Source organism: Ailuropoda melanoleuca, chromosome 5, assembly GCF_002007445.2.
Source record: "Ailuropoda melanoleuca isolate Jingjing chromosome 5, ASM200744v2, whole genome shotgun sequence".
NCBI classification, from domain to species: Eukaryota; Metazoa; Chordata; class Mammalia; order Carnivora; family Ursidae; genus Ailuropoda; species Ailuropoda melanoleuca.
Genome location: NC_048222.1, coordinates 27847062 through 27913109, shown reverse-complemented (window position 1 = coordinate 27913109; position 66048 = coordinate 27847062). Strand labels below are relative to the sequence as shown.

The 66048-nt window shown below is 39.9% G+C and overlaps 1 protein-coding gene across 1 annotated transcript; it reads left to right on the top strand.

The window, feature by feature from the left end:
• Positions 1 to 20271: 20271 nt before the first annotated feature.
• Positions 20272 to 32260, top strand: LOC100464780 (DLA class II histocompatibility antigen, DR-1 beta chain). The gene is made up of 6 exons (XM_034660514.1): positions 20272 to 20459; positions 26695 to 26964; positions 29656 to 29937; positions 30943 to 31053; positions 31591 to 31614; positions 31909 to 32260. The coding sequence occupies exons 1-6, from the start codon at positions 20360 to 20362 to the stop codon at positions 31920 to 31922; spliced, it is 801 nt and encodes a 266-aa protein (XP_034516405.1). The 5' UTR covers positions 20272 to 20359; the 3' UTR covers positions 31923 to 32260.
• The last annotated feature ends 33788 nt before the right edge of the window (positions 32261 to 66048 follow it).

The following is a 66048-nucleotide window of genomic DNA, read 5'->3' as shown; positions in this document are numbered from 1 at the left end:
CTTTTTTTTTTTTTTTTTTTTTTTTTTTTGGCTTGCATCATTTCTGTTGATATCTCCTCAAGTTCAATACTTATTTTTTCTTAATGTTGATGTCCTCTAATGATTTCTTTATTTCAGTTATTGTACTTTTCAACTCCAGAAAATTTTTCATGTGTTGTTTTAAAACATAACTTTCATCTCTATTAATATTCTCTCTTTGACACAACATTGTCAATATACCTTCTTTTACTTTTATAATCATACTTGCAGTTATGTCTATGAACCTAGTTATAATGGCTACTTCAAAATCTTTTTCTATTAAATCCATCATGTAGTTATTCTCATAGGCAGAATCGGTTACCTTCCTTTTTTTTTTTTAAGATTTTATTTTTAAGTAATCTCTACACTCAATATGGGGCTTGAACTTATGACCCCAAGATCAAGAGTCCCATGCTCCATTGACTGAGCCAACCAAGTGCCCCTGCCTTCTTTTTTTCTGATGCATTGGTCATACTTTCTTATTTCTTTGCATGTCTCATAATTTTTGTTGGATACTGTATATATTAGGAAATATATTATAGCATCTTTGGATACTACCCCTGCACACTTGGGGCTTGCTATTTGCTTCTCTCTCTCTCTTTTTTTTTAAAGNAAGATTTTATTTATTTATTCGACAGAGATAGAGACAGCCAGCGAGAGAGGGAACACAAGCAGGGGGAGTGGGAGAGGAAGAAGCAGGCTCATAGAGGAGGAGCCTGATGTGGGGCTCGATCCCATAACGCCGGGATCACGCCCTGAGCCGAAGGCAGACGCTTAACCGCTGTGCCACCCAGGCGCCCCTATTTGCTTCTTTTTTTGCAAAATGATTGGTTGGATTGTTTCTGCGAAGTCTATTTTCTTTCTCTCACCCAATAGAGCTCAGCTTCTGATGTTTCTCCTCAGGGAGATGCAGCTCTAGAGTAGGACCAGTTACCCTGGAATGACAGTGGTAGTGGTAGGACTCTTCCGCTCTTTTCCTCACTACATCCTACTGTTAAACTCCACTAATTGCCATTGCTTTCAGTAGTGCCCTGGTGCATACATTTCTCTACAAATGAATCCAATAAGGTTGTGATCCTTTCTGTGGAACAGTTTCTGAGGTCAGTGGTTGAATTTTGTTCTGACCCTAGGAGGACTCCTCTCAACTGATTCATTCCCCAGTTCTTACCTGCAAACTAGCCACCTATAGTCTAAGCCGTATCTTCATTTGATCCATGAATCCCCTCCCAATTGCTTTTCACCACAACCTCTACTGTTCTTGGGAGTGCCTTTGGTTTACACTTCTCTGTGCTCTGTTGCAAGTGAAGTCACTTTCGTAAAGGCTGTTATAGGAGGTATCTCTTTTAAGGCCTGTCTCTCACCCCAGGCAAAATATATGAGCTAGGACCATGTAGCTAGTTGTGGCGACAACAGCAAGCTTCTCTCTGAGTGACATGTCCTCTCTAAGGGCAGAGCACATGGTGCAGGGAGTGGCCAACAGCTTGAAGCTCTCTTGGCTTGACTCTCCTGGCATGGGATGACCACATTATTAGTCAAGGAAAGGGCTAGGGGGCCAGTATTCTCAGCATGTCACACTCAAGATAGATCCTCTGTTCCACGAGTGGTGGTTGGGTTGAAGATGAGACTTCCCATCTCTAGACTCATTGAGGACTTTGCCTCAGCAACAGACAGCTGAAGACAGGTGAGTTATGCTGAAGTCCTGCTTCTCCCGGCAAGAAAGCCCCCTGGCTTGGATCTTGGGAGAGACAGAGCCCTTTGTTCTTGGCTGCCACAATCTGGAGTGGTCTCTGTCTTGCTAAACTGGAAGTGCAGAGGGATAGAGTCTGTTTTGAAATACCGCAGACTGTCATCTTTCTTACTGAACTCTTACAAATTTTCTTGAATAGATATTTCATCATTTGCTGTTTGCCCCTAACATTTGAGCTGGAGACTTTAGTTTTTTTAAAAAGCAATTTTCATTAATTACTCTGGGGAGCATGTCAGTAGATTTAACTTCATTTCATACTGCTGTAAGTTGATCCCCTTGTATAAGAAATTAGAAATGGAAAAAAATTTATAGAAGTGAAGAACAAGTTTGTATTTTTCAGGGGTTAAGGTGAGGGTTGGGGTTGAGTGTGGGGGATGGAAGGGAAGTAGGTGTGGCTATAACAGGTCAATATGTGGGATCTTTGTGATTATTGAAATGTTCTCTATCTGGACTGTATCAATGTTAATCTTCTGGTTGTTGTGGTATTATACTGCAATTTTTTAAGTAGTTACCATTTGACTAGATTGGGTAAATGGTACACAATATCTCTCCGTATTTACTTTTTTTCCCCTTTTCTTTTTATAACTTCATGTGGGTCTACAATTATTCAAAATAAGAAATTTAATTAATAAAACATGCTCCCTGTTATAGTAATAAATTATGGCAGATAGAACTATGGCACAGGTCTTCCTGAATAATTATTTAGGCTTTACAATTAACATTTATAGAAATATAATGAACGGGGAGATAGGGAAATATTTAAAGTATAGTGTTAAGTAATCTATGCAAGATAAGAAATTCTATGTTATAAACTCACTTTTAAAAAAATAGAGATGCAGGGGCGCCTGGGTGGCTCGGTTGGTTAAGCATCTGCTTTGGGCTGAGGTCATGATCCCAGGGTTCTGGGACTGAGCCCAGCATTGGCTTCACTGCTCAGTGGGGAGCCTGCTTCTCCCTCTTCCTTTGCCTGCCTCTTTGCCTACTTGTGCTCCTTCTCTCTCTGTCTAATAAATAAATAAAATCTTTAAAAAAATAAAAAAAATAGAGATGCATATATTTTGGAAAAAAGCCTGAAGTATACATTAAAGTGGTTATAGTGGTTAACTCATGATGGAACAGAGACAGATTAATTTGTTTCTATTGATTATATAGGCTTTCAAACTTCTTTATCAAGCAAGCATTGTTATGTAATAAGAAAAGTGGTGTATTAATTTTTATTTTTTAAAACAAATGAGAATGTGACCCACTACAGTTTTTATGGACTTGGATTTTGGCAGTCTTGGAATTCCTCCAAAATCCAGAAACCCCACTGAGAGGTAGCTGGGAATTGACAACAGTAAAGTCAGTGTTGTACTTTGTCTGACATGATAGATCATCAAAGACAGTGACCGGTTCCCTGGATACACTGCATGAGTATGGAGGTTTCATTCTGGGCCAACTTTTAAGTCACAAAGTAAAATTGTATTACCACTACTGTTGTTTTCTTTTCAATGCTGAAAATGGTAGAATACTTGGTTACTTTTCTCCTTTCTTGACATAATTTATGGATACCTATAGGAAACTTCAACAAATCCTATTTAAGGATATTCCTATCTCCATGAAGTATGATCACGTGGCTCATTTACAAAAAAGGATTTCCACTTTTTCAGCATTGCCTAGGAACTGTCAAGCCTAGAATAGTATGAAGGTGTCCACCTGCTGTAGAAACACAAGCATTCATGCCAGGCTTTCAGAGAAGTATTTACATGGTGTTGCCAGGGAGGTAGCTATATTACCAATAAATCAGGGAATGGATTGGAAAGTTAGTGAATACATAGTGATGAAAATTAGGTTACAAAGACTTTTGTCTAATTTAGGAAATATGTATTTTCCATCCAAAGGGTGAAGATCCTGTTCCACAAGTCTATGTTAGGAGGCAAAGAGGACTAGCAGTGTACTGGCTAACTCCTGAATTACCATGAACACAGTTACCCCAAGAATAGTTCCAGCAAGTAATGTCCTATTCTCTCCATTAGGAAAAACTTGAAAAAGAATCCAAAAAGGACAAACATTTTTACTAGTTAATATTTTTGGCCATTTTGGGAAATTATTTTCTTCTGGGATAATTAAAAATTTTATCTTTATGTGGGTAAATACCCACTAGTGGAATTCCTGGATCATACGGTAATTCTATTTTTAATTTTTTTAAGGAGCTTCCATACTGTTTTCCACAATGGCTGCACCAGTTTGCATTCCCATCAACAGTGCACAAGGATTCCTTTTTCTCTCCACAGCCTTGCCAACACTTGTTTCTTGTGTTTGACAGTTCTGACAGGTGTGAGGTGATAACTCATTGTGGTTTTGATTTGCATTTCCCTGATGATTAGTGATGTTGGGCACATTTTCATGTGCCTGTTGGCCATCTATAAGTCATCTTTGAAAAAATGTCTGTTCATGTCCTCTGCCCTTCTTTAATTTTTATTTTTTATAGTAATTTTTTAATTTTTTTCCATTGTAGTTAGCATATAGTGTTATATTAGTTTCTAGTGTACAATATAGTGGATTCAACAATTCTGTACATTGCCCAGTGCTCATCATGATAAGTGTATTCTTAATTCCCTTCACATATTTCACCCATACTCCCACCCACCTCCCCTCTGGTAACCATTAGTGTTTTCCCTTGGTTTTCCTCTCTCTCTTTTTTCTTTTGTTAATTTGTTTTGTTTTTAATGTTTATATATATATATATATACACACACACATATATATATACACACACACACATATATATACACCACTTTTTCTTTATCCATTCATCTATCAATGGACACTTGGGCTGCTTCCATAATTTGGCTATTGTTAATAATGCTGCATTAAACATCGGGGTGCCTATCTCCTTTCAAGTTAGTGCTTTCATATTCTTTGGTAAATATCCAGTAGTGCTATTGCACTATCATAAGGTATTTTTATTTTTAATTTTTGAGGAACTTCCATACTGTCTTCCACTGACTGCACCGGTTGCATTTCCACCAACAGTACATGAGGGTTCCTTTTTTCCCACATCCTTGCCAACAACTGTTGTTTCTTGTGTCGTCGATTTTGATTCTGACAGGTGTGAGGTGATATCTCGTTGTAGTTTTGATCTGCACTTCTCGGATGATGAGCTGATGTTGAGGATCATTTCATGTGTCTGCTGGTCATCTGTATACCTTTTTTGAGAAGTGTCTGTTCATGTCTTCTGTCCAGTTTTTAACTGGATTATTTCTTTTTTTTTGGTGTTGACTTGTGTACATTCTTTATATATTTTGGATACTAACCCTTTATTTGCAAATATCTCCTCCCATTTGGTGGGTTGTCTTTTTGTTTTGTTGATGGTTTCCTTTGCTGTGCAAAAGCCTTTTATTTTGGTGTAGTCCCAATAGTTTAATTTTGCTCTTGTTTCCCTTGCCATACTTAAGAGCCATATCTAGAAAAATGTTCATATGACTGATGTCAAAGAGATTACACCTGTAATTCTTCTAGGAATTTTATGGTTTCATGTCTCGCGTCTAGATATTTAGTCATTTTTAAGTAAGTCAGTCAGAGAAAGACAGGTATCACATGATTTCACTCATATGTGGAATATAAGAAAAAAAAAACAAGTGAACAAAGAAACAAAAAGACAAATATAAAAAACAGACTCTAAAATATAGAGAACAAACTGGTGGTTGCCAGAGGGGAGGTTGGTGGGAGGATGGGTAAAATAGGTAAGTGTATTAAGGGTACACTTATTGTGATGAGCACTGAGTAATGTACAGAAGTGTTGAATCACTATATCGTATACCTGAAACTACTATATTGTCTGTCGTCTGTTAATTATACTAGAATTAAAAAGTAAATAAATAAAAAAATTAAAAAGTAGAATATAAATTTGCTCTTAAAAATTAATCCTTATTTTCTGTCGAAGTCAGTTTTTAGGCCATTTCCTTCCCCTTTCTATGATTAATTTTTTACTGAAATGAAGAATGTAAGTGAAATTAAAATTAAATATTTATTAATAGTTATTATATTCCAGGAACCAGTTAAGTGTTAACATGGGGAATTGATGTAATTCAACCTTTTAATTTTAGTGATGAAGAAATAGAAGCTTAAAAGGATAAATCATGGATGAAGGTATAGATCAATTGCCAGAATTCTAATCTCATGACAATGAACACAAAGCTTTTTCCACCCTGCAATATATATTTACTAACTGAATTCCTGAGTAAGTCTGATTAAGTGAGATATTGCTTTGTATTAGAGGGATATTGGAAAAAGAAATATTAAATTGCGGTGTGTAAAATTCACAGAATGAAGATGCAAGTTTTATTCCAGATACTCTTCTGATCTCAGATATCTAATATTTTTAATTCCTGGGTTTTGAATTTAGGCAGAACTGGGATTGGATCCTGATAATTATAACCCTATATCTCTTAAATTCACTAATTCTTAGAATCCTACGCGTTTATTAATTAATTGACCCACCATATATTGAATATTAGTGACTATTCTGGATGCTGGAGACTCAGCAGTTAATAAAAATACAAGTCTGTGATGATAATTAATTGAGAGATAATGTATCTGGAAGTGCTGCCTTCTAGAGCAAAATAATCAGTATGTGATACTGTGACATTACCTCAAATTGTCATATGACAATCAGGAGGTGATCGTGGATTTTTTTCACAATTTCCATCTCGTCCACCACAGGTACTCATGCATCACTAGCAGGGAATGCTCAATGTCATAGCCATTTCCTTCTCTTTTAAAACTGAGCAGGGACTTTCCACAGATGCATGAAAAATATCAGGTGCCCTCCCCTCCCCCACCCAACACTAAATAGATCCTCACTCTCTGCTCAGCTTCACAATTATAAAATAGGGTTTCTTGGTTCTTCAACATGACATAACTTTCTTTCCATGAAACTAGGTGGTCAGCCATTCCTCTCACCACATATCAGTCATCCTGCTTCCTTTTCATCTTCTCTCCAGAACCTGGGATCAGATCAGACCTGTGTAGCAGATAGGTCTGCTGGAGACAAGTGATGCTGTTTCACTTTCTATCCCTATTGGTTGAAGAGAAATGTCAATAAAGGGATGGGGATTTCCAGGATGACTTTCCTTTTTTTAAAATGCCTCAGTGCAAGAGCTGAAATACCTTCCCAAGAAGGTGTTAACCTGAACCTGAACTTATAAGTCGGATTCTAGGTTGAGGGCTAAGCCTGTACGTGCTGCTTTGAAAAGAGAGAAGATGAATTCCTTCTAGAAGGACTCATTTTTCCCTTTTCATCAAACGTTATTTCCTAGCATGACTATGAGAACTTTAGTGCTCAGCAAATCCAAAATCTCCATTCCAACTGTCACTTCTTAGCCTTGTAACTACACTGGAATTACCAAAATGACTTTTGGTTTGTTTCCTTTTCTATCTGCAGCTGTACAATTCCTTTGCTTTGTTGGGGTGGTTCCACTCTGTATATCTGCTCTCATTCCTCGAGGAAGACTTTTCTCTAATACCAGGCAGGACTCTTCTCCCTGCCTGGATCTTTTATCCTTCATTATTCTGCGTATTATCTCATTGTATTTTCTTTGCCCCTTCTGCTCCCTTAATCAATCTGAGCTACACCCCCTTTCCCTTCTTTATGAGCCTTACTATGTCACATTACACAGAGAGCTCGAGTCTTTAATTTTTAAGGTTCTTATAGGTTTGTAAAACATTTAAACAATTTTGCCCACGTCTGAAAACTCATGGCTCCACCAGTTTACTCACTGTATGTCATAAACAAATTTATTGCAGTTCTTGTTGCAGCATATAATAGTAAGATTATGTAGGTTCTGAACTCCTGGGGAAAGAAGACCTACAGATCCCATTCATCCTTGTAATGTCAGCACCTTGAAGAATGCTTTGCACAATTCCAGTACTAATACAGTTGTACTAAATTTATATTTCCCCAAAAGAATACTTTTTTCTTTTTGGAATCAAGCTATAATTCCCACATTCCTACTAACATTTCCACAAATGATATAAATTTTTATTTGCAGAGTTTTTATAAAGATTAAATGGGATAATTTTAAAATGTCTAAGCAGGGCCCCAAACTATTGATTGCATTTTCCATCATCACCCCTGCACTTTCTCATGATAACCAGCAAGTGAAGTGATAGTCCTTAATCTCTCTCTCTCTGTCCCCCCATCCTCACTCCCTCCCCCCCTCTCCTTTCAATCTTTTCACTACAGAGATTAATTTTTTTTTTTACCAGCAATGAGACACTAGTATCATAGCAATTTCCTTTCCATTTAACCCTGGCCAGGGGCTTTCCAACAATGCCTGAAAAGGAACAAGTATCCTGATTATAGCACTCTACACCCATCTAAATCATGCTTGAAAAGCAAATGTGGAGAGTCTTTGACCATCCACACAGCCATATCCTGTCTCTTACCATGAACTCCAGGTGTTAAACCTTCCTCTCACGGTGTAACTCACCTGCCCCTACTCCACTTTCTCACAAGATTTGACACCAGACTCACGTTAGAACTGTTGAAGTAGCATTATCGGTGAAGATAAGTCATGTTACTGCATTCACTGGTTGTAGGAAAGAAATTGTTAAGTAGTAGGAACTTTTAGTAGTGACTTTGTCCAGAAACCTGACCCGCTTCATCCTAAAAGAAAGAACCTAGGATCCAGGGTAGAGAAACAGCCTGACGTTCAAGGACTGAGAGACAGTTCTAAAAAGCTTTACATTTCTTTCCCTACTCATCCAATAGGAGTACCCTGTACAAATTCGTGAAGACACAAGACATTCAGTAATGCCAGCCCCCTAGTCTCACTGTCGCCTCCCTAGTCTAGATGCTCTTCTATGTCTACAAGACACCTGGGTTACCAACAGTTGATTGTGCTGCTTTGCTTTTGTACCTGCAGTATATTTCAGTATGTGTCAGTTCATCACCTTCCTAAAGAAGAAACTGCTCTGCTCAGCCTCCAAGGCCTCTCCTTCCTGCATATCTGCTCTTATCCCACACTGCTCTTTAATCTGAATGTTCACCCCAGTCAATCAGAGTTGCTCCTTACATTAGTTCATCTCCCCCGGTACTGCTTTTGCTCCTGTGGTTCATAGTTGTTCCTTTTCCCCCTGTGGTTCTTCTGAATCACATCCTCCTCCTTTTCTGCCTCAAGTCTCACTTCTGCAAATGAGCTACATTTTCAACTTTCCTCTCAATATTCAAACTATATGAATATATCCATTTCTCTACTCTTAAAAAATTTTGTTACTTTTAAATTATAGACATTTGTATTTTTATTGTAACTTATAAATGCCTATATTTATCCTTAATATATTATTTATTAATTTGGCAACTATTTATGATTACCTACTTTGAACCAGGACTTTCTGTAGGAACTGAGGAGAGAATGATACGCAAAGAATACAAAGTCTCTGACTCATGGGATTTATGTTCAATGTGTGTTTCTTTTTATTCTGGTAGATGTTGATCTTCCTGAGATCTTCATCTTGGTATTCCTGGCCCCCAGCACACTCCTTTGAACATAGGAGGTGGTCAATAAGTAATTTGCTCTTTATTTCACCGGTTATATTCCATGCTTCTTTAGTTCTCATAGTAATTAGCATAATGCTTGACATTTGTAGGTAATCAGGTAAAATTTATAGTTTAATTGATATCATTGCATCAAGGAGAAATGAAGGTGGATATTAAGGAAGAGTTTCCTTCTCTGACTTTGGAATTGATGATTGGGGAAGTCATCACTGACATGCCACTTTCTCCTCCCCTCTTTGCTTGCACATTTCAGATCATCACCTTCCTAAAGGTCATCCTGCTTCACAGACTTAACTGCCCCTTTCCCTTTAGTGATTTCCAAAGTATCTGAGGGTGTGCTCCTCTGCTGTCTTATTTCTCTTTTTCCTAACCAAAAATATGAAACCCAGCAGTGTCATATGCTCATTGAAGATCTGCATCAGGAGATTTCCTAGTGTATCCCATGACACTCTTTTGTTGTGTGCAATAATTTCTTACTGACCTCATTTAAATGTTATACCTGTGACTGCTGGCTAACCTTTTTCTGTATGACTAGTGAGCTTTAGATCCCATGTTAGATATTATTTTTTACTTCAAGTCATAAAGATAGTCTCTAATATTCTGAAGGTTTTATTGCATTGCTTTTTACATATAGAAATACATTTCAACTGGAATTAATGTTGTGTATGGTGTGAGATAGGTGTCAAATTTCATTTATTTTTTTCCTTAAAGATTTCCAGCTGATCGCTAAATGCTGCTAAGCATTTATTGACAAGACTATGCATTCCTGGCTGCTCAGTTGAAAACATTAAGGCACAAAAGTGAATTGCTGTATGAGTTCATTTGTGTACTGCTACTAAGCATGTTTAGACACAAATAACACGTTGCGAAGGCAAACCAAAAAGCCAGGAAGTGATTGCTATACAAGTCTGGATAGTGAGTTATCTTGGTGGGCATGTGAAGAGGCACACGATGGGCTTGTAGCGTATTGGCCCAATGTCCTGTTTCTTGATCTGGGGGGTTCCATGGATGTGCGCATGATAATAATCGAGTAAGTTGTACATTTTTGCTCTATGTGTTTTTTTATATGTGTGGTCTATTTCACTATAAAGTGTTAAAAATGTAAAATATTTAATTTCCTGACCAGACCCTAGTAATCACTATTTATGAGTGGTCAGCATTTTTCAATGTGCTGGGGTTGTAGCAGTTAACTGACAGTATGAGATGATACAATATACCTATTGAGATGCTATGAAGATAATTGAATGAAATAAGGCACGGGGAGTACATAACTCAGTGCCTGCTAGAAAATAAGTAATTCATTATTTGCTTCCCCCTTCATATATCTGTGCAACTGCAGTTGGGGTTATGGATCTCTTTCATAGTCCCCATCTCTTTTACAAACACACTGAATTGTACATTTTATTATTTTTTAATCTTTATTTTATTTATTTATTTTAGAGAGAGAGAGATAGCATGAGTGGGGGGAGGGGCAGAGGGAGAGAGAGAGGGAAAATCCTCTAGCAGACTCCTCTGCTGAGCAGAGAGCCCCACATGCTCAATCCCAGGACCCTGAGATCATGACCTGAGCCGAAATCAAGAGTCAGATGATCAACTGACTGAGCCACCCAGGCGCCCTCTCATCTGTTTTATAACAGAAAGAGCAGGGAGATACCAACATCAGAGCTTTCTATTTGTGCTTTTTAATCATAGCCGGGGTCTTCCTACATAGGCATGAAAAACCAGGCATCATGTCTCTGTCATTTTAAATGCCTAGTTCCTCCAATCCTCCTAATTATGTCCTAAATAATTCCGTTAAAGGAAATGTTCAGCCTTTCTTAACCATATCTAAGTTAGTCATCCTGTCCTCCCCTAACTTCTACCTCAGACTTTAAATAAGACCTTCTGGTCAGGTGGATCTGCCAGAAATAAGTGACGCTGCCTCACTCTTTATCCCCATTGGACACAGAGAAAAACAATGATCTGAGAAAGGATGGAGATTTTCAGCATACTCCCCCCTTCTCCAAAGTATCTCCAAAACTACCAACTACAACCAATATGAAGTCTGATCCTTTGGGTGTTATTTCCAAAAGGAAAGAAAATACATTCTTTAAAAAAAAAAAAACAAAACAAAACCTCAGGTTCTTTCCTTTTCATCAAATACCAGTTTCCAATGCATGTCTGGGAATCCAAAAAATGCATGGTGTTCCTGTTGTCCATTCCTCTATGTCCATTCCTATTATTATCATGCTAATGTCTCTGCTCAATGCCTCATGACTAACCTTAGATTGCTATAAGTGTTCTTAGATAATACTTTTTTTTCTGCTTCCATTCCCATCTTTCTAGAAGACATTACTTCTTCACCAATTTTTCAATGCCTTTCCTAGCATAGTTCAATCCTGCACATCCACTCTGATCTCCCAGCATTACTTAAAGAGGAATCTAAATTCCCATCGATCAGGACTCCCTGCTCTCTACCACCTCCTGACCACCCTTCCCCCGACACAGGTTTTTCACTGTTGTTCCCCTGCTGGCCTCCAACCAACCAGAAACATAACCCCTATCTCCATGTTGTGTCTCACTTCCTCTAGAATTCACATCTATACTAATGGTCTGTTTTACCGTAAATTATATGTTTTTACCTAATTTTAACCATTTTATATCATCTTGTTTTATTTTTATGCATATAAATACTTGTATATATGTTTAGTGCTTTATACATACTAGGGAAAAATGTCAGGTTGGTGCCATTCTTGAACCCCAATTCTCTACCTGGTAACAGTCTGCATTTGGGTGGGAGCAGTGAAAGGAGTGTTGATGGGCACAGGTGTAAACAGACACATGTTCCATACATGTCTCCCCTGGGCTATACCTCTAGAAGTTATTTGAGAATGTGTCTTCATCCCCCATACATCTGAGAGTTTCTTCCCCTCTTGGTTTCTAATAACTTTTGGAATTTTCATTGATGATGAGCCCTACCCAGTCTCTTCCCAACCACACCACAGATAACATTCTTTATTTATATGACATTATTAAATCACCTTTTAAGTGGATCCTTGCTACTAAAATTAAATCTTAAGATAAAGAAAGAGTCCAGGACACCATCATGAACAAGGATATTTTTAAAAATTTCAGATGTATATATTGACAGAGTGATTCCCAGAAAGAATACTGGAGAGTTCCTTTTTTGATTTCCTTATTTGCAGTTAAGCACATTTTTGTTTAATAAAGTAGTAGAATTTCTTCATAATATTTGGAATACTTCTTATTAGAGTATTACTTGGATATAGTTTATTAATATTAAATTAATTGAATTTGTATTGTACTTTTCAAAAGGTTATTCTAAGTATAAAGGAAAGTTTATGAGTTTGGGATTTGCTTACTCTTTCGTCCCAAATATTTCTCATTTGCCAGAATTACTAATGCAATACTTAACATTATTGGTACTTGTTTCATGGTTTGAATGGGATTGATCCCAGGAATTCACATATTATATTATATTAGTTACTTATTAGAAAGAGAAGGAGAGAGACTAAGCTTAAGCATTGTTAAGTGTGATTTGGTGTTAGTACTTTTCAGGTCTGAAGTAATAAATGAAATCAACCTCTTCTGTGCTCTGGAAGATGTGATAACTGATATCGATGACAATTATTTCTATTTTGAAAAAAAAAAAAAACAACACAAGGATCTTGGAGTGATTTAACACCTTATACTCTCTCTCAATTTATATATTATTATTTTGGGTATTAAATTATATATTATTTTAAAATTCCACAGGATAATTAGTATTATTTTATAAACTAAGATTTATTATCAATTAGCATGGCCCATATATTTACCACTGTCTTTGTTCTTCATTCCTCATTTCATCCCAGACTTTCCAAGGGGGTTACTTTCCTTCTGCATGAAGTACATAGGTTATAATTTTCTTTTCTTTTTTTTTTAAAGAATTTATTTATTTGAGAGAGTGGATAGCGAGAGCATGAGAAAGAGAGCAAGAGTGGTGGGGGAGGGGAAGGGACAGAGGGAGAGGGAGAAGCAGACGCCCTGCTAAGCAGGGAGCCTGTCTGGGGCTTGATCTCAGGACCCTGAGATCATGACCTGAGCCTAAGGCAGATGCTTAACTGACTGAGCCACCCAGGTGCCCCCATACTTTATAATTTTCTTCATTAAAATATGTTGGAGGCAAATGATCTTGATTTTTGTTCATCTGAAAATGTTTTCCTCATTCTTGAAAAATAGAGTCACTGGGTATAAAATTCCAGGTGGCCAGTTATTTTTTATTCAACACCATGAAAACATCACTGTATTATTTTTGGTTTTCATTATTGCTGATGAAAAGTCAGCAATTAGTCTATTTTTTTCTCTTTGAAGATAATCTGCATTCCTGCAGCCCTGCTGCTTTAAGATTTGTCTCAAGTATTCCATGATATTACTAGGGTATGTCTAGTATGTTTTCTTTAACATTTATGTTGCTTGGTATATTTTGAGTTTCTTAAACATGTAAATTGGTGTTTCTTTGGTTCTGGAAGCTATTTTCAGAAGAGGTAAGCATCATCATCAGTGCTCCTGAAGCATTCTTCAACATCCTCAGCACCTGGTGCTAGAGTCTGGCTGGCTGGCTATGGCACAGGTTCAGTTTTTATTAGAGGGACTATTGACTTATTACCAGCCAATAGTTACCATGGTTACGACAATGGAATTTGCACCCTCTGTGGAATGGTGATTGCAAACGGCTATAGGATATCTATATAGTAGTCTTTGTAAGCCACTAGGCCTGCTGATGGCACCTGTTTGGGGGTGGTGCTGTAATGATTAATGGTAACAAAATTGCCTTTCAAGTTAATAGGTGTTTGTTTTCATGCTTGCCACATGTGCTATTTTGAAGATCAGAACACTGTGACCCTGTTTCTTTTGAGCATTTTCGTAATATAAACATTATCAAAATAGATGATCTGCAAAGCTCGATGTTTGAGATGGGGAAATGAATTGAAGATGATATGAAAAGAACCCTCTCAACTTTAGACTTCCCATAGCAGCTGGGATCCAGAGATACTTCTTTTGAGGAACTTATACAAAAGATTTCCTTTTGTGTAAGGCTTCCTAAGATAGAGAACCTTTCATTACTACCCAACTATCAATCTTAGAGATCATTTTTGTGGGTCTGGGGTTAATATTCAGACACAGTTAAGGGTATTGGCATACCTACCAAGGATATTTTTCTATATTAGATTGCATTCAATCAATATTAGATTGCATTCTGGAAGGGTTCTGATTTTTTCCCTGGGTGAAACTTTTTTTAACTTCAAATCTTGAGGTCCAATACAGAGAAGACTATCAATTTGTGCCCTTATGAGATCAGGCTAAATTTTGCCAATTTTCCTGATTTTATAGTTGGTTGAATGAAATTGAAATTGTAGCCAAAACTCTCAACACTTCTTGGTTAGGAAAGCTATGGAGAGTTTGATTTTATCTCTTCACTTTCCGAAGTTTTACATTTCGACTTCATAGATGATATTATAACTGTGATCTGCCAGAGGTATGCTAAAGATTATAGCACGTCACAAATTTCTGCCAGCATTTCATGGCCTACCTGAATTTTCTTTTTTCTTTTTTTTTTTTTAAGATTTTATTTATTTATTTGACAGAGACAGCCAGTGAGAGAGAGAACACAAGCAGGGGGAGTGGTAGAGGAAGAAGCAGGCTCATAGCGGAGGAGCCTGATGTGGGACTCATCCCAAGACCCCTGGGATCACGCCCTGGGCCAAAGGCAGATGCTGAACCGCTGTGCCACCCAGGCGCCCCTACCTGAATTTTCTTAAACCCACCTAGAATTTTACAATTCACTTAGTTTAAATCTTTGTCATGGTAGTGATTCTGTTTTTAACTAATAGAGAGGGAAGCTAGAATCACTCTTAGAAACCTATCTATGTAAACACTCCAGTGAATCGTCCATATAGGAGTACAAGAAGGAGTTCGTTTCTGATGGTCTAAAGTCACACGGCTATAAAACTACAGATAAAAAGACCATGGTTAATTTTAATGATATTGCAATTAATACCAATAATAGCACTGAAGGAAATGCTGACAGTTAAAATAACTTAGTGTTTAACTTCTGTTCTAGATGGAAAATAAACCAACAGCTATGAATTTTGCTTACATGGCAGAATCAATTGCCTATAGGACTGATCCTTGTTAATGCTTTTGTGGTTTTCATAGCCTAGAAATTGTAAAAGCAGTAAGGACCTCTCACTTCTGGAGAAGCTTAAACTTTCCAAGCGTCCTTATGTTATCTTCTGCTGTGGTTATTAGAAAACATTTTTTTTCCTCTGGTTAATATAGTTTTGTTTTTTTGTTTTTTTGTTTTTTTTTTACTTAAATGACCCCTTGGATCTTATTTTAACAACTGACATGAATCATCTGAAAACTTTTTGTTTGAGGTCAGGTACTAAATTCTGAACTCTAAAAACTGAGAGGTTGTCATTGCACCCAAATCATCTTTAGCATCTCCAGGTGGAAGTATAATAGCGCTAAGTTATGCTCCTTTATATTGTTTGTGTAAACTATGGAATGAACATATGACCAAAATATGGATCCCAGCAATAACTAGTGAGGGTTGTATGTTCTAAGGTTCTCAAAATTGCTCTAATATTGAAAGAGTTGCTTTGTTTGACAGGTACACCACGTAGGAAGAAATTCAAAACAAAGTCTTTTTCTCCTCCTTGGGGAGAATAAGTACTACAAATTTACTTTTTCAGGGTGGAAACTTGCTCATATATAAGGGGATAGACTACTGAACTATTAGTAAAATAGCTTAAAGATTTTATCATTAGTTTTGAATAAAACAGACAACGTTCCAGGCATGCAACTAGAATCAATGCGCAGTTGACTAGTGAAGCAACAAAGCAGAATTTTCAATAATAAGCTGGCCAGTATTGGTACTAGATAAGAGGTAAATATTTTGCCAGAGCACAATTAAAACATGGTCTAGAACAAAGAGAAAGAAAATAAAACTCTTCCTACATACAGTATTAATGACAGGGTTATGAGAATTCTAGTTGCTCTCCCTATGAGTACTCAACAGCGAACATTCTGGTTTAAAGAGGGCACGTATTGCACGGAGCACTGGGTGTTATAGGCAAACAATGAATCATGGAACACTACATCAGAAACTAATGATGTAGGGTATGGTAACTAACATGACAAAATAAAATAAAATAAAATAAAATAAAATAAAATAAAATAAAATAATGCTGTGTTAAGTATTATAAAACACAGATAAGTTGAGTCAAAGAACGACATTCAGAAGTTGGAAAAGCCCTGCATACTGACTTAGATAACGCCACAGTGTAAAGACTGGCTTCATTCAAATTACTCAATGGAAGACATTGCTCATGAGATCTCACTGCTCCGAGAGGGTCCTATCACATCTGCTAAGCGCCAATATGACCTGTAAATGGCACAGTCTTCTGTCAAGGATACATGTCTTCCATGGTAGAAGAAATTGGCCCTGTTTATCCACTTCTGTTATTACTATTTTTTCTTAGATAAAGGGACTCCTGAACTGCTTCTCACTTTAAGTTCCATATTCATGGTCATAGCTTTTTGAGAACTACAGGGAATATTTTGAGACTACTTGGACAAGTAATGGACATTCTATGGATTGCTGATAACTAAAACCGATTTTCCCAGATGTATTGCAACTTTTCAGGCTTACCACAAGTGAGTCCTATTCTGTGACAATTGGTAGGATTCAAGGCATTCTGTAATGCTACAAATTTCAACCTGTCTGTGTTCAACCAAAGTTTGTGCTTCTGATCTCACTTGTTTGTTCTCAAGACTGTTTTGTTTTATGACTTCATGTATCAAGAGCAGAGACTGTGGAACTTCTGTGCTGATAACCACTCTTCTAGAAATCAATTTATTTTCCTCGGGAAATAAGGTCTTGACACTTCTCATACACAGCAGAAGTTGAGGAGAGCTGCTTCTCCTTTCACTTCAGGTGAAGAAGTTCAGCCTAGATACCTGTAGGATTGATGGCCTGGTAGTAGTTGCTATATTGTTTTACCTGAATTTTCCTTATACTGAATTAATATTGAAGAAAAATGTGAAATATTTAATATTTAAAGCAACACATTTTCTTACTGCTAAACGTATACAACTACAGAATTTGTCATAGTTGCTGGCTTATTATTTTCAAAAATAAATTTGTATGATTTGTAAATTGTCAAATTTATATGGACAAGTTTTGATAGTGTTGATATTTCAATATGTTCAATATTTCAATATGTTCTTGATATAGAATTACTTTTCCTTGCCATTCCTTTTATCCTATAATCTAAGGTGAACTTTACTTTGGCTCTCTGAGATTATCACTTTTTAGCTAGTTAATTCTGAGTAAATTATGATTTCCATTTCTAAAATGAAATATGGCCTTCTGCTGGTTGCACTTGTATAACTTCCAATAGTATTGAATTATCACTGGGATCTAGGGACATAGTTTCTTCTGACATTCAGGAACAATAATGACTTTTACCCAACTTTTACAAGATATTTTGAAGTTTCCACATTAACAGAAATACATTTTTCCAAAGTATGTGAGATAAAATTTCTATTCTATTCTGACTTATTTAAATTTGCAATAAATTATGCTGAGAAATCTGAAATGATGACTGAGAACAATAGATTGGATTTAGGAATTTGGAGCCACTGTTATTTTTTATAGGAAGGAAACTTGTTTGGGAGCTTTGGGAGCCATTACATAAGATAAATGCAAATTTTGTCATTTCCAAAGGAAAGTAATGATGGTGATGAGAGGGCTTTTTTGAAGGAACTAGAATTACTACACATTAATTGCCTCAATTTATACAAAGTTCTGTCATTTATTAAAGGGGGTAGTCATATAGATATACATAACCATGAATTAAAGTGTTAGCATAGTTTTAACATAGTGGACACTATTCTTTTCAGAAATTGGATGTGAGGTGGTATGATGTAATGGCTGGGCTTGTGGGATTTGGACTCACATATAATGGCTCAATCTGGAACATACCATTTACTTGTCTTGTGTCCCTGCCAAAGTTGTTTAACATCATCCATCATTTTATTCTTTCCATCTGTAGGAATGCAAGGGACACTCAAATTACTGAGATAATGTGAGAATTAAATATAAATATGAATATAAAAAGCTCTTGTCTAATTCTCGGTGCAAAGTAAAATGCTCAAAATCTGCTTTGTAAATATTAGTCACTTTTATTGCAACATGGTGAGTTGTCTGTCACTAGTCCATAAAGGACTGCTTATCAGACTGTGGTAGAGTGTGAATTAATGCAGAACTTCAGATAGATAATTGTCCTTTAAACTCCATCCTGGGGGCACCTGGGTGGCTCAGTCAGTTAAGCAACTGCATTCAGCTCAGGTCATGATCTCAGGGTTCTGGGATCAAGCTCTGGTTTGGGTTCCCTGCTCAGTGGGGAGTCTGCTTCTCCCTCTCCCTGTCCTTTCCCCCTCTGCTTGTGTTCTCTCTTTCTCTCTTAAATAAATAAATAAAATCTTTTTAAAAAGTCCATTCTGAATCTGAGATATTACATTTATATTAATATAATGTATAATAATTATCTAAAAGTAGAAATATATGTTTAAAACTAAATGGTTGCATCAAAGTGTAATTCATGATATTTCCATTGTGTTCTATTTCCTGAACATTCTATAATATATTCGTTAGCACCAGCTTCTTCTTTTTTTTTTTTTTTAAGATTTTATTTATTTATTTATTTGACAGAAAGAGAGACAGCCAGCAAGAGAGGGAACACAAGCAGGGGGAGTGGGAGAGGAAGAAGCAGGCTCCAAGCAGAGCAGGGAGCCCAATGCAGGGCTCGATTCCAGGACCCTGGGATCAGATCCTGAGCCAAAGGCAGACACTTAACAACTGAGCCACCCAGGTGCTCCTAGCACCAGCTTCTTATATCTCTCCTTAAGATAAAACAAGAGAAGGTGCATAATAAAAGGGGCATATCCCCAATAAAATGAGGAAGTCAGAGTGGGATCCAGGAGTTTGGATTGAACACATTTGCCACATAAAATATTAATTATTCTAAAGCAGAGCTTTTATGCTAGCAGCTGACTTTGAGTCCTTTATCAATCTCTCAGCTCCCTGCATACTTTGATTTGGACAGTTGGGCTTATAACTTTGTTAGGTTAAGTGCTATATAGAGGAAATTTCAAGACCTTCCATTCCACATAGATCATGTTCTAAGCCTCTTCTCCATGCATATTCTGGAGATACCCCCAAACTCAATGACAGCATCAGGAAATAAACTTGAAAAACCTTTTCACTCAGGTTAAGTTAATGACCACATTCCAATTTCCTTTAGTTTATTAGAGACCTCCCTACCCATAAGGAGGTACAGCCTGTATTCTCCAATCAACAGCTGTAATTCTGTCATATCATCAGTTACTATGGGATGCTGCATCTTGGGCTGTTCAGAGAATCATACCACAGTCCATATTGAAGTCCCAGAAAGATTGCAATGCCTTCATTTCAAGGTTAAGGTTAAAAATTTCCCCAAATCTGCAACACTAAGTGATGGTGCGTTAAAGTCCAAGTCAAAGGTTTCTTGACTTGGAATCATCTTCCCCCCACCCCCCAGTTCCTAAAAACACACACATTACATTTGTAAAAACAATTCCGTCTTCAAGGGAGAGACATGAATACTCCTAAAAGCAACTTTTGTGCACAACACTGCCCAGCACAGAGCTGGCTCACAATGGGGGTCCAATAAAGTGTTTCACATACAACTGGATCAAACCTTTAAAGTAGTAAATTAAAATAGTCCTTTCAACGAAGGAAATCCAAGTTTCAGAAGAGGCTCTTCATACTGAATCTCTGACCAGCGACTGATGATGCAGTACATCTTTAATGCTGATTGGTTCTCAACACCGAGGTTACCCAATCCAGGAACAAAGAAATTGATTCCTTCGTTGGTATTATTTGAGAAGTGGCCAAAAGAGGGTCCCAGTCTTCACTGAGTGAGACTTGCCTGCTCCCCTGTGCCCTGTCCTCTCTGCTCTCCAGCATGGTGTATCTGTGTTTCCTTGGAGGCTCCTGGATGCCAGCTCTGACATTGATCCTGATGGTGCTGAGCACTCCCTTGGCATGGGCTAGGGACACCCCACGTAAGTGCACACCTTGGGTGGTAAGCTATTGTGGGGGAGGGGGGTGAGGGGAGAAAGAAATTAGTTTTGCCACTGGTCCAGGCCATGTCCCTTAGAAAATTGTGATATTTTCTTCAATGACCAAGCTTGTCATATAGACCCCTAATTTTATCCAAAACAAAAGGAGCCTGCATGCTTACCCTCTACAAGCCCTGCATAAGGGACCTCGATACATATAGGCCATTTATGCCTAACTCTCCTCCGATAAAAGTTCTCCAGGCTTGCATCTCATTCCCTCAGGGTCTTGAGAAGACTCAGAAGTAATTATTTCAAACTAATTCCCATCAAGTGGTTCCCTTTATTATGTTGAGTTATGCTGGAAAATAGGAAAGTTTCTCTGAAAATTTTAAGGAGAATCAAAAGGAATTAGAAAGATCTCTCCTAGAAGACCCTGTGTTATGTCTTCACTGGACCAGGTATGATGGTGCCTCTCCCTAATATGTGAGGATGTATCAAGAGGTCTCTACCATTATCTCCTTTCCTTTCTCCTGAGCCCCAAAGTTTATAAGGCCTTTATCCCTATACTGGAGGTTCTCTGACAGAAGCTGGGATTAATTTTATCTCTATTTCTCACCCTGGAGCTACAGCAGTGATCCTTAGTACTTGAAATGACACTGTAGATAAGAAGCACATGTAGTGTGTTCTTTGGTGTCTTATAGAGCTTAATATATCTTCGAAGAACTTGGCACAGGTTACTTTCCATTATGAATCTATGTTGAACCTTTCTATAGTGTCAGTTTCTCCTGCATCTTCCGACCGTCTGGCCTGAATCCACAGGAAGGGGTTTAACTAGTATAGGATAAGTTATATGAAACTATGATTTTGTAAGTCAAAAATAGTCAAATATCAGGAATTTCTTATGTTTCAAACTATACACCCCAAGCAGGGTACAGAGAGTGTGAAGGTTATTTACATTTCATAGGACTGAAAGCCAATATGCAAAAGGGAACTTACTGACTTACTGAGGTCTTGGTCCTGAATTACATAGATTCATTCACCATGTTTTCTGTTTTCCTTAATTAGCCATGTTTGGTTGCCTCCACTTCCACTTCCTCACTATTCTTTCCCAGCTGTGTCATCATCATTACTGAGACTCCCCATTGTTTGCACAGACCCTCAGCACTATCAGACCTACAAGATGAGCTGAAATTGAATGAATTTTCCTTTTTTTCTCCTTTAATTTACCTTTTCTTTACCTGTGATATTTTTTAGAACAGTAGGAGAAAGGAAGTTTGTTTAAATTTCTCACAGGAGGTGGAAGAGATATAATGTATTATAAGAATAAAAGAGTGTTGAAGCATAAAGCCCCTTTTTATTTTCCTCACAGTGACTGATTCCCAGAGCCCTGGGTTTACCCATTTAAACCACACATATTTTTCTGAGCAGCTATTTTGTACTGGGCCCTGTTCTAGGCTCAGTGAATTCTATTTGAATAAGATAAAAAAAATCACTACTATCATGGGTGTTATGTACTGACAGAGCAGAAAGCCCAATAAACATTTAAAAAAGAAAAAATTTCAGAGAGCAATAAGTGCTCTGAAAAAAAAAATACATCAGGGTTGTGAAATAGAGAGAACTGAAGTCACCTGACCTCAGTTGGAGCAGCTCGGGAGCTTTCCCCGAGAAAGTGACATTTAGTTGGGACATGACTGATGACAAGCCAGCCATGAGCAGGATCCGAGGGACAAGTGTTCTAGGGAGAGAGAACAGGATAGAGGCCACAGTATGGGAAGATGTTTGCTGAGTTTAAGGGACAGAAGGAAGACTGGAGAGGATGGAGTGTGGGAGCAAGCTGAGGAGTCCTCTCAGGGTGGCCACTAGCATGTTTCCATCACTCTGGGAATGCCCAGCACCGCCTCATTGTCGGTGCTCAGTGATTGGTGGATGTCAGCATCCTTTCACTTAGATTTTTATCTGACGAACTTTTACTTGTGTTGAAGTTTGATATGATTTTCTTTCATTATTGACATGCTAGTTTTCAAAATCTTCATCTGCTAGTTCACGCAAACCTGAACATAGCCCAACGTCTGTGCAAACATTTGTTGAAGTTGTTTTATTAATTCTTAGCCTCATAATAGGCACCAGTAACTGAAGCTGTGGATTTGTAGACTTCTCTCTGTAAACTGCAACAAGAATGGAATTTAGAAGTGTTTATACCTGCTCTTGAAGAGACAAAAATTCCTTGGTCATATGATTTCAACACAGACATTATACTGGGGGAAATTTAAAGTCAAAAACTTTAGTTTTTACAAGAAGCTCAGAGGAGTAGTAATGGAACAATTTTCTGGGGACAATGACACTACAGGCTTCTCACAGTCCAGCTTGGCTGTCAGGCACGCATCACTGATGCAAAGTGGTGATTGAGCCATTAGAAAATATAGATCTGGTCATCTGTATTCGCTTGTTTGACAGTAATGCACAGGAAACATCGTTACAGCTTTCAGACACCCTGGATTTTGGTTTTTCCAGTCGCTGCTCATGTGTTTTGGGTGAGACTGAAGCATTAGCACAGCAAGAACAGTCATCTTTTGGTTAGAATTCTCAGTAGCTTTTGATACTCTCTCACTAGGCACTATGAATGTTTTTTTGAAATCTGGTCCCAGTACTGAGCTTTATCAGGCAAGATAAATTTCCTTGGGATAAGGTTTTTATCAGATAAATGATGTTGGCGAATTTTTCAATGTAATACTCAGCTGCTTCATAATTAACAGTGGCTTCTTCACCACATATATTTCAGATGGTTTAACCGTGGCTCTTACCCAGGACAGTTTTGCCACCCCCCCCACCCCCTCCCCGGGGAATTAAGTGTCTGGAGCCACTTACTGTTTTTCAAAACTGGGGTTTCATCTGACATCTGGTGGGTAGAGGCTAGTGATGCTGATAGACATCCTACAATGTACAGAACAGCCTTCCCACAACAATTATCTTGTCCACAGTGTCAACTGCTGTGGTTATCTACTGTATTGTTTTCTCTTCCATTGCTCATTTTGGGTTTTGAGTCTTCTCTCTCGTTTTCTCTTAGTTAATGTAGTTAAAGCACTGTCAGTTTTGTTTATTTTCTTGGAAAAACTGGTCATTACTTTTAATGTATGTGATTGTTTCTTCTGGTCTCTATTTTTTTTATTTCTGCTTTTTCTTTTGTTATTTCCTTCCTTTACTAAATTTCCCCCAAGTTTCTTCTTTTCTAGTTCCCTGTGGTGTAATGTTTGTTTGAACATTTTTTTCCCTTCTTCCTTTTTTTTCCCCCTTGACACTGGCTCAAAGAGAATTTTTTATTGCTTTTATGTACAGAAAATTCGATAGTGCACACTTGGTCCAGTTTGGTGGTCAGTTCTTTAGCCTCTGCCTTTTCCAACTTGGCAATGTGAACCACTGACCTTTGACCCAGGACATTGCCTCCCAAGGGACAGCAGATCTAACCATATCTGTCATTGTAATTTGACCTGATACCTTCCAAAAGCTCATTTGTCTTCCGAATTAACTTGTATGAAGGCGACAGTGGTGCAGATCTTCCCATGGACCAGATGCCCCAGCCCTGCCCTCCCCTGATCATGCAGGGGAGCCGCCATCTTAGGACACAGGACAGGCAGGAAGACATCCAGCTCAGTGGGATCCACAGCATATGAAATCACTACCAGCTGAGCCTTCTTGTTTTCCACCAAGGTGGTGGCTGTATTAAGGGCAACTCGAATGACAAGAAGCTGTTAGGGGGACATCCCCTTTACTGGCAGCTTTCTTCTCAGCCCAGGCCAACCATCTCTGCTTCTTCTCTTGCTTTGCCTCTGGTCTGTATCTGTGGGCTTGCTTAGGCAGCTGAATAGCTGCGTGGCCATCCAAGGCTTGGGTGAACCAGTTAATTGTGAGAGGCACTTTTAGACGTTTATAGAGAATAGCCCTTTGCTGCTGCAGCTGGACGTGGTGGGGGCATTTGACAAAGTGGGCGAGGTCCCTTTTGGGCTGGATGTCCTGTCTGTTTCCAAAATTCTTGGGCCTTTTCTCAAACAAGGGACTGACTACCTTCTTGGCTTCCTGCTTCTTCACCAAAGTCCAGGGCCACCCCTTAGCCTCCTTTCCTTTCAGCATCTTGGATGGCTGGTGGAGAGACTGAACTTTCTTTCTTAATACAAGCATTTAGAGCATAAATTTCACTTGTGTTTTCTTTTTTTTTTGTTTTGAGACATATTTTGATTTGCCATTTGATTTCTTATTTGGCCCGATGCTTGTGTAGTAGTGCAGTTAGATATTTGCATGTAAATATTTAATGCTTACATTGTAGATTTTCCAGCTTTGTTTTATTGTTGATCTTTAACTTTGTACCATTGTGGTTGAAATACATGAGGTATCATTTCAAAGAAACAAACAAAACCCCAAAATGTTAAGGGTGCTGAAGCTGAAAATACTGATTTATACTGAGTTGCTTCTCAAAAATCTAGACTCAAACTTTATACACACACTCACCTTCCATTTCAGGTCTTTGTGGTTTATTTTAGTTTGTTTAAATACAGAAATAACAAACTATAAAGTTGTATACATTCACCAATTTCTAGTAGAGCCCATTCAATCAATGCACACCAAGATCTTTATATTTTATTTTTTGCCTTATGCAATGTTTTTCAATATTTCATGATTTCTGGATCATCACCATCTCTGTTAACTTTCAACAACTTGCCTTTATAAGGCATACATTCTGACTGCCAGAAGTATTTTTCAGTAAAATGTATCAAACTTTTGTATTAATTCTACATTCTATTCTATTGATAACGCCAAATGCTCCCTTTTATTTGTCTCCCTTTTAAACACAGAGGTATTTTCCCCTATTTTAAAAATTTTTGTGTTAATTATACCTGAATAAAAAAATTTTTCTTAGTTCAATTAAACATAAAACAGACATATCAATATATACATACATATGCATATATGTGTGCATGTATATGCATATATATGTATACATATATTATGGTGTATGTTTACATACATTGAAACTTCAGAAGCACATGTGACTGACCAATTAGAGCTCTGACGTGTTTGACCCTTTACCTCATCAGATGAGATTTGCCAAATGGGTTCTGCATCAAAATCTTTAATGTGACCTGGTTTTCTGAGATTTCTGGATTTGGAAAAGTAAAGATTGAGGAACTGTATTGCAACCATGGTTTTAATCTTAAAATTCTTCACTCATATGCCACTGAATTCAGTATAAAAGTCAAATGCTACCACCACCCACAGGCTTTTAGTATCCACTCCATACGATGCCATCTCTAGTCCAAACTTCCTTCTTCCTCTCACTGTCTGTGCTTCCGTGAACCGTTTCCTCAGGTTTCTTGAGGAGGTTCCTCAATTCTCTCCAGTTTTTGCAGTTACTTTACCTTGACCTGAAATGTGCCTCCCTTTGCCCCAAACACACGCACACCCTCGAGGTCACATCTACTTAACCTTTCACATCACATCTCATGTCACCCTTGAGACCACCTCTCTGGCGCCCTAAGGTGGTTCAGATCATCCGATTTATTCTCTGCTCTAAACTGCACACTTCTCTTGTGACATGTCTCTCCCCGTATAAAGTCTTGCCTGGTTGGGTTTTGTCCGTCACTTTCCCTCCATTCGAAGCTCCCCGAGTGGAGGGGACGCGTGTGTCCTCCTCTGGATTCGCAGGGCGGCGGCGGCCTGAGCCAGCTCAGCCCAAACCAACTGCTCGGCGGGGGAGCAGGTGGGACGCGTTTGCGGTCCGGGGAACCGGCTGTGGGAGGCGAGGAGGGAGGCGGGTGTCCTCCAGGAGGAGGCGTCCAGGAGGACGCGGTGAGGAACAAATGCCCGCGCGGCTCAGGCTGGGAGGTCCGCCGCCGCGCCCANGGCGGGGGAGCAGGTGGGACGCGTTTGCGGTCCGGGGAACCGGCTGTGGGAGGCGAGGAGGGAGGCGGGTGTCCTCCAGGAGGAGGCGTCCAGGAGGACGCGGTGAGGAACAAATGCCCGCGCGGCTCAGGCTGGGAGGTCCGCCGCCGCGCCCAGGACCCAGGGACCCCGAAAGGCTCCCCTGAGACCGGTCGCCTCCTCCCCGCGCCGCCTGCCCCCGCCGCCGGCAGCGGAAAGACGAGCCGTGGGTGCGGGTGGTTTGGGGCAGCAGGGGGGCCACCGAGGGGTGCCGCGGGCGGTGTCTTCCGGGCGCCCGCGGGTGAGCGGATCGTCTCTGTCCCCACAGCTCACTTCATGGAGATGTTTAAGGGCGAGTGCTACTTCACCAACGGCACGGAGCGGGTGCGGGCTGTGGTCAGATGCATCTATAACCAGGAGGAGTACGTGCGCTTCGACAGCGACGTGGGGGAGTTCCGGCCGGTGACGGAGCTGGGGCGGCCGGACGCTGAGTACTTCAACCAGCAGAAGGACTACCTGGAGCAGACGCGGGCCGCGGTGGACACGGTGTGCAGACACAACTACGGGGTGTTGGACAGCTTCCTGGTGCAGCGACAAGGTGAGCGGGGCGGGGGGAAGGGATGGGGGGCGTGTGTGTGTGTGTGTGTGTGTGAGACTGTGAGACAGACTCATCCGGAGTGAACATACAGGGTCCTGAGCAAGTACAAGTTACAAGGATGCCTGTGAGAGTGAGACGTCAGGGACTGTGTGGTCTGTCTGTGTGACTGTGGGGAACTTATGGTTGTGATTGTGTGGTTGTGTCCGTGTGTGACTGTGTAGAGTGCAGTGTGTCTGTGTGTGACTGTGAGGACAGTGTAGTGTGTCCGTGTGTGGCTGTAGGGAGTGCGTGGTGTGTACNATGGGGACAGTGCGGTGTGTCTGTGTGTGACTGTGGGGACACTGTGGTGTGTCTGGTGTGACAGTAGGGACACTGTAGTGTGTCTGTGTGGAACTGTGGGGAGCGTGGGAGGGGTGCACTGTGAAGTGAGGGGGACAGAGAATGAGTGTGAGCTGGGCTGTGGGCCTGGTTGTGGGGGATGGGTTGGGAGAGTGGGTGTGAGGGGAGGACACAGGAGGGGACATCTGACATCCTTGGTGGCCCCTGAGGGAGAGGGGAGGGGGGCTCAGGAGCTCTGGGTGGAGGGAACACTAGGCAGGTGGTTGGTGACCTGGGGAGGGAGGTGGAGGGTGTCCTGGTTGGGGTGAAGGTTTGGGGGAGGGGAAGGGAGGATTAAAACATTGGGGAGAATGTGAGGAGGCCAGTCACCCTCTGTTCTTGGCACTCACCCTTCTTAATTCTGAACCCCCTGAAGGAAGTGTGCCTATGTCTGTGTGTGGGACCATTTCTTTGAGAAAAAGTGTCAACTAATTTTTGATGGGTTGGGGGACCTCTGAGGCCCCTCTGATCTTTTGGAGGCTGCTTTTAGGTCTCAACTTCTCGTTTTCTTTCTTTTTTTTGAAAAATGTTTAAAATTTATTTATTTTTTTATTTTAGAGAGACAGAGAGAGAGAGACCACAGGCAGAGGGAGGGGCAGAGGAAGAGGGAGGGGGAGAATCTGAAGGGGACTCCCTGCTGAGCGGAAGCCTGAAGGAGGGGGTTGGGAGAGAGGGGGCAGCTCCATCTCAGGACCCCGAGATCACCACCTAAGCCAAAACCAAGAACCTAATGCCACCTTGCTTTGTTTCTTAGTGTGTGTATTCTTAAATACGTGAAATGATTTTGAAATGGTATTTTTTAATTATATTTTTGTTACAAAATATATCGATACTGCTGTTTTAAAATGATGAAAGTATTTAAGGAGTTGCATATGATTTCTTTATATAGTTGTAACAATTCACCTCACATTCCCCTTTGCTAGTCCTTTTTTTCAATACTGCCAAATGCTCAGTTGAAAATTTATCTTGTTAATTTTTAGTTTCTGTTACTCCGATTTCTAAGGTTATTGAAAGTTTTTTCACATGATTTGATTAATCATTGTAAAAATTATCTACTGTCTATTATCTCTAGGGTTTTGGTGTTTTCCTCACTGACTTTTATGCATGCTCTATACATAAGAATCTTGACGCTTTGCTGACATTTGATTTAGCATTTTCCCTAGTTTGTGGTTTATATTTTGATTCTGTTTATTACTTTTCCTGCTAGGAATGTAAACATTTTATTTAATGAAATATACTACAAAATTGTTAGCAGTGGTTTCTCATCAATCTTAAATCTACCGTTTTATGGTATTGTAAAAAGGTTTTCCCATATTTCTCCTTTCGCAGAAACAGAAATTGTATTTATTCAGGCTGTAGTGTCAGGGATTGTCTCAGGCACTAAGGATACCTACTATGCATCTCAGACCCTGCCCTGAGCTCAGATGTCAGCTTTAAAAGGGAGACAATTATAAAATGATAACAATTTCAATAATAGATATTTTTATACTGCAAAGAAGAAGGATTGATCAGCCGAGTGCAGCTATGAGAACTTTGTTAAATAAATGAGTTTCCTTGCTCCTTTCAGTCTCTTTCAGGACCCGTGCTGTTCCCGGGACTCAGTTCCCAGAGCTAGAGAATCACCTCTGTCCTTCCTGCTTCCCAGGGTTGAACCATTTCTGTGTTGTTCTAAGGTGTGAGTGTAGCATTCCCAGGATTTCATACTCTCTTTCCCCGTCGACCTCAAGCTGTTCCCCAATTTATCCACCCTGCTTTGAGTCATATTTCCTCTCCAACAAAACAAGGATAATAAGTAGCTAACATATATTGAAGGCTAAATTCCAGTTACTGTTTTACATACTTCGGTGCACTAATCTTCACATAACTCTAAGAGCTAAGTCAGTATCACTATCCCCCTTGATAGGTCAGAAAGCTGGGGCACAGAGGAATGTAAAAATTCTCCCAGGTTGAATCAGTAAAGTAGCAGAATCTGGATTTGAACCCATTCAGCCTACGCCAGAAATCATGCTTTTAATTAAGACACTGTATGCCTTGCAAACCTTGTAAACACTTCAATTCAACCAGGCATAACTGCTTCACACAGTGAAAAATAAACCCCACCAATTTCCCCAACATCTCTCAAATCTAATGGATCCATACGTTTGGGATTAAATTCATGACTCATGATACTGGCTCTGTTGGGCCGCATGGCCAGCTTCGGGGGAAGCCTGCTTGAGACTCGGCCTGGGACCAGAGCCTGGAGGCAGCCAGGCAGCCAACCAGGGAGACTGACTCTGTCTTCCTCGCTGAGTCCCTCTACCACTTCTCTTCTAGTGGAGCCTACAGTCACCGTGTATCCTACGAAGACCCGGCCCCTGCAGCACCACAACCTCCTGGTCTGCTCTGTGAATGGTTTCTATCCAGGCCACATTGAAGTCAGGTGGTTCCGGAACGGCCAGGAAGAGGAGGCTGGGGTCGTGTCCACAGGCCTGATCCGAAATGGAGACTGGACCTTCCAGACCCTGGTGATGCTGGAGACAGTTCCTCGGAGTGGAGAGGTCTACACCTGCCAAGTGGAGCACCCAAGTTTGACGAGCCCTGTCACCGTGGAATGGAGTGAGAAGCTCTCTGACCTCCTCAGTTCCTCGCCCACCAAGCAGGGGACTTTGCTTCTTCCTGAGTGTCAGGGTTCTCTCTCCTTACACCATGTTTTCATCTGCCCCATGTTCTCTTCTCTTCAGCATGAGTCATTGGGGGTAGCTGAGTGATATCCTGTGATAGAAATCCTCTGATAGTTTAGAGATATCCTGTAATCATTTCTACAGATCCTGCATTCCTTGGAGAGGCAGTTGTGCCTGGCAGACAGAAAAGAGGTTGTCCACGTTTAGAGACTTTCCATGGCTCACAGGTCATGGCTCTCCCTTTTTCTTTTTTTTAAAGAGATGGTGATTTTTTATTTTTTTTATTTTTATTTTTTTTTAAAGATTTTATTTATTTATTTGACAGAGATAGAGACAGCCAGTGAGGNATTGTAGGGACCTTCCTGACTTGAGGAGAATCCAGTCTTGGATTCCTTCTATTTGCTCTGTCATCCTGCACGAGCTCCTTGAACTTCATGGAGTCCCAGGATCCTCATCCATCCATGTGGAAGCAGCGGAANTGGCTCACAGGTCATGGTTCTGCCTTGACCGTGGGCACCAGGCCCCTGCCTCAGGCTGGCCTTGTGCGTCGGGCACTGTGGCTCTGAGTTGTTCATTGTGAGCTTAGAAGAGGCACATCCTGTACATTGTAGGGACCTTCCTGACTTGAGGAGAATCCAGTCTTGGATTCCTTCTATTTGCTCTGTCATCCTGCACGAGCTCCTTGAACTTCATGGAGGCCCAGGATCCTCATCCATCCATGTGGAAGTAGCGGAATTGTCAGAGCTGTGATGTTTAAAAAGTTCAGTGCCTAAGCTTTGTATCTATGCAAAGTGATTTAATTTTCTTCTCCAGAAATTGCCAATTATTCTGCTTCTTTAGGGAAGCCTTCCTTCCTCGTTCTCAAAGTTCTCAATCCCTGAGTCTCCAACAGAGAAGTTGGATTGGGGGTAAAAATCATTAAAATGACTTCTTCCCTCAGGGGCACGGTCTGACTCTGCACAGAGCAAGATGCTGAGTGGAATCGGGGGCTTCGTTCTGGGTCTGCTCTTCCTGGTGGTGGGGCTGTTCCTCTACTTCAGGAATCAGAAGGGTAAGGCACCTGTTGGTAGCCNCTGGGTCTGCTCTTCCTGGTGGTGGGGCTGTTCCTGTACTTCAGGAATCAGAAGGGTAAGGCACCTGTTGGTAGCCGAGTCCCCAGAGACCTCCTGTGGGGGAGAAATACAGCTTTGATCAAATAAGCTCTCTGTACCAGTGGCCCTGTAGAAAGCCTTTCTTCCCCAATTTGACATCAGATATCCTAGGAATCCAGAAATCACATGGTTACTGTGTTACAGCATAAGAGATTATGGCCTGTAGAGATAAGAACGAGGTTAACAAGCATGGAGATCTTGGGTTGAGATCCTGGGCCAAATGCAGGAAGAGCCAGTAAAGCTAATGAAATTACTGGACTTATGTGAAAGAAACTTCATGGGTCACACCTCTCACTTCCTGCTCCACCCTGGCATCGTGAGACATGGGTTGTGCTGTTACAGAACTCTAAGGAGGCGGCTCTGGGGCTGGGACCTTGTTGTGGGGATGGATTTACTACTGTATCTGCTAAATATATATCTTCCCTTCTCTTTCCCAGGGCACTCTGGACTTCAGCCAACAGGTAATGCTCTTTCATCCTCTTTAGAGATAGATTTGGTTTTCCTGGAACAGGTGGTGAAGGTGAAAGACAGAAATAATGGGAAAGACTTTGGATCCGACTTCTGATCAGGCAGTTTACACTGAAGCTTCCTTTCTCTACTTAGTTAAAAGCCCATGGTATAGAATAGCTTTGTTTCCAGGAGACCTAAGAATATATTCTTCTTACTGCAGTGCTTCTACTCGAGGCCCTGAGAGAGGGAGGAGCGGCTGCTTGGAGAGGTGGGTCTGGAAACACCACTCTGCTCTGTCTCTGCAGGACTCCTGAGCTGACGTGGAGATGGTGACACTCCAGGAAGAACCTTCCTCTCCAGCTTCTTCACAGAGTGAAAGTCTTCCAGCTCTTATTCTTCCCCAAATACAGTGCTTTCTCAGGATCTGGCTGGCCCTGGCGTCAGTGACCCTGCAGAAGCTGTCCTCCCTGTGGCTCCCTCTGCCGTGTCCCCCTCTGCCGTGTCCTTGACCTGGAAGCCCCAGTGTGACTGTAGGACCTCATCTGTATTCTCTCCCGGTTCTTTCTGTGCAGCCCTTACTGCCTCCCTTCTTGGGAACTTGCCTTCTACCCATGTGTCTTTATAAGCTTTTCTCAAATAAACATGGAGTGAAAATCATCTGCTTCCTATAGTTTCAGGGAAAAGAAGTGTAAAAAAAGAGACAAAGGGATGCTACCATCACAATAAAAAATAGTTTTGATTTATATTCTAGAATTTTGCATAGATATGGACATGGAGAGTATCCTTGCTTCAGTCTCTGTTTATTTTTGGGCTTTATGCATACTGTAATTAGACATATTTTCTGAAGTTAGGAGGAAGCCCCTAATGACCCACATGATGGTTGTGTCCTCCACTGGTATGTTCTCAAACACGAACACACAAGTCCCCTTGCACCATGCAATAAGGAAAGGGAACAAAAAAATATTCCTGCAATGTAATGCAAGTAACTTACAAGGATATGATGTCCTCAGAATTTTTATAATCCCATTTTTTGTCTCTTTGTCCCTGATTTTTAAAAAAGATTTTATTTTATTTACTTATTTGAGAGAGAGAGAGAACAGAGAAGAGGGAGAAACACACTCTCTGCTAAGCAGGGAGCCCCATGTAAGGCTCATTCCCAGGACTCTGGGATCATGACGTGAGCCGAAGGCAGATGCTTAACTGACTGAGGTACCCAGGTGTCCCTGTCCCTGAATTTTTATTTTATTTTTATATTTTTATTTATTTTTAGTTTTTAAGTAGGCTCCACACCCAATGTGGGGCATGAACTCATAACCCTGAGATCAGGAGTTGAATGTTCCACTGACTGAGCCAGCCAGGTGCCCCATTCCCTGATTTTTTATAGGAATCTAAACCTGAGTAAACCCCTTTCATTATACTAATGATGGACTCTAGCTCTCTTCCATCTTTTTCTGTCTCTCAGATAAACTCAGTGGCATGCTGACACCTTGGCCTGGGATGCAGCCTTCCCCATAACTAAGTCTCTGACCATCAGGACAAAGCCAGGACTCTAGGGGAAAAGATGCATTTCTGACCCTTCTAGATGTGTGCAAACTTACTGTCTACAGGAACATCCTGCATGGATAATTATCTTAGCAGATCAGAGACAATGCTGGAAAACAAAGGAGAATTTATGAATCCTCTGATATGGATACAAACAGTGAAATACTATGCAGCTGGAAGGAAAAATAACATCCTGCTATAGAATAATCTTCCAAAGGCATTTGTACAGGTATAGGAGAGTTTGTACAGCACACAACATTTTGTTTAATGAGATAGAGGAAGAGAATAGGAATATATAGCTATATCAACTAATTTTATCTATATTATATATCTGTCATTATCTATCACCTAATCTACGTACTTCTCTATTTATGAAAATGGAAGGTTTTTAAAAATGGTTGCCTTGAGCAATAGGAGTGAATAGGTTAAAGGGAGCAGAGATGAAAGCTGGACTTTTCTGAATAATTCTCCTTTAATTTGAGGAAACTTCAAATATTTTATGTAATAAAACTTTAAATGAAAAGTTTAGAAAGACAATACATAAAAACTAAAACCAAACTGTAATGGTGAAGCAAATGTCACAAGTTATATGGTAGGAAATAAACTAGAAAGTAAACCAAATATTTTTGGCCCTTTGGTAGAACACTGTGGAACTGTAATTGTAAATCAGGATGTAGTTCCTAATTCCACAGACTTCAATAACATGCACCTAAACTGCTTGAGGAGATGATGAGTGATGCTATCATATTCTGCCTGAGGAGTCACTTTGAAATGTAAATCAAATCTAAAGAGTAGACAATCGATTCAGAAGTTCATTTCAAGGTAATAGTGATTTCAACACAATTTCTCCACTATCAGAGACAGCTATAATTATCAAGGCAATTCAAAGTTTATTTTATGTATATTTTAGTTTTATCATGCGTTATTTATGTGAAACAGGTTATCATTCTGTGGGAATTTAATAAGCTAACATTCATGTATTCAATATTTATATGGTTTAATCAAATCCTGTTTGATCCCAGGGTTGCAACTTTACTTTCATTGTCTTGTCTAAGATGAAGAAGTAAGTTGTCTCATTCATCTTGGATCTCAGGAGTCACATTATAATGTAGAATTAAAATGCATGGTAGGAATATTTCAGTGGAGATGCTTTCTGTGGCTGGTAGAGAAAAACTAATCTAATTTGCTTTATTTTTCATTAACGCCTTGTCTCACATAGCAGATAGACACAGGGTAGCTCACCTCCAGAGCTGGTCAATTCAGCAGACAAGTAGTGTCACCAATGACCCTGGGACTCTGCATCTCATCTCTTTATCATACACCACATGTCACTGTTCCTGGAATGGTAGTAGGATGCCTGCAACGGCTTTAGGCTTCATTTTCTTTCATAATTTCGAAAGGCAGGAAAAGGGAAGTGTTTCTCCTCCTATGCTTTTATAAGAGAGAGCTAAACATTTTCAAATGTTCCCAGGAGACCTACTTCCCCACATACTGGGAGGACCATGGGATGCAGCAGCAGTCTCAGACAAACCATGCTTCATGCTTTCGGGTGGACCTGCCTCACCTCACACATTGGAAAGATGGGAGCAAATAATCTTCTTTAGAAAGAAAGAAATGTTAGATGAGGTAGAGGAAAACAATTTCCTTTAGGAACCTAGAGTATCTGGTACTATTAGTGTTAGTAGTTTTAATTATTTCCTCATGAAGGATGATAAATTGTTGAGGGACAACATCATCAAGGTTTTGAAGGTTTTTTTTTTTTTAAATACACGGTATTAAATGGCAGCTGTAAACCCAATTACAATTTAAAAAACAACTAAGCAAGAGGATTATTTGTTTGTTCTTAGAAGTTAGTGTGCTGATACTTAATTTTCTAAGGAAAAATATATTTTCCAGAAAATTTTTGAACAAAGACATTAATGAATATTAAGTTTGATAAGATTATGAAACGTTATATAACAATTTTGATAGGCACCCTTTTTGGAATTGATTCATTATTGGTTAAATGCACCAGTAGAGCAGAGTCCAGAATTAGATTCTGAACAGTTGAAGCTTAGTTTACAATAGAGTATTTCAAACATATACAATGGGGAATGAATAGTCTCTTCAATAAATGGTGTTGGGAAGCTGGACTGCAACATGCAAATAAGTGAAAATGCATCATTATCTCACTATATATGCAAAAATAAACCCAAAACGGATTAAAGACATAATGTAAGACCAGAAATCATACAACTCCTGGAAGGAAACAAAGGCAGTCAGCTCCTTGACATCCATTTTGGGGATGATTTTTTTGGTTTGGATACCAAAGGCAAAGGCCATCAAAGTAAAAAGGAAAACTACAACTGCATCAAACTAAAAAGCTTTTGCACAGCAAAGGAAACCATCAACGAAATGAAAATGCAACCTACAAAACGGGAGAAAATATTCGCAAATCGTATATCTGGTGAGGGGTTAATATCTTAAACACATAAAGAACTCATTCGACTTAATAGCAAAAAACCCCCAATCAAATATAAAAAATGGGCAGAGGATCTGAATACACATTTCCCCAAAGCATTCATACCAGTGACCAACAGGCACATGCAACGATGCTCAATAGCACTAATCATCAAGAAAAAGCAAATCAAATCCACGATGACATGTCACTTTATGCTTGTTAGAATGGTTATTATCAAAAAGACAAGAAATAACGAGGGTTGTTGGCAGAGATGTGACAAAATGAACCCTTGTGCATTATTGTTGGGAATGTGAATTGGTGCATCCCCTATGGAAAATAGTGTGAAAATTCCTCAAGAAGATTAAAAATAGATGTATCGTAAGATCTAGCAATTCCACTTCTGGGTATTTAATCAACGAAAATTAAAACACTAACTTAAAAAGATACTGGCATCCCCATATTCATTGCAGCATTATTTACAATAGTGAAGATATGGAAACAACCTAAGTGTCCATCAGAGATGAACAGATAAAGCAAATATAGTGTACATACATCAACAAATATTATTCAGCCATAAGAAAGAATGAAGTTTTGCCATTTGTGACAACACCAATAGACCTTGAGGACATTTTGCTAAGTGAAATATGTCACACAGAGAATGGCAAATTAGAGTGATCTCACCTACATGTTGAACCACAAAAATAAAAACCAAAAACCAAAATACAAAAAGCCAAGCTCACAGAAACAGAGAACAGATGGGTGACTGCCAAAGGGGGGAAGTTGGGGGTGGTAAAATGAGTCTGATACGTGTAGTAAGGTAGCTATTCTTTCTTAGATCATGAAAATTCCCTTTTAATAGAATTTTAAAAATCTAGATATAGAAAAATTAAATACAGGTGTTGAATTCTGTCAAATGATATTTTATGATTCTATCAAGATGGTCTTATTTCTTGTCTCCTTCTTTAACTTAGTATGATAAATTGCTTTCCTTAATTAGTAGATGTTAAAAGAACCTTGCAGTCCTGGAGTAAATTCCACTTACCGTGACATATTGTGCTTTCTGCATACCACTGGATTCCATTTGATAATTTTTCTTAAGAATTTGGCATCTGTCCTTATAAGAATGATGAGTTTGTATATTTCTTTTGATTACAGTGTCCTTGTCAGGTTCTCCAATAAAGCTTATCCTGGTCTCAGAAAGTATTTGCCAATGTTTTCTTTCTTTTTACTTTTTTGGAATTTTATGTAAATTAGGGTGGCTTCTTTCTTAAATATTTTTAAGAATTTACTGGAGAGCTAAACTTGGGGTTTTGTCATGGAAAAATTTCATAATGCACTTATTTATTAGATATGAAACTTTTTTATTTTATACATCATTTGTGAGCTTTGGTAAATTGCACATTTTGAGTAATTTATCCACTACATACAAATTAATTTTTGTAAATTTGTTCAGAGTATGTATTATTATTACTTCATGATGAAGAATCTGTGGGACTACAACTAAAGATAAGATATTTGTGTTATTCAAGCTCCAGAAGGAGATGAAAAATGGGTGATACTGAAAAACTTTTTGAGGGAAACTTGACTGAATATTCTAAAATCTGGCAAAAGACATGCACCTAAAGATTCAAGAAGCTGTGTAAACTCAAAACAAATGGTAAGATGGTCATCGAAAGCCCTCACATAATAATAATTGCATTAAATATAAATCATCAATTAACAGACATCAGATTGGAAAAATTGACCCAACTGTGTGCTGCCTATAACAAGCTCACTTCAAATTTAACAATATGGGAAGGCTGAAATAGAATGGAGAAAGATAAGCCAAGAAACAATTAACAACAATAACAAAAAAAGTAGAGATAGCTATATGAGTTAAAGTAGGATTCAGATCAAAGAATATGGCCAGAGACACAGAGAGACTATATATAATAATCACAATGATAATCTTCCAAGAAGACATAGCAATCTTAAATCTGTATGTAACAAACAACAGAGTTGCAAAGTAGGTGAAACGAAAACTGATAAAACTGAAGGAAGAAATGTCTGTGTATAAATACACAGACATCCTTGAAGTCTTTGATCGTTTTCTCTGACAAATTAATGAAACCACTAGACAGAAATTCAGCAAGACTATAGAACTTAGCACCATTAACCAACATGATCTAATTGACACTTACAGACTATTCCACCAAATAAGAAGAGAACACATATTCTTTTCAAGTGTCCATGGAATCTCTGTGAAGACAGATGGTTTCATGGGCCATGTAGGAACTTCATCAAATGCTAAAGAACTGAAATTGTACAGATTGTGTTCTTTGGATACAATGGAATTAAGCTACAAATCAACAACATAGAGGAACCTGGGTAGCTCAGTTAGTTAAGTGCCAGACTCCTGATCTCAGCTCAGGTCTTGATATCAGGGGTTTGAGTTCAAGCCCCATGTTGAGCTCTACACTGGGTGTGGAGCCTATTTAAAAAAAATCAATAATAGAAAGATAACCAGCATAATGCCTAACCCTTGGAAACTGAACAACTTAGATCTGGGTCAGAAAGGATGTCTTAAGGATAATACAAACCACATTGAACCAAATGAAAGGGAAAATAGAACAATACATTTTGAAAAATACATCTAAATTTGTAACACATAATTAAAGCAGTAATTAGAAAAATACATGGTATTAAATGTATACATTAAAAAAGAGAAAAGACCCCATATCAATAATCTATGTTCCCACCTCAATAATGTAGAAAAAGTAGCACCAAAATCAGCTAAAGCAGGCTGAAGAGAACAACTAGTACATATAAGAGCAGAAATGAACAAAACTGGGAAAAGAAAACACTAGAAAAAATCAATGACACATAAAGGTTGTTCTTTGAAAAGATTGATGGAATTGACAAACTTCTGGGAAGACTGACAAAGAAAAAAGAGAAGACATAAATTAACAATTGAGGAATGATAGAGGGGGGAGGGACTGTAAAGTATGCTAGAAAGTGTGAAGGCACTTTGAGATTGAAAAACAAAGGAGGGAACTCCATACAGTTTTTAGAGTTTTATTCAGGGTAATGTATAGATGGGAAGGATCGAGCAGATGGCAATTCAGACAGCTGTGCAGCTACAGATTTTATAGAGTGGGGGGACATAGTGGAGGACGTTATAGTGAGATGAGGGGTTTGACAAAGTTAATTCATCATCAACATTTAACAGACCTTTTGACACCACGTGTGCACAGGAGGGGGAAAAACTGTTATTTCTAATAGTTATCTAAACAGATACATGGCAGACTGGAATAAGCCTCCCTGCATTCTGGTCATGGCCTACAATTCTAAGGAATACACACATTAACCTCCAAGGGGCCTGGGACATGCAGCCCTGAGGGAGTCATTAAGGGGACATGGACAAGACAGCCGGCCAAAGAAGGATCAGTATTGTCAGCACTCCTACCCTCCACCCCAGCACCTTTACAGCCTGTCCAATCTTTACCTGCCATTCTTCCATGATTGGCCTAGAGCCAGAAATTAGCAAGTGACTTGCATTCCTATGTCACAGCAACAATATAAACAGCAAGATAAAATTGACATAAGTCAAAAGAAAATACTTAAACTATAGTTCCCAGCAAACTGGAGAAGACAGAAGCCATGAGGTAAAGGCATCAGCAAAAGAGATCTTCTGTAAATGATTATAACCTTTTGCATATGGGACATTACGTTCCGCATTCCAACAGACCTGGCATTTGGAACAATTGTGAATTTCAGCATCACTGGTGACCTATGACAGGCAGATGGGAAGGGACATCAGCAGTGTGAGGCCAGGGATGATAAGACAAATGTTTTATGTTTTAAAGGCAATCCACATGGTAAATCTTCATTTAGCAAAAACCCAGTAGTTGTTTGGTCCCCATCAGCCAATATCCTGGCTTAGGTATCCTTCCTGGGGGATGACAGCATATATTTTGTCCCTTAGTATTCTCAGAGGCTGTGACTTTCTTATACATGGGCGTTTGGGGTGCGACCCATAATGATAATCCCACCTCAGTACCGAGTGACAGAGGTCCAGAGGCAGTCATTTGTGTGCATGTGGGGCTCTGAACAATATAAAACAAGACACAAAGGTAATACTGGATGTGAGCCCTTGACCCCAGTGGATTAGGATACCAAGGCACCATGGGGTGGGGGCAGGTATTTTGAGCCAATTTCCAATGAACTTACTGTCTTACTGTTGCAGGATTGCAGGGTTCTTGTCTCAAGGAGTGGTAAAATGAATGTTGTGGACACAAAAGGGTGAAGCGAAGTGAAAGCGTATTAAGTGAAGGTGAGAACAGAAAGGAAAGAAAAAATTCTCCAGAGTGAGAGGGGTCCCGAATGGATAGACGCTGAGGGCTTTTGCGGACAATCTTTTAAAGAAAACTGACCAGGGAACTTCAATCTTGGTGTCACCACCAATAGCACCATCATTACTTCTCCTCTGAAGTTTAGTAACTTTCAGTGGTCAATTTGTAATTATCATGAAAATATCTCATCTCTGACTTTTAAGACTAAGGAGGTGGTCCTGTTTTGTTGCCTTATCTTTGGTTTTGTAGCCTCAGCATTTTTCCACATCTGGGATTTTTGTGAGTCTGATCTCCTAGCCCCTTACCTATCTCTCCCTACATAGCCCTGTGCAGCATCCCTCACCCATTCCTCCCACTGGAAGAGTAACTGTAACTGCCCTTAGGCAATGGGACAATGACAACTCTGGCTGTTTCCTGCTGAAGTGGGGCAGTGGGCTGTGCGGCCATTAGAATCTACATGGTATGGCTCCAGGGGCTTCATGACGAACAGCAAATGATACATGCATCAGCACATGCAAAAGAGTAAGCATGCAAGAAGTGTTAGGCTCAAAATTGTGATCATGTCTCTTAGATAAGATCCGCAGGTACCAATTCCTTCACATAGACCTGTGGATATCTTGATCTTATTTAATTGATCACAAATGTCCCCTATTAATTGGGACATCTTGGGGAGGTTATAGGTTATGTTAAAACAACACATGTGAGGAAATTCTTCCCACCCCAAATGGCGCGGCTATAGCAGGTAGTCAGGTGATGCACGATTCTCGAGAAGTCCCTCTCTGACTTCCCTTAATTCTTGGTTGAGTGCATCTAGTGCCTGGGAAGTATCATGTCGAGTCCTGCTGAGCAAACATTCTATTTTGCTTATTTCATGTTGCGGTCCTAACGTAAGTCCCGGGTGTCCCACCAAAGAAACAGTCAAAGCTATGGTGTCAGCTTCCGATAGGAGGAGATGACATTATCTTTGCAATCTGGTGATAAATACAGCAAATCTCTCTTTTGTTGGCTTTTGGGTTTGGGCAACATTAATAGTTCCACTTGTCCCAGGGAACATAATCCTGTAAAATGTTTGGGAATAATAAATATACCTTATCATGACAAAACAAAGACCAGGCCCCTGGTAAGTGAAAATCTGCCTGGGGGGATGGAATGTGGAGAGTAAAATCATACTGTTGCACTGGGGTGTTGCAATCAACACAGACACAGCTAGGTTTTAGTATTGCCACAGTCGCAGAAGGGGTCTAGGTGCTGCCGTGAGAGCAGGGGTCTTGTCTTTAGGCTTAATTCCAAATTTCGTAGCTTGGCCTGTGCTGCTCCAATGCCAACTAGGTTACTGACAAGTAATTCTTGAGGAGCATTACTTCCTGCTCATGAAACTGGGACTGGTTAATTATGTTTACACCAAATGTAGCCAAAAGTTATTGGTAGACAAGGATTTCATGGGGTCAGGTTTAATAACAGCATGAGTTGAAGATGAATGGTATTCAATGTCTGGATTTCCCCTTTGCATTTTCACGCACAAATATTCACCACCATCTAGCAAGGTGTTAACAGCTAATTGTTTGGAAAAGTTTTCATTTTGCCTCTTATATTGGTCAAATTAGTGAAACAAAAAGATCTCATGTCCCTTTGTTGGCAGATAGCATGTCTTCCTTTTATACATACTAGGGCACCCACTGCTGTGGAGCAATCAGACCAGCGAGTAAGTGAGGGGCCTCCCTAGAGTTACATTAATAACATCAGGTGTTAATATAGTACATTTCAAGGCCAAAGTGGCCTGGATTACAGTCCACATGATGGTTAAGCTTAACATATAGCTAACCTTCATAGAGGATTACTTGTCCTTATTTTTCTTGAATAAGAATCAGAGATCTTCGATTGGTTCACATGAATAAGTGGGAGAGTCCTCGGAGGAGGTCGAGGGATCCTTATCTGTATGTTCACTGGTCCAGGGCTTAATTCGAGAGTGATGAACCCAGGACCGGAAACCTGCAACTTTAACAGCAGTAGGAGTAGAAACCATGACCTATGTGGACCTTCCCAGGTCTCTCTCATAGAGGGCTGATTAGTGGGGATGGTTTTTATGAATACCATATCCCCTGGTTGACAAGTGCGGGGGCCTGCAGTCTTTCCGGTCCTTCAGACAGTTGTCTAAGCTGTTGTTGGGCTAAAGGGCTAAAGAAGTGATGCTGGCTCTGAGCATTTAGTTTAGGATCTATTAGGAAATCAGTAGTAAGAAAGCACAGCCGCAGAGCATCTCACATGCCCTAAGCCCCTTAATGAGAAGAGTAGTCCATATTCTTACCAAAGCCATGGGTGGGGGTATATCAATTCAAGGCATCTGAGTCTCCTGGTAAAGTTCTCTTAGGGGCCTTGTAAGGATATCATTCATTTTTTCAACTTTTCCAGAAGACTGAGGTCTCCAGGCACAATGGTATTGAATTCCTAAAGCCTTGGAGACCTCTTGGGTCACTTTGTGTGCCCTGAGGCAGCCCAAGTCTGGGTATTATTTCATTTAACAACACCTTTATGACTACCTGGGCCTTCTCAGTTCTACGTGGAAAGGCCTCCACCCGATTAGTAAAGGTCTCTACCGAGACCAGAACACACTGGAATCCTCGGGATTCGGGCATCTGAATGAAATCTATTTGCCAGTCCTCACCAGGATAACCTCCTGAGTGCCGGTGACCAGGAAGGACTAAAGATTTTGCTTTGGGATTATTCTGACAAGAGATACCACAAGCCAATACTACCTGCTGAACAACTGGAGACAAATGATGGAGCAAATGATGTCTGACCATCAGACGCAGTTTAGGTCTTCCCAGGCGGAAGGTCTGGCGTAAGGATCGCATAATCCTCCAGCTCCGGGATGCGGACGCAGGAGTTGCCTTTGTGCCGTCTGTAGCCATCCTGAGGGCTGAAGAGAAAAACTGTTGGTTATTCCCCATTGAATCTCTTCGGGGGAATCAGTGAGTCTGAAGCTGGGGATAGATTGTTCCCCCATGAGGCGGTCCTCCCCGATATCGGAGGAACCAGCAGTGGCCTTCGCTGTAAGGTCTGCCATTCCGCTTCCCTGGGCAACGGCATCTGCCCGGTGTTCATGACCTTTACAGTGAACCACCGCTCCCCCCTCAGGCGGGAAGACAGATGTTAGCAGCTCGTCTATTTCCTGATGATACTTGGTTAGAGAACTGTTAGCTGTTAGATACTCACCGTCCCTCCAAATGGCTTCATGAACCAGCAAAACTAAAAATGCATATTTAGAGTCAGTGTACACGTTTACCTGCTTTTCTTAACTCCAGAGCTCGGGTCAAGGCCATTGATTCTGCCAACTGTGCACTGGGCCTGGGGGGAGAGGTCCACTCTCCACTATTTCGAAAGCTGAAACGACCGCATATCCTGCTTTTCGAATTCCCTGCTCTATGTATGAGCTTTCATCCATATAGAGAGTCCAGTTAGGCTTAATGAGGGCTTTCTTCTGCAGATCTGACCTTGCTGCATAGTTTTGAACAATAACTTGTTCACAATCATACTCTAATTCAGTCCCACCTTCCGGGAGAAAAGTGGTAGGCTTTATGCGGACAGGGCTTTATGCGGACAGCAGATTCCTCAAGGAGCAGGGCTCTGTATCTTAAGAGCCGGTTATCTGTCAGTCAGTGTCCTCCTTGATTCTAGTAGGCACGTTAAGTTATGTGAGGCAAAGATGGTACTATCTGCTCCCATGGTTAGCTGAAGTGCCTCGGGTGGTAGAAGGGCTACTGCCGTCACAGCTCTCAAACAGGCTGGCCATTCCCTAGCCACAACACCCGGTTCCTTCCTAACATGCCCACAGGTCATTGTGTGGGGCCTCTGGGTTGGGTTATGACCCCAAGAGCCATACCTTTTCTTTCCATAACATATGGATTAAAATCCTTCTCGATAGGAAGGCTCAAGGCTGGGGCTCTCACCAAGGCATGTTTGAGTTCTTCATCTGCTCCAAGGGCTTCTGGTTCCCACTGCATTATCGAGGTTCCCACTGATTGTGTTTCCATGGCTAATTGACAGAGGAGGCTTGCTCTTTCCTTATATCCAGCTGTCTGTAGTCTGCAGTACCCAGTGATGTCCAGGCACCCTCGAAGCTGCCGAAGAGTGGGAGGTAAAGGGAAGGATGAGTTTGGCTTAACCCTGTCTTCTCTGTGTGACCGTGACCGTGACCCTTCCGCCAGCACGAGCCCCAGGTATTTTATAGAGACCTGGTATAATTGAGCCTTCTCCTTCTAGACTTCATATCCCCAGGAGGCCAAAATGTTGAGGAGGGTGGTTGTGCCTTTTTGTGATGCTGACTCAGGGGGGCACATACCAGGATGTCATCCACACAGCACAGTTATTTTGGAGAGTTTAAAATCCAAAAGATCTTTAGCTGAGGCTTGACTGAACAGGGGAGGGCTACCCCGGAATCCCTGAGGCAGGTCAGTCCAGGTTAACTGGGCATCCTTCTGGGTCAGATCCTCTTATGCGAATAAGTATTGGGAATCCTATTGCACAGGGATTCAAAAGAAGGAGCTTTGAGATCTAGGACTGAGAGCCCATATACGGTGTTACTTGGAATCTGAGCTGAGGGCGTGTGGGGTTGGGCACTGCAGGGTGAATAGGAGCCACTGCCTCACTGATGAGGCGCAGGGCTTGTACTAGTCTCCATTCCCTGTTCACCTTTGGGGCTCCAATATGGGTGTATTGCAAGGATTATTCCAAGGCCATAAAAGACCCTGAGCCTTTAAATTGTTTACGATGACCCCCAGTCCCCTTTCAGCTTCAGGTTTCAATGGATATTGCCTCTGGTGTGGGAAAGAGGAAGAGCTCTTCAAATGAATTTTAACTGGAGGAGCTGTTACACTTGCCCTGCCTTCCCTTGTGTAGCCCACACTCCTGAGTCTACGGTGACTTTGGTTAGTGGGAGACAAAGGAATTGGCCTGGGGCGACCAGAACTGTGGTCTTTATTTGAGCTACTGCATCTCTCCCCAATAATGAGGTAGCACTTTCAGGCATGATTAGAAAGGAATGCGAAAACATTATCCCCTGGCATATACAACAGAAGGGTTCTGAAAAATGACGAGTTAAGTCTTCCCCGAGACACCTCTCATGGTTACCTTATGAGCCTTGAGACAGCTGGGATTGGAGAGAAGGACCAAGCAAGTGGCCCTTGTATCAAGAAGAAAATCAATTAAGGCTCCTTCTATATCCATAATTGTCAAGGCTCCTGGGTGGTGATGGTGTTCTGTGTGACAAGGGCCAATAGCACAGCCTCGAGCCCCATCAATCCTATTGAGCCCCCGGGGATAGGACCGATTCCCCAGACCTATGTCCGAGGGGCAGTCTCTTCCCATGGACACTTTGGCATGTTGGGCAAGGCTGAAGGTGCCTCTGAGGACAATCTCATCGACAGTGTCCCTCCTGTCCGCAGGCAGAGCACCACCTGAAGCCTTTCACGTCTGCGGAAAATGCTGTCCTTTCAGGGCCCCAACTAGAGAAACTGCCTGTCTCTGGTCTCTTCTCTCCCTTTCCCATGCCTCTTGTTGGTCTCGATGAAAGAAGACTGTATTAGCAGTCTTCAATAAAGTATCCAGGGCCAATAGCCCTCTTTTGTAATCTCCTCCTTATGTCAGGGGCTGGTTGGGTGACAAATTCGTGCTTTAGGATCAATTATCCCCCTGGTGTCTCAGGGAGAGAGAGGTATGCTGGAGTAAAGCCTCTCCCAGCCTTTCCAAAAACGTGAAAGGAGGTTCCTGGGGCCCCTGGATAACCTGTGCCCATTTAGAATAATTTAAAGGTTTTGCTCTAGTCCTTCATAGCCCTTCCAGAATACATTTGAAAGTGCTTCTGTTTCTACACTCCTGGTGAAGAATCATAGTCCCATCCTGGGTCCTCAAGGGGTACAGCCTGCTTCCCTGAGGGCAAGGTGCCCTCTCCTACCCCGGCTCGCTCTCCATATGCCATCAAGTGTTCATCCCCAAACGTTTCCGCGGCCTGTAGAGCTGCGTTTTGCTCTGTGCTAGTTAATGCCTGGTTTAAATTTAACAGAACATCCTTCCGATCTAGTTCAAATATCTGGGGTAGATTTTGAAACAGTTCTAGGTATTGGTCTGGGCTATCTGCAAATTTACCCAGATCCTTCTTTAGTTGTTTGAAATCCTATGAAGAGGAGGGAACATGCACCTTTACAGGACTGAATTCACTAGGTATTTCCATTAGTGGATATGGTGTCTTGGGTGTCTCCTATACAGAGGGAGTCTCCTTTTCTAACTTCCCAGGGTCAGAGGGGAATGACTCCAAACCTGGAGGCTGGGCCAATGCCAGTTGGGTAGGAACTGCCTTTATATATTCTTTTCCTGATGTTAGTTTAATCATTTGACATTGTAGCCAGGAGGTTACATGCCCTCCATAATTCACTATTATCCCATGATGCAAAGAACACTTGGATATATGGGACCTCAGCCCATTTGCCCTCAGCCTACAGTACAAGCCTAATTGTAAAAGAGAATTGTAACGAATCATTCCCTCCGAGGTCCAGGTCTCTCTATCCTCCAATCGATATCGGGGCCAGGCCTGGGAGTAGAAAAACTTCATACATTTCTTTTTTAGAGTTTGTGGGTCCAATTAGTCCCAGTTTTGCAGTACACGGTCCAGAGGAGCCCCCCTGAGGATGGCTTAGTTCCCATTTTTTAATTCTGGTATTACCCTGTACCCATTATGGAGAGGTACCTATGAAGGTGTCCCCCCATATCAGCTCTCTGTCCCCTAGCCAAGGTGTCCCCTGGACCATACCCTAGAGTGAGAGAGTGGGCGAACACTGTAGGACGTGGAAAGTCGGACTGGCTGGGATGGCCAGCCTGACCTGCACCCGGCACCAGACCCTCCCCCTCCTCCGGACTATTACCGAATGAAATATGGTATAATCTTTTAGGTAGCTTGACCACAGCCAAGGGTGCAAACTGTTATCTAGGGATTTGTGGGCAGGTATGTGCGGCTAGCGGAGGAGGCTTCCCTAGGCTCTGACCTCCAGGCTGGTCTCCATTCTTTTATGTGTCTTGGACACCCCATGGTCATTTATGATATCCAGGGACAGCCTGGGAGCGCTGGGTGGCCAGGCCTTCTGTGTGCTTCCTGGAGGAGGCTTGAAATTGGTCAGGGGGGATTCTGCCACTTGTATCTTCGGAGTTTTCCTATGGAACCCTCATTCATTTTGTTGGCACCCAAGGCTCTGGTAAGCAAAAGCCCAATTAAATGCTTTGGTTTATTTTTGGCTGTAAAGCATCTGGACATCCCCTCCCCTATATACTTGATGACCCATCAGCTGGGGGGTTCCCACTGAGGAGCTTGTACCCTAGTTTTAGCATCATTATAGTTGTATACCTTGTGTGGCTGAAACGGAATCTTTCCCTATCTGAACCACAACAATCCCAGATGCCGGTGCAGCCAACTCAGGTGGCACGTGGGCAGTCGTGGGCTCCCTACGCCTTCTTAGTTTTAATGCCAATGGATTCCAAAGCAGACAGAAGCCCACAAAGCAGCCAGTAACTTCCAAACAGTCATACGAAGAGATTAATCTGGTTGTATTGTCACGCCCATCTCTGTTTCTGCACCTGGCAATAGAAAAGGTGCTTCACGAGGCAGCAAAAACAGAGAAATGGCCATCCATCGGAGGCCAGGTCACAGTAAAAGGTGCTCTTAAGGGGAAAAACTTCATAACGGGACACAGAGCAACTACAGGACATATAACAAAACCTGGCAGACCAGTCCTGACCCTGCTGCATGCCAGAAAGGCCAAGAGCCCTGGAGAAACTGTTAGGAGGGATGAGAAATGCTTCTCATTCCAAGAGAGAGTCCCATAGCTGAGGTTCACAGTCACTATCAGGAGTTATAGAGGCTCTAGTGTGGGGATGCGCTTCTCCTAAGAAGAGAGAGGTCATAGGAAAGAGTGAACTGCTTAGGGCGGGGCCAACTTTCCCCACAATCCCGCCTGTGCAGGAAGCGGGATTGACCCAGTGGTTCCCAGAGGCCCGTCACCTACCTCTTAAGAACGGTGGCCGTGCTAGTGTTCCTGTGTTTCACAGAAAAAGCAGGATGAGCAGGGCCAATAATTCTCTGAGAGCATAAAGACAGAGTGTGCTTTACTTGCCTTCTGACAAACAAAGTGGGGTGAAGTTTCCTGGGCCACGCACCAGAAACCCTGCAGGGTTGCAGGGTTCTCGTCTCAAGGAGTCGAAGAATGAATCTCACGGACACGAAACGGTGAGGTAAAGTGAAAGTTTATTAAGTGAAGGTGAGAAGAGTAGGAAAGAAAAAAGCTCTCTAGAGTGACAGGGGTCCCGAATGAGTGTTTATGGACAGTCTTTTATAGGAAACTAACCAGTGAACTTAAATCTTCTTGGCATCACCACTGATAGCACCATGATTACTTCTCCTTTGAAGTGTGGTAACTTTCAGTGGTTTTGTAACTATCATGAAAATATCTCATCTCTGACTTTTAAGACAAAGGAGGTGGTCTCCTTACATTCCCCCATCTCTAGTTTTGTACGCCTTTTCCCACATCTGGGATTTCTGTGAGTCTGGTCACTTAGCCTCCTACCTATCTCCCTACCTAACTCTGCCTGTCCCTTACTCATTACCATGGGGAGTCTTGTGGCAAGTGGAAAATAAGTGCTTCTACAACAGTGGATAGGTCTCTAGTCTCCTGACAGTATCCACACCCACAGCGCCCAGCTACGGGGACGTTGTTTGTTACATGTCCGTATGCTAATGTTTTTACTGCTGCCGATGAGGCCACAAGGAGTCAAAGGACCTCTCGTACTTGTGGAGACCATCCCTGGAGGGAACTATCTGATGACAAAGTCTTTAATATACTCTTTATGTTAAGCTAGTGGGGTCACATCTAGTGATTGTATCTCTAGCATAGTGCTGGCGGACTATTTGTTTTACAGGTTCCTTTGAGTGATAAGCAAGCATCCCTATCCTTTGAGCCTAAGTCTATGTGCTCCTAGGCCTGTCTGGCCATGCCTGAGAAGGGATATGACTTCTAGTTTTCATTCTTCCATTTGAACTGACAAGATGGACTCTGGCTTCAATTTCCCACTGTCGTTTCACCATTCTCTTTCTTGAGGGATAGGGCAATGATCACTCTGGCTATTTCCTGTTGTAAAAGGGCACCGATCAGGATTTCTGGAATGAAAGTGTCTTGCACCCAAGTAAGATACTCCCTAGTAACAGGCTTAGCCCCCACCCTTCATAGAGCCATTATTCTGGAATCTCATCTATATCTTAGCATCTTATTCTGCATTTTATAAGGAGGTAAATTAGGTGAGTTCAGTTAAACAGTTATCTCATTTAAGGAGGTGGTCCTGCAGGTGGTCTTTTAAAGTTAAGCCTATATTGTGCAAGCAGTCAGGTAGAAAATTAGCCAGATATTCAGGAAACAAGAAGAATTCAGGATCCAGCACAGCTGTATAGATAAACAACAAACATTCTCCCACTGCCCCTGCTTGTGTTCCCTCTCTCGCTGGCTGTCTGTCTCTCTGTCAAATAAATAAAATCTTTAAAAAAAAAATTCAAAGACAATTAATCAGATCTAGAATCTAACACCCATGAAAGTGTGTTACAGAAACATAACTTTTTCTTACTAAAGTCACCCTCATTTCCACCAAAGATAGGTGGATGAATTTTTAAGATGAATTTTTATGTAAAACAAATCCAGTTATAACAATCCTGGCCTTATTTACATAAGTACAGCAAGAACAGGGAATACAGAAGATTTTTAAAATCTTCTTTGCCAGAACGTTTCATAAGGAATCTCAGATCGAGCTTTTAATAACCTTTTGAGGCTAAGAGCCAAGTCAAATACTTAGCATCAGACTCACTTGCAATACCTACAGATTTGGGAGAATTCTTCTCTTCTCCAAGTCCCTCAAAGATCCCAGGTTCCTGAGCAGCTAGGCAATGAACTTCCTTACATACCTGCTAGGGCTACGGGGAACCCTGGAAACAAGATACCAGGGTGATTCTTCCAAGGGGCTTCACTGAGTCCAAAAAGTCAGCCTTAGTTCCTCAAAGCTGTCTGGTCATATCTGAGTTTGTGAATGTCTTTCTCAAATATGACATTCCAGTCAAAGCCTTAGTGATATGAGCAATGTTTCCTGGTGTCCTGTTACAAGGAGACACGTTCTTATGGAGCTTCTGCAAACAAGTGTAATTGCCATGAAATTAAGAATAGTCCCTGAGAGTTTCAAAATTCTGGCAAAATCAGGTATGGAGAAAAAGGTAATTCTTATTCTATAGCTACAGTGACCAAGTAAACCTGTGTGGTATTGTCAGAGAGATGGATATATTGACCAAGGGACAGATATATGGTTGGCTAGAAAATCACATGAAAAAATGCTCATATCACAAATTTTAGGGACACACAAATTAACACCACAGTAAGCAATTACTATACTTAATTAAACAGCTTAAAAATAGTGAAAAGACAAAATACTGGCAAGGACAATGTCAAGGACACTGGCGAGATCTAGTGAAACTAGTCTCTTGTACGTTGCTGGTGGGAATTGAAAAATGTATAGCCACTCTGTAAACAGACTGAGTGTTTGTTATAAATGAAATGTTGCCATTTTGATAAAACTAACAGCAACCTATAGAAGGAGAGAAATTTGCAAATGACCCACCTGTTAAAGGGTTAGTATTTACATATAAAAAGAAATTATAAAACTCAACCTCCCCAAATAATCCAATTAAAAAATGGGCAAAAGACATGAATAGACATTTTTCTAAAGGAGACATACACATGAAAAGACACTCAACATCACTCATCATCGGGGAAATACAAATCAAACCTCAATAAGATATCACCTCACAGCGGTCAAGATGGCTAAAGTCAACAACACAAGAAACAACAGGTGTTGGCAAGGACGTGGAGAAAGGGGAACCCTACCCCAGTGTTTATAGCAGCATTATCTACAATAGCCAAATCATGAAGACAGTCCAGATGTCTATCAGCTGATGAATGGATAAAGAAGAAGTGGTATATATCTACAATGGAATATTACTAGGCCATAAAAAAGAATGAAATCTTACCATTTGCAATGACATGGATGGAGCTAGAGAGTATTATGCTAAGCCAAATAAGTCAGTCACAGAAAAACTAATACCATACAATTTTATTCCTTTGTGGATGTTAGAAACAAAATAAACACGCATAGGGGAAAAAAAGAGGCAAAATAAGAAACAGACTCAACTACAGAGAACAAACAGAGGGCAGGTGGAGGGGGGGATGGGTGAAATGGATGGGGGGGATTAAGGAGCGCAGCACTGGGTGTTGTATGTAAAGTGCTGAATCAGTAAATTGCACACTTGGATCTAATATTACACTGTACATTAACAATCTAGAATTTTTATTTATTTATTCATTTGTTTCTGGCATTGTTCTCTTTGTTTTCTATTTATTTATTCATTTTTTATGATTTATACATTTAGTCATTTACTTATTCTTGTTGATCAAAAAGGTAGGTATATTCAAATCATTGCAAGCAACAGACATATTACATCTAAAAGTTACATAGCCTGAAGTTATTTAATACAAACGAACTGGAATTTGGATTCATGTTTTAAATTAAAATTATTTTGATAAACAACTGGCACACAAATCTTTACCTTTTTTTGTTCAAATAATACATCAAATAATATTATTTTTTCCTCATTTTACGTTATCATTTTCTTATTCCTTTTTTAAAAACTATCTAGAATTTAAATAAGAACTTAATAAAAACTTAGAACAACAAAGCAGAGTAAAAACTAAAAACCGAAGTGTGTACTTACCACATGACCCAGAGACTGCAGTCGTAGGCATTTACGGCGGAGAAGTGAGCATTTGCATTCATACAAAGCAAACTGGGGTATGTCCACCTCATGAAATAGCAGTGAAAAGGACAAACTACTGATAGATGTGAGAACCTGGGTGGGTTCTCAAAGCATCAAGCTGAGGACAAAAAGCTTCTATTTGGTACCTTCTTACATCTTCCATCTCCCTGTTGCAGTTCTATTTTTGCCCATCCTTCATCTCAGTTTGGTGAGCGTCTTTATCACCTACCCTTTACAAGGTAAAACTCTCCATTCATTAAGGAATTTTCTGGGGTTTTATCTTGTTCTTTCATTTGGAACGTATTCTTCATTTTGCCTGACTCTGCTGGTTTCCCTCCACTAGATACACAGGCACTTCTCCCAGAGTTGAAGGAGTGGCCCCTGCAGGAGATGTGTCTTATTGTCCAGTCTGCACAGGCTCTTGGTGGTCTCTCCAACCTTTGTGATTGTCCAAGCAGCCTATTTTATTCTTAGTGGTTCCCAGTAATTGAGAGTGTGGTGAGACCTGTTGGTGACCTCAGGGGGAGGGTGTCAATTAGCACGTAGATTCAGGCTGATTGGAAGATAGGCACTCAGGCAGCGGCTTTAAAGTACGCAAATACACACAGTCCTGTGGAACCACAGGTGTCAGCTCTGCTGGCCACCAGAGCCAAGCAATCTAGCTGTGTCCTCTGGGTGGCAGTCACAAAAATCATGCCAGATACAAGTTCCTTTCTGGTGACAGCAGGAGAACCTGCAATGAGGCAGAGTGGGAGTGCAAAGATGGCATCCCTAAGCCTCTGTCCCCTGAGTGTACCTCCACAGGCCGCTAGATGGGAACCAAACCAGAAGCTCCCCAGGCCAAGGACCAAGACAAGCAAATAGGCCCCTTCCACAGAAAGACTGTGGGTAGGTTTCAGTCTGCTACCTGCATAGCGCCTTGGGGTTGACAACTGCCAAGAGCTATCTCTGCAATAGTTACTGTCCCCTTGGACCCAGAGGTGCAAGCCCCCTGGCCACAAAGGGCCAGATGATCAAGGGATGTCCCCTGGGCAGATATAATGGGCTCCTTGGTCTGTTGCCTCTTGCTGGGCCCTGAGGGTGATAGCTGGTTAAGAACCGTTTCTCCATTGGTTACAGTCCTGTCGGCCCCACAAGCATATGTCCCACTGGCTGCCAGAAGCAAGCAAGATAGAGGTGTCCCCAAATAGCTGCAAAAATTGGGGCACCAGACAAGGATAATAAGCTCATTTCTGGGGGAGAGTGGTGAGTTGGAACTTTCTCTAATGAGTATTAGTTACCTACACTGTTGAGTGTCGTTTGGTGTGAGTACTTTTCAAGTTTTATGTAATAAATCAAACTGTTCTATCGTCTTGAAGTCCTGATAGCTGATGTGATGTGAGAATTATGTCTATTTTGAAAAAAAAAAAGAAGAAAAGATTATATGGACTTGAGCCATGAATTAGAGTTCTTTTAAATTAAAAAAATGTAATTCATGCTTACATGTCCATTTCTGTTATTTACTTCTATTCATTTAAGTAGTTTTAATTTCACCACAAAATCATTCACATTTCTTTAAATTGGTGTAATATTTTATCTGATAGTCTCCTAAATTCTTTAAAACCTCTATGTACCTGTCATATATCACTTCCTAAGCACACAGTTTTATATCATCCTACATTTTTTATTTCACAATTAATTTACTCTCATTATAATTTTAATATTCAAATACCCCTGATTTCATTGAGTTGGCTTTATTGTTTGTCTTTTTAAAATTTGAGATGAATCATTAGTTCCTTATTTTCACCTTTATTTTTTTTAAAGTTTACATTACAGCTTTGGTGAAATGAAAAGAAAAAAAACACTTTAAAGCATAATTACAATGAAGGCTGTCCATTTAAATATTTGTTAAATATCTAACCAGTCAAATTTTAGGAAATATTATCTTCTATGTAGATGTTTTACACCCTCAGTACAGTTTAGAATCATGATCAAAGAACATGTATACAATTCCCTTTTATAATGTATTAACTTTTTTTAAGTTTTAAAGGTAATTTATTCATTTCTGAAATAAAGTACAAGTCTCCCCACAAATACAAGTCTCAGAGAGGGAAAAGTATTAAGTTTAAGTTTTTTTTATTGTGGTTTATATATGTTTCATGTTGTATTTTTTTTTTTTTGTCTGTGTGTGTGTGTGTAGTAAGCGTCTTTATTTTCTTTATTTAAATTCAATTAGCCAACATATAGTACATCATTAGTTTTTGATTGTTTCACATAGTATTTTATGAAAAATTGGGGAGAAATTTTTCTCTCTGTCTATAAAAAACATGTCACAGATATTGTATTACTCTACATTATTATCTACATTGAAATTATTTACAATTATGCAATTATTTATAATTTTGTTTTCCCTGTTGTCTTGACTTATCAGACAGATGATTGGCCTATTTTCTGTTTGTGGCAGAAAACTGTGAATGTACAGAAAATTCCAGTGGAGAAGTAAAAGTAAGCCATAATCCATCAACCTCGTATTTCCAAACATCTGAGGGTTTTTTAATATATATTTTGGTAGAATTGTCTTTAAACCACTAATTTTCATGACTACTATAACATTATTTTAACAATATTATTATAGCAATATTACACATTTTAACATACATTATCATTCTTGTCACATTTATTCATTTGAGTAAGGTTGATTTTTTTGCTGCTTCTGTATTCCATAACTTTATGCTTTGTTTTTGTGTCAATCCTATTTCTTCCTTTTTAAAATAAGAGAATATCATTTTATCACATTTGTAGAGGATATAAACTTAATTTTTTAAATCCATTGTGCTTTCTCATCCTTTTAATTTTGGAGAGTTCTATCATCTGTATTTGTTGTCATACACAATATCTCTTATGCTTTTCACTGTTTACCTTTATCACTTCTTTTATAGTGAACTTCCCTCTTTTTGACCCAAAAGAAGAATGATTTTACCCAAATAGACTATAAAGTCTAATTCTATGGCTGTTAACTTTTAAAGTTATAAATATGACATTAACACATTAATCAATTAAAGGAAAAAATACTATCACATACAGGAAAATAGAAGTAAGTCACTTTTGTTTTACTTTTCTCACCCACTTCTAGATATTTAGAATTGTAATCAAGGTTTATATACTGTATCAATTAGGAATGTAATTCACCTAATAAGATAATCTCAGACATGGAGCCCAATCACAGTTATGTTTTAAAATTTATATTTTACTGAAAGGTTTTGTTTTGTATCACGTTGAATTTTGTGGACATCCACATGCAATATATTGTTGGAGAAATCAGGGAGAAAAAGATAAATGTTCACAGTGAATATTTTACCACATTTTTGTAAGTCATACATAACTTAAGAGAAGAAGTTTCCTTCAATTTGAAAAAGCAAACATGATAGGGTACCAGAAGTGTTTCAAGCAAGTGTCGTAAAAAATGTAATCATCTTCCTCAATTCTTTCAGTCCCATGTTACTAATTCTAGTGCCGGTGGAATGCAGTTTTTCCATTAGTTCTGGAAATTCTTACTCAGCTTAGTTTTATGATCTGAAGGGTATTAGAAACCTGTATTCATCAAAAGTCCTTTTCATGAATCTCCCTGAAGATGAAACACAGAGTAGAACAATGACTGTAAATGACAAAGCTCTCAAAAATGCCATGTTCCAAGATCTGATGACAGTTCATTGTAATGCAGGTGACAAAAAATCTGGTTATTTCTGAGACACACAACACTTCCATATTAGAATTACAGGTGATGTCATTATACCAGGACGTATTAAAACTTCAGGAATTTCATCTAATTTCTAGGACAGTTTTAGCACCCACCCATGTGACATAACCCAAAAAGGTTTATCAGCACTTATCTGACAATGCTTCCTTTGTAATTTGACATACTAAATAAATAAACCTAATTAGTCAAGGAGACTTCATTTGGAATTAAACTTTTTGGAAGTTGGTTAAAAATATCAGAAGGTCTTAAACCACAAGCCCCAATAGAATCAGGAATCATGACAAAACTTAAAACTTAATTATCTATTTAACCAAGGTGGCACTACTAAATTCTAAAGGCAAAAACAGATGGTTGCGTAGTTGTTAGCAAAACTTAGCTCTTTTAATATTGAAGAAGATTGAACTTTCTTAAGTAATGAAGACCTGATAAAGACAAAACATGAAAACTGTTTTCCCACACAGGCAAAGAAAAATGTTGGTTAAATTTGCTATCAAAATTAGTCCAACCATCCACGAAAACTTTATCATCTTAACAGAGAAAGAAACCAGGTTTCAATCTTTCACTATTGACTTTCCATAGTAAAACTCCTTTATTCCAATCTTAGTCCTTACCACTCATAAAATTCTTTTTGAAGGATTCCTTTTCCACAACTTCCTATAACTTTTAAAAAAAATTCAAATATTTCTCTTTCCTAAACAACCAGTCTCATTTTAGAACAAAATTACTCTCTTTTCCCTCAACAAATGCATCTCTAGCTCTCATAATTTTCTTACCAAGAGCATACATCTTATTCTCTTTGGACACAGAGATGTTTTCCTTGTTATTTCTAGTTGTTTTATTATTTTTGTTAGTACTCTTAGTGCTTAGAAACCTTAATTTCTTGTGAAAACTAAGTAGTAAGCAACTGTGAACTGTCTGTGACATCTGAATTCTCTCATTTGGTCAATTTTTAAATATATTTCACAATATCCAGTAACATATGCTTCATTATATACTATCTTCCAATAGAGCATAAAACATGTTTACTAACAGACCCCAATTTATCTTTACCTTCTCTGTAACAAGACAAAAGTAGATAAACCTGTGTTTAAAAATTATTGTTTCAGTATTTTACCGTATTTTGAAAAGACTTAGTTATCCAATGGATTTCATCCATTTTATCATTTAACCTAGCAAACGTCAAAAGTTTTAGGTTAACAATGATTCTGGAAGCGATTTAAAGGTTTCCCTACAATTTAAAAAATCTTATTTACATTGATTTAATTTATTTATTCTTGACAATTATGCTTAGATTACCCATAAGAACTTTCTAAGATATCAAAGTTACTCATTCTCTGGAGCCATATTAACAAAAAGCATTTTGTAATAGAAAACATATCAGTTTACTTGACTTAGGTAAATGTGGGCAGAATAAATGCTTTAAATGAAATGCTTATTATGAATGTGAAGGCATGTCGATTTAAATTAAACCAATATCCTTAAATTAGTTTTAATAATGCATATTTTTCTGGAGCACATGACCTTGAGAAATATCTGGATTAGTTTCTATCTTTCTGTGTTTTAGAATACCCAATTTTTATAAATGCTTGTCCTCAAACCAACTGAATAGTGCTATTTTACAAATTAATTTTATCAATAACATCCAGAGGTAGGACAATATCTCGTATTTATAGCATACATATAAACACAGATGTAAAGAACTTAATAGGTAAGATTTGTATTTATCCTTGACAAGTAACCTTCTGGAAGCTGTGGGTTAGATTTTTGAGCAAGGGTGCTCTCTAATCATCTGTATTTTTAAAAGCTCCCACACATCTTTTGGCAACCACCCCATCCCCCTCCTGAGACTTCTTTTTTCCTTCAGGCTTAGGAGCAGAGAATTGTTTAGATAAGAGTTCCCAGAGAGGCTGAAGGACTTGGAATTGTTTCTGGGCCCATATTTCATGTTTTGCAAGGATTTGTAAGGTAAGGACAGTTGTTTTCAATCTCTCAAGGAATTGGGCTGTAGCATAAAAGACATCATAGGTGGATCTATTCCTCTGACCACTTTCCTTCAATTTGCTCATTCCACTCTGGATGCATAGTTCTAATTTGAATTTAGGGGAGAAGGCCTTCAAAGAAATTCCTATGAGGCTCTGAATATCAGCTTCCACTCTGGCCAGCTTTTGACCTCGGAGCTATCGTTGCTTTAGACTGGTGAGGAGAAGGAGGAATTTGATTTTAATGCCTCGATGCCTGGCATCTCATTTAAAGATAAGAAGAAGGTAGAGTAGTAGGAAGTATGAAGGAGTTGATGTTTTTGAACTCAATTTTGTCACAGGTTCATTCAGGTTGTTTAATTTAATGAGCAGCTTTCTCAAGTTAGTTGTGCCAATAAACTATTTAGGTAGTTTAAAGGGCCCTCATTAGGCCATTTAAATTCATCCTCTTCTTATCCTCTTAAAACCTTTCTTCTGACTTCCTTCAGGGAGGATTTCTAGGTTCAACCTGAGGAGCATTCAATCCCCTGGAGTTTTACCAAAGTGTTCTTTCTCTCAAAACCCTTCATTACAGCGCTCCTCCAGTCCTTGCCATCAAGACACAAAGCACTAATTATTGTGGCAAAGCCTGAAAAGGGCCACCATAAGCATAACCTTGAGTGCCCCTGCTTATACCAGGTACCCTTTCCCAACCCAGTAAGAAAGACTTCCACCCAGCTACTTATCAGCCTGAAAAGCTGCACCCCACCTGATCCTTAACCTAAGGGCTTCAGTTCCCTGCCCACCCATGGGGCTATTCAAAGAAACCAATAGCATCTCCTGTGGGGGCCAGGGGGCATGTTATCTTCTTGCTCCTACCAAGCCTGCCTCTCACAGCCCTGATGAGTCACTGTGCTCCTGAGTGCAACCCTCCTGAGACCCTGCATGGAATACAGTGTCCTTCTCCGCAGGCTGTGAGTACAGGTAGCAAACTGCTATCGATCTCAAATGTCCATGTTGGGTATTGTGTGTTCAGCCACCTCATACTATTTAGGGAGGGCAACCCCTACTGTATTAACAGGATGAACAGGTGGTGTTCAGAACACAGGCACATCAGAACAGAAGTAAAATGATCTTTATGCTCATTTGATGTGAAAGTCTCCATAAAATATCCCAAGGAATTTCTCTCCCACCAAACACACACCAAAAAAAAACCCTTAGAGAACCAATAAGATGGCAGGATTCAAGGTCAACAGAAAAAATCAATTGTTTTTCTATGTATAATAATGAAAGCATAAAACAAAAATTAAAAATACAACACTATGTATTATCATTAAAAAAAGAAACGACAGAGAAACTAAAGTAAAATTCTAAGAGAACATGCACAGGACTACTATCTGAAGATGAAAGAACTCAGAGATTAGGGGCACCTGGGTGCCTTAGTTGGTTAAGTCTCTGCCTTAGGTTCAGGTCATGATCCCAGGGTCCTGGGATTGAGCCCCCTTTGGGCTCCTGGCTCAGCGGGATGCCTGCTACTCCCTCTCCATCTGTCCACCCCCCCACTTGAATTCTCTCTTGTGCTCTCTCTCTCAAATAAATAAACTCTCTCAAATAAATAAATAAAATCTTTAAAGCCTTTAAAAAATAAAAAAGAAAGAAATTGGAGATCTAAATAAGAGAAGAGACTTTCCATATGCACGAGCTGAAAAACTGAACAAGATGTCTCCCCACAAATTGATATCCACACTTAATGCAATTAATATTCAAATCTCTGTAAAATTTTTAATAGTAGTAGACATAGTTATTCTAAAATGTATATGAAAAATCAATGAAATTAGGATAGATAAATCTAAATTTGATAAAGAAAAATAAAGTTGAATGATCACCCAGCCAAACTGAAGATTTTATACACCTATGGTATCAAGACTAATGGGTGCTGTGGAGGGACAGGCATATGGACTGATGGAACGTAGAGAGAATCCAGAAATAGCCCCACACCAACTCATTTTCTTTCCATTTTTAAATTTTATTATATCATGTTAGTCACCATACATTGTTAGTGTTTAATGTAGTGTTCCATGATTCATTGTTTGCATATAACACCCAGTGCTACATGCAATATGTGCCCTCAATACCCATCACCAGGCTAATCCATCCCTTTGAACCCCTCCCCTCTGAAACCTTCAGTTTGTTTCCCATAGTCCATAGTCTCTCATGGTTCATCTCCCTCTCTAATTTCCCCTTCATTTTTCCCTTCCTTCTCCTAATGTCCTCCGTGCTATTCCTCAGGTTCCACATATAAGTGAAACCATATGATAATTGTCTTTCTCTGCTTGACTTATTTCACTTAGCATAATCCCTTGCAGTTCCATCCATGTTGATGCAAATGGTGGGTATTCAACCTTTCTGATGGGTGAGTAATATTCCATTGTATATATGGTCCACATCTTCTTCATCCATTCGTCTGTTGAAGGGCATCTTGGCTCCTTCCAGTTGGGTTATTGTAGACATTGCTGCTATGAACATTGAGGTGCACATGACCCTTCTTTTCACTGCATCTGTATCTTTGGGGTAAATACCTAGTAGTGCAATTGCTGGTTCATAGGGTAGCTCTATTCTTAAAATCTTGAGGAACCTCCATGCTGTTTTCCACAGTGGCTGTACCAGCTTGCATTCCCACCAACAGTGTAAGAGGGTTCCCCTTTCCCCACACCCTCGCCAACATTTGTTGTTTCCTGTCTTGTTAATTTTTGCCATTCTAACTCGTGTAAGTTGGTATCACATTGTGGTTTTGATTTGCATTTCCTTGATGGCTAGTGATGTTGAGCATTTTTTTATGTGTCTTTTAGCCATTTGTATGTCTTTTTTGGAGAAGTGTCTATTCATGTCTTCTGCCTATTTTTTGACTGGGTTATTAGTTTTTTGAGTGTTCAGTTTGAGAAGTTCTTTATAGATCTTGGATACTAGCTCTTCATCTGTAATGTCATTTACAAATACCTTTTCCCATTCCATGGACTGCCTCTTAGTTTTGTTGACTGTTTCCTTTGCTGTGCAGAAGGTTTTTATCTTGATGAAGTCCCAAAAGTTCATTTTTGCTTTTGTTTCCCTTGCCTTTAGAGGGTACCTTCAAAGAAGTTACTGTGGCCAATGTGGAAGAGGTTACTGCCTACGTTCTCCTCTAGGATTTTGATGGATTCCTGTCTCACATTGAGGTCTTCCATCCATTTTGAGTTTATCTTTGTGTATGGTGTGAGAGAGTGGTCCAGATTCATTCTTCTATATGTAGCTGTCCAATTTTCCCAGCACCACTTATTGAAGAGACTGTATTTTTTTCCATTGGATATTTTTTACTGCTTGGTCAAAGTTTAGTTGACCATAGGGTTGAGGGTCCATTTCTGGAGTCTCTATTCTGTTCCATTGGTCTATGTGTCTGTTTTTGTGCCAGTACCATTCTGTCTTGGTGATCACAGCTTTGTAAGATAGCTTGAAGTCAGGTAATAAGATGCCCTTAGCTTTGTTTCCCTTTTTCGTCATTCCCTTGGCTATTAGGGGTGTTTTCTGGTTCCATACAAATTTTAGGATTTTTTGTTCCAGCTCTTGGCAATTCCAGCAAATGCCAATGGCATTTCAATAGGAATGGCATTGAAAGTGTGAATTACTTTGGGCAGGATACACATTTTAACAATGTCTATTCTTCCAATCCATGAGCATGGAATGTTTTTCCATCTTTTTGTGTCTTCCTCAATTTCTTTCATAAGTATTCTGTACTTTCTAGAGTATAGATCCTTTACCTCTTTGGTTAGGTTTATTCCTAGGTGTCTTATTGTTTTTGTTGCTATTTTGAATGGAATTGATCCTTAATTTCTCTTTCTACAGTTACACTGTTAGTGTATAGAAAAGCAACTGATTTCTGTGCATTGATTTTTTATCTTGCCACATTGCTGAATTGCTGTATGAGTTCTAGCAATTTGGGAGTGGTGTCTTTTGGGGGTTTCCAAATAAAAAATCATGTCATCTGTGAAGAGGGAGAGTTTGACTTCTTCTTTGCCAATTCATTTTCAACAAAGATGCAATACAACTTAATGGAGGATGGATAGTCTTTGCAAACAATGGTGTTGGAACACATGGATATTCATAGCCAAAAAGAAAACATAAGCAAAACCAAAGGAAAAAGAAAGAAAAAAAGGGAAAGGAAAATGAGATCAATTCTCACACTTTTTATAATGATGCACTCAATAGAAATTAGAAATTTAAATGTAAAGTATAAAACTTTCAGAAGGAAAGAAGAAGAAATCTTTGGGGTGAAATGTTTGGGCCTGGTGAAGCGTTCTTAGACATGACATCAAGGGCATGATCCATAAAGGAAAAAAGTCAATGATTTGGGCTTTATCAAAATTATAGTTTTTTTATTCTGAAAAATATCTTGTTGAGGGACTGAAAAGGTTAGGTACAGACAAAGAGAACATATTTACGTACCTGAAATACCTCAAAGAGCGTGTGTCTAGAATCTATAAAGAACTCTCAGGACTCCACAGTACACACACACACAGACACACACAATTATTTTAATTACAAAATGAACAAAAGACATGAAAGGACATTTATCAGAGAGGATATTCACATGGAAAACAAGCTCATTGAATGATGTTCAATGATGTTTCTAGTGATCTAGCAACTAGGAAATACAAATTAAGAACATGGTGAGACATCAGTATATACCTTTTGAAATAGTTAAAATATGGAATAGTGACAAGGCCAAATGATGAGAATGCAGAGAACCCGGATGTCTCCTGCACTGACAGGGTTGTGAAACGGTACAGTCTCTGTGGAAGATAGTTTGGCAGCTTCCTAAAAACTAAACATATACTTACGTCCTGACCCAGCAATCACATTTCTTGGGCTTTATGTCAGAAAAATGAAAACTCACATTCACACAAAATTGTACACAAATGCTCACAGCAGCTTTATTTGTCATAGCCCCAAACTAGAAACAACCAAAAGGCTCTGTAGTAGGTGAATAGTTAAACTGTGGTGTGTCCATAGCAGAGAACATTCTCAGCGATAGAAGGGAACAAACTGTGGATATACCCAACCTCTTGGATGGATCTCGAGGGCACTATGCTAAGTGAAAAAGGCCAATCTCAGAAGGTCCTGTACGGAATGACTCCATCTATCTGTCATTCTCCCAATGACTAATTATAGAGATGGAGAGCAGATTAGTGGTTGTCAGGTGTGAGGGTGATGGGGCCTGAAGGGGAAGTGGTTGTGAATACAAAGGGTAGCATGAGGGAGATCTCTGTGGTAATGGAAGAGTTCTGTGCTTGACTGTGGTGGTTACCCAAATGTACCCATGGGAGGAAACATAGGCATAAAGCTGCACATGCACATTTTACCAATATGATTCCAGGTTTTGATGTTGTATTATAGTTTTTTAAATATGTAACCATTTGGGGGGAAGTAGGTAAGGGGTACACAGTGTCTTTCTATTCTCTCTTTGTAAATTCCCATGAATCTATAATTATTAAAAAGTTATTAAAATTATTAAAAATTATTTTTATTTTATTTAATTATTAATTATTTAAAAACAGATTTTTAATAAAAGCTGTTAAAAAGGTGGCCTTCTGGCTAAAATCGAGAACCTTCAAAACACCAAATGCTAGCAAGCCAGGATGCAGTACAATAGGGGATTTTATTCCTTGCTGGTGGTAATATAAAATGGCACAACTATTTTGGAAGACACTATGGTGATTTCTTACATAGCTAAACGTCTCAATATACCTCACAGTCCAGTAATCAGATTCTCAGGTGATTATTGAAATGACTTGAAAACATATGTCCCCACAAAAACTGGCACAGGAATGTTTATAGCAGCTTTGTTCATAACTGTGAAACTTAGAAACAACCAAGATGTCCTTTGGCAGGTGAGTGGATAAACTGTGGAACATCCATACAGTGAAGAATTATTCAGCAATTTGAAAAAAGGCTTTAAGCTTTGAAAAGACATAGGACCTTAAATCCATATTGCTACATGAAAGAATTATGTTAGACTAAAAAAGCTCTTAATATATATGAGTTCAACTGTATGACATTCTGGAAAAGGCAAAACTATAGAGCTCTGTATAATACAAAGAATGAACCCTATTCTAAACTATGGATATCAGTAGATAATAATATATCAATGCTGGTTTATTAAATGTGGTAACATCAAATGTATCACAGTAATGACAAATGTTAATAATAGGAGAAACTGTATGTGAAGCAGGGGGGTGGGAGATGAGGAAATTGGGGAACTCTTGCACTTTATGCCCAAGTTTTCTGTAACCTTAAAACTGCTCTTAAAAGGTAAAGTACTCTAAACATGTCTTTTTATATGGGAGATATAGATGTTTTCTTTTTTATTCCACATGTGTCTGAGTTTCAGTGTATTCTCTATTGTACATGAAATAAGAGTTATGTAAAAGAAACACCTGCGCCTATTTTCAAATTTCTGAAGACATGGCTTTGATTCTTTAAGCCATAGGAACAGAAACTTGCTATTTTTTAGTATGTCCTTTAAGTGTTAAAAGATAAACTGAGGCATAAGACAATTTTCAGGTGTTTATTTCAGAACATGATTCAAATCTGGCAGTGCCAACACAAAAATGGTGATGAGTTCTGTGACTGGAGCTAGGAAACAGGCTTTGATAGAGCAGATGCCGAAGCAGAGCATGGAAATGACCTGATTGGCTAAATCCTCTTCAGTTGTCTTTCTTGGAAAAGCTTATTTGGCTATTGGTGAATTTTGCTGGGATACCAGCATACGTACAGGAATGACTCCAGCTTAGGTTTCAGATTATTTATGTAAATTACCAAAATGTTAATGCCATCTCGGTTTAATGACCTCCTAGTAAAATCATTCCAATAACTGTCCCCTTTTGGTCATCCTTACACACGTGAGATGTGGACCAAAAATTTGCTCTTAGTGCCACTCTCAGTCACCATCAGGTTAAATTGTTCTTGTTTCCCTGTGAAACTCATAGGTTATAGGTTCGTGGAAGGTGTTTGCACCTGATAGAGTCCAAGATGTTGGAAGAGTAGGAGACCTAAATTTCATTCGGTCCCAGGAATTCAGCTAGATAGCTATCAAACCATCTGAACACCTGCGAACTCAACTGGAGAGCGAAGAAAAGAAGAGCTACAACTCTATGAACAGAAAAGCGACCACTTTCTGCAAGGTAGGAGGGGTGGAGAAGTGAATCTGAGGTGATATACAGGAAGATAGACCACAGTGGGGAGGGAGCCTTGGTCAGCTTGCTACTGGCAAGTGATAGAGCAGAGAAACACAAAATTGGAACTTTTAGAAGTCTGCTCCAGTGAGGAATGGCACTCTGGTGGCTAAGCGGGGAGTGGAACCTCACTGGGACAGTGTGGTCTCAGAATCCTTGGGGTCATAGGAATACCAGGGGTGCCTAAACGCAGCAGAGCTCCTAGGTATTGGGGCAGGGAAGCCGGCTGCAAAGAGTGAGATGAGGAGTGGACCCTCAGCTTGGGGAGCCATAAACCATGATCTGTGGCACAGTCAGGCCATTGCTCTTTGAGCAGGAGCCCAACAAACAGCAGATACAGGGAGACTCGCCTTCCTCCCCTAGGAGGAGTGGCACAGAGTGTGCCGCAGGAATGTGCTGGGTTTGGAGACTCCAAATGGGGTCCTGTCCAGAGATAGAAACCCTCGGTCACAGGCCCAGTGAACACAGAGTGCAGCCAGAGACGAGGGAGACAGGAGTGCCTGCTTTTCTCTGAGGAGTGATGCTACTCTTGGCTCCAGGGCCAGAGATTGGGAGGCAACCATTTTCATTCTCATCCTGTAAAGCTGTGAGGAAAGCCTTCAGGGAACAAAAGGCACAGAGAGAAAACAGGAGAAAATTTCTTAGCCTGGGCCCTGGTAACAGACGTGCAATTCCTCCTGGGGCAAAGACATTTGAGAATCAATGCAACAGGGCCCTCCCCCAGAAGATCAGCAAGATCCAGCCAAGACCAAGTTTACTGATCAATGAGAACTGTAAAACTCCAGCACCAGGGGAATACAGCACATAGAATTCATGGCTTTGCCCCCATGATTCTTTAGTCTTTGAACTTAAATTTTTTTAATTTTCTCTATTGTTTCTTTTTTCTTTTTAAAATTTTTCTTCTCTCTGTTTTCAACCAACTTATCAATTCTTTTTTTAAAATCTTTTTTTAATTTTCATTTTTACATTCATATTCTATCCGTTCATTAAGCTAACCTTATTTTTTGTATATATATAAGTTTTTCTTTCCTTAGAATTTTGGGATGCAATTTCTTCTAACAGACCAAAATACACCCAAAATCTGGTGTATGGCTCTGCTCTATTCACCAGCCTGATATTCCCCATGCCCCCCAACACCCAGTTTTGGGTCTCTTCTGATTTGTTTAGTGTATATTTCTCTGGGGTCATTGTTGCCCTTTTAATATTTTGTTCCCTTGTTCATCTATTCTTCTCTGGACCAAATGACAAAACAGAAACACTCACCTCGAAAAAAAAAAAAAAAAAAAAAA

What these genes read in the sequence shown, in the direction of transcription:
- LOC100464780 (XM_034660514.1), top strand. Translation starts at nt 20,360, where the DNA reads ATGGTGTATCTGTGTTTCCTTGGAGGCTCCTGGATGCCAGCTCTGACA. An exon ending in CTTCCTGGTGCAGCGACAAG is followed by an intron (nt 26,965 to 29,655) that starts GTGAGCGGGGCG and finishes CTTCTCTTCTAG; the next exon opens with TGGAGCCTACAGTCACCGTG. An exon ending in CTACTTCAGGAATCAGAAGG is followed by an intron (nt 31,054 to 31,590) that starts GTAAGGCACCTG and finishes TCTCTTTCCCAG; the next exon opens with GGCACTCTGGACTTCAGCCA.